General features: G+C 38.6%; 2 protein-coding genes across 4 annotated transcripts in view; both read left to right on the plus strand.

Annotated features, from left to right (window-relative positions):
• Positions 1 to 20,161: 20,161 nt before the first annotated feature.
• Positions 20,162 to 41,237, plus strand: SPDL1 (spindle apparatus coiled-coil protein 1). Of its 3 annotated transcripts, XM_015642197.2 has the most exons (14): positions 20,162 to 20,222; positions 20,586 to 20,681; positions 21,787 to 21,834; positions 23,576 to 23,758; positions 25,833 to 26,009; positions 26,306 to 26,500; positions 26,796 to 26,945; positions 27,568 to 27,666; positions 28,475 to 28,585; positions 30,942 to 31,082; positions 32,601 to 32,710; positions 33,242 to 33,429; positions 34,578 to 34,923; positions 40,406 to 41,237. In XM_015642197.2, the coding sequence occupies exons 4-14, from the start codon at positions 23,600 to 23,602 to the stop codon at positions 40,551 to 40,553; spliced, it is 1,824 nt and encodes a 607-aa protein (XP_015497683.1). In that variant the 5' UTR covers positions 20,162 to 20,222; positions 20,586 to 20,681; positions 21,787 to 21,834; positions 23,576 to 23,599; the 3' UTR covers positions 40,554 to 41,237. The 3 variants fall into 3 exon arrangements, with proteins under 3 accessions (XP_015497683.1, XP_015497680.1, XP_015497681.1); XM_015642194.3 differs by lacking the exon at positions 40,406 to 41,237 and having other exon boundaries at positions 34,578 to 38,309; XM_015642195.3 differs by lacking the exon at positions 40,406 to 41,237 and having other exon boundaries at positions 20,586 to 20,659; positions 34,578 to 38,309.
• Positions 41,238 to 45,018: 3,781 nt separating this feature from the next.
• Positions 45,019 to 71,493, plus strand: part of DOCK2 (dedicator of cytokinesis 2) — a 154,622-nt gene continuing 128,147 nt past the window's right edge. The window contains exons 1-17 of the mRNA XM_015641547.3: positions 45,019 to 45,384; positions 52,676 to 52,759; positions 55,513 to 55,553; positions 57,146 to 57,201; positions 57,338 to 57,434; positions 58,484 to 58,632; positions 60,290 to 60,425; positions 61,731 to 61,885; positions 62,504 to 62,585; positions 63,085 to 63,220; positions 63,758 to 63,833; positions 64,796 to 64,872; positions 65,193 to 65,318; positions 66,145 to 66,269; positions 68,746 to 68,844; positions 70,227 to 70,299; positions 70,375 to 70,478. Coding sequence (XP_015497033.1) covers positions 45,348 to 45,384; positions 52,676 to 52,759; positions 55,513 to 55,553; positions 57,146 to 57,201; positions 57,338 to 57,434; positions 58,484 to 58,632; positions 60,290 to 60,425; positions 61,731 to 61,885; positions 62,504 to 62,585; positions 63,085 to 63,220; positions 63,758 to 63,833; positions 64,796 to 64,872; positions 65,193 to 65,318; positions 66,145 to 66,269; positions 68,746 to 68,844; positions 70,227 to 70,299; positions 70,375 to 70,478 — 1,653 coding nt within the window. The 5' untranslated portion in view covers positions 45,019 to 45,347. The remainder of the gene's footprint in view (positions 45,385 to 52,675; positions 52,760 to 55,512; positions 55,554 to 57,145; positions 57,202 to 57,337; positions 57,435 to 58,483; positions 58,633 to 60,289; positions 60,426 to 61,730; positions 61,886 to 62,503; positions 62,586 to 63,084; positions 63,221 to 63,757; positions 63,834 to 64,795; positions 64,873 to 65,192; positions 65,319 to 66,144; positions 66,270 to 68,745; positions 68,845 to 70,226; positions 70,300 to 70,374; positions 70,479 to 71,493) is intronic.

Below are 71,493 nucleotides of genomic sequence, written 5' to 3' on the forward strand. Positions count from 1 at the left end.
CACTGATTTTCATGTTTTGTTTTGGGTTTAATTTTAAGTTACTGCACTTTGGTACAAGCAGTGTTTTTGGCACTATGTGTTATATAGCCAGTTTGGAGCAGAAATTGAACTCAAATTTTTAGTACAACTCTAAAGTAAAGAACTTGTTGTGATGTTAATATGATTCATGGTATCCTCTTATATGATCTTTTTTATTTTTATCCTCATTTTTCTCCACCTTTCTATGTCTAGTCTAGTTCTCCAAGTTTTATACTCTTCAAAACCCTTTTTTTGTCACTGCCCTGCCTATGGCATTCATTTTGGGCATGGTCAAGGCTCCAATCTCATGAAACATAGCCAGTACCTACCAACACTGATGAAAAGATCATTCCACAGACACACAAAGTCAAGTGGCTTTGGACCCCCCACTAACATTAAAGAAAACTGAAGGAAGGAAAATTCAGGAGTTGGCAAACCTAACTACATTTTCATTAGATGGATAAGATCTTAAAAATTCATAAGCATTGGAACACTTCTGTATTATGTGTTTGAGACCTCAGTCACACTTGCTATGATTAAAGAGTTCTGTGAAGAAAACAAAAACAACAAAAAAAGAGGCAGAACCCACTCAGCCCCCTAAAGGATCAGGAGACATCTGCCAGTCAGGGCATCTGGCATGGAAAAAACATTTTCATCTTGCCTGGATTTTGATTAAGCAAGATAAAGCTTCAAAAGCACAAGTAGTGCTATCTATTAGGCCTTGTCTTGGAACAAAGCTTTAGATACAACCCTGTTTTCTCCAGATTGGCTTTTGCCTGCTACACAATTGTTCCAGTCCCATAGGAGTCAATGACACTAAAAAATGATCAGAAAGCAAGGACACTCAGAAAAACAGAGTTTGGAAAGATGTCCAACATTTCTGGCAACAGTTACAGGTGCTCTAGCTTTTTGATTTTGGGAGCTGGCAAATAAAGCTTGTTCAATATGAGAGCAGCACAATACCTGAGTTACCAGTTACTATGACATTTTCCTCAAATTTCACACCTCAGTGAAAGGAGACAGTTGTGGAATTTAGCATAGAAGCACAGAATTAGGGTCAAGCATAGTGGTATTTGGTGGTGCACCACTACTAATTACTTCAACAATATGAATGCATATCAAGAATTCCTTTAAAACTATCCCCCACAAATATCCCAGAGGAAGAGGTATAAGCAACACAGGTGTTGTTTTTTGCCATTTTTCTGCTCTAAGCCCTTCTCCATGACCACAATGACTGTAGACAAAGCCAGCTACAGATACAGCTGAATATTTTGACTTGGTTCAAACTGCTTGATCAGGTCTTACACCTTAATTCTGCTATGCCAGCTTTCCAGTAACTTAGCATACTACTGAGCATTGCTTTCAGAGCCTGGAAGAGGTGATTTTTGCTGGAGGATAGTACCATGACTTCACTGCTGGAAGAAAAGTTTTCATTGTTCAAGTTACTGGCACAATCTCATAGAGGTGAAGGCAAAAGATAAACTCTCAGCAGAATTTTCAGTCAGGCACACATCCATATCTTTATCTGTCTTTGTCTTAGAAATTGCACTTTGTCTGTGATTCACTTTTCAGCTCTTGGGATTTGGATTGCTTGAAAAGAATTCACTCCATTAAGGATTCAAATATTTGAAAGCTCCTATGTGAAAAGGTTTCAACCCTTGAAGATCAATACTAGATCTGCATCAGACTCAAAATTATGGTGAACTGCCAGGAACAGACAGCCAGTCCTCTTGTAAAAATCTGGATTGCTGTAGCCTGAGAAAAGTCTTTAATGACTCTAGAATGCAGATTCACTTGAACTGGTGAATCCAAGAGGTAGAGGAACAAGTGTGCAGAATAACAACTTAAAGCATCATTGTGCCCTGTGTGGATCTCATGTGTAGCAGTACCAGGGCCAGCCTGGGTAATGCTCCTCTGACTTAAGTAAGTTTGCTCTAGTCCAGGAAATTAAGCTGGGCCTGAAGCAGACACCACTACAGAAAGCAGAGTCAGTGGAACAGTGCTGGGAGAGTTTTAAGTCAGCAGCTACAAAGGATCAACAATTTTCTTTGAACTCAGCAATTTTAAATTCACCAATAAAGAAGAAAATCAACACTTGCAAGTTTCATTCCAGTAATAAAAAGTGACTGAGACACACCAGCTAAGGTCTGCCACAGATATCCTTGCAAATCATTCACCCTGACTTGGAGGAGATGTCAATTAACCAAATTTAACTATTGAGATACACAACCTAAGAAGAATCAGGCTATAGAAAGGTTTGCTCTTCTATGAGTAACAGCCAAACTTCCAGAAGTAATGCAAGACTAAGGATTTACTAACATTCTAATATTATCATTACAAAAGTATTATCCCCAACAAAACTTGAAGCTAAATTTGACAGAACAGGGTCTAGATTTAAAGTGTCCCCAGCTAACAAACACTGGTGAAATCCCCATCTTGAACTGTGGGAAAGCTGATAGGAAATAAAGGATTCTGAGTGAATATCTTTAATGGCAATTGATACATTAATGGATTTAATAAAACAGCATATCATCAGAAGAGAAAGTATTAGGATGAAAACAAGCACATAAAAAATTCCTCTGTTTGGAATTCTGAGATTCCTCTTCATTCTGCACAGAGAGCTGCTTGAGTCCCAGCCTTTGCCTCATCCACGAGAGCACATGTGAATTACCTATGCTGCTGTGAGCCTGCCCTTTACTCTTTCATTCTTATCTTCTCTTCCCACTGGTATTCACATCCCTTCCTTCCACCACTTATCCCAGGGATCCACCTAAAAGAAGCTGCTTTTCTCTGTCATCAAATTCTTTTGACAAGTGTTTACCAATTACAGAGAGAAAAATCGGATTGTGTTCTGTACATGTTCAGCCTACTTCTCTTGCCTACAAGATATTCTTGGGGACTACAAAAAAGTCACAAACTGGATGGCAAAGTGCAGCAGCTTTGAGCACTGATAATTAAGTACAGCTGGAGTGGCACTCACAGTGCAATGTGTACTGGCACAATTTGGCATTTGTGAGAGCCCTTCTTTGGACCTGGCTAGAAGAAACATTTTGAACAATTTCAGTATGTACAGACAAATTCAACCCAAGTTCAAGACCTCCTCTTACTTTGCTTGCTTAATCCATTAGAACAGAATATTCCAAATTATCAGTATCCAAATCAAACAGCCAGTTTTTCAGCTTCAAGCACCATGACCCCAGAGAATCCAGCACATGTCCTGGAAAACCAGACAGTGACCCAAGGCACAAAACCCTCATAACAGGTTTCAAGCCTGATAATTCCCATAAACACATGCTACAGCAATGAAGTCACCACTACAGCTGTCCAAAACAGAAATATAAATGTATCCTTCAGAAGGGACCAGATGACAACATAAAGCTAAAGTAACTCTTAATTCCCCCCAGCAGTAAAGACTCACAAACATAGAACAATAAGATTCACTTATTTTATCCAAATTCTAAATCTTTGGTTTCCAGCTCAAGTCCAGGTGTTTTGTTTAGGTAGATTCATGTGGTATTTCATTGCTTGACTTTGATCATTCAGAACCCTCTTGTGCTGCCAATGATTCTGTACTCAGGAGCAGATGCTGTGCAGATCAGGCCCTGGAACCCACTGCTTTTGCATCCAGGATGTACCAAAGGGTCTCACTGGGGCCAAACAGCCAAGTCTTTGTGCAGACAAGGACATGACAGCAGTGCCTTTCCACAGTAAGAATCAGTCTCTAGGTAGTGAGGACCATTTAATCACCAACACAAACTCCAGAGCTCACAGCCCTCCAGAGAACCATTAAAGGAAAACAAATAGTTATATTTTCCTTTTGAGACTATTCCCAGACACAGAGGTTAGAAAGCTGTAACAAAGCCTAGAAAAGATTATTGGTTGATACCACAAATGGCAGGCTGCTTGGAGTGTTTCTATTGAGGCTAACTTTAATAGAACTCCTCCTCAGCTTTATCACAGGTATTGCTCCAGTAAACAACCCCAATTTGCAATGTTACCTTTTTCATTGCAAAATACATCTATATAAGGGATTGGAAAATAAATGTGGTTTCCCTATCCATTACAGAAATTGCAAACACAGCATGAAGTTCTAAATGCATCTGATTAAATGTGCAATATTTAATAACTACTTGATTCTGTATCAATGTGACAATCATTACAAGTGATTGATTACATGTGAGAAATAAATTTGTGCAAGTATTTGCATTTCACTTCTAACAGTTTTGGTGGCCAAATCAGTGAGCAAATATAATCAAAACAGGTCAAATCCTGAACACAAAAAGCTATAATTTGTAAGCAACAGCTCTAGCAGAACTGTTTAAAGGCTGCATTTATTTTCCAAGGTATTTTTCAACTGGCAAGAGGAGTTACCACATCATGGTAGAGCTAAACAACACATTTAAACTGTTCTGGTTTAGAAAGGACAGATAGAAAATGTTAAATGCTGTCAGGACCCCAAAGGTCCCACCCATGTACACTAACAGACACACAGTTAAGAAACTTTTACTGCAATTAACCTTGACATTTAGAAAGTTTAGGTTGTCAGTTCAGGATTTTGGGAATGTCTGCTCTTCATGTGCTGCTTTAGTGGCAGCTGTACATCTTGTCTACTCTTGTAAATCTTAATTGCAGGAATCCCCTGCTTTCCTGAGGAAGCTTTAATGAAGTTTATGATAAAGGCAGCATTCTGTAACAAAAGCTTTTCCAAACACAGCAGAAATTTGATCTCTAAGTTGACAGGTAAACTTACCTGTCTTTATCAGGAATCTTAGAGCCTATATATTGATAGCCAAAATGGACTTATTGCACACTAAAAAATTAAAATCAAGCCTTATAATAAATGGTATAGTAAAAGTAAATGGAAATTGATCAGTAGATAGCTTTAAATAGAGTAATAAACTTTGAATAAAGTAACTTATTCAAGATTAAGCGCTTGGTAGTTTGCTGCCATCATAATAAAATCAAGATCTCAGTCTGAGAATATATCCCAAGTCTTGTTGCAAAGTCATGCTCCAGTTGCTAAGATTAATTATGTATATCCAAACAACAAATGACAATGTACAGCATTCAGGGAGATTAATTAGTTACAAGCAGAACTTTTTACCTCCACAGAACTTACAACAGAAATAGTTTGAGCTATTTGCTGCCTGAACGTGGCAGACAGCTTATTTCCTAAATGAAAGAGTATTTTCAGCTGTTAGTGAAGTAGATACAAGAAAAAAAAAATTAAAGTTAAGTTACACTTCAGCTTCAAAAGGAGCCAAAGGGCCTTCAGCACAAATGCTGGCATGGCATCATTTCTCAATGTAAGTACCAGAGAACTTTTCACTGGAAACAAGTTATAATCCATATTCTCCAGCAAAGATCTGTGAATCAGTGAAATCCTTATCTACCGCTATTTGACAATAGCTGTGAGGCACATTACTAAAGGCAACATTTTCCAGATGAAGCAGACCTCTAATTAGAAATAAAGCACTTTTTTCTTCCTTTTTCAGAAAAGACTGCTGTGAGGCAAAACAATAGAAATGGCACCATCTGCTAATAATCCAATTAGAGAATTTCAAAGCACCAGCTAAGAAAGCTAGCTGGTAGGGATTTATTCTTCTAAACATATTTCTCAATTACACACATGGATGTCCACATGCTTTCTAATTACATTCTATTTGGAAACTGCAAGAGTTCATGGGATCAAGGAGAAATCATATCATGGATAATGCATAACATGACTTTTTTCCCAGTTATATTTGTCTTCCCTTGTGACAGAACTTCAGCACTTTCTCATATTCCCCCATGAGAGGTGTTAGTTAAGCATGTCTCAGACATGACTTTTCACAGAATATTCTGCAGAATGACCTAGGATATGCCCTCTCTTCCCACTTGGTTTATGATCAGAATAATCAACAGATGCCAAAGAAACAGTAACTGTGACTAAACATTCTGAAATGCTATTTCTAGACAGCAGTTGCTGCCTATCATTCAGGATTATTTGCCCAGAGATGGAAATTCAGCTAACATTATTTAGGTGGGACATGCCACATCTTACTGATTCTTGGCCTCTTGTTGGCAGTAGCAAAAAAACCAAAACTCAGTCACCCCTAATATTTGAATATATCTTCAGAAGATATTGACAGGTTCAGTAAAACAGCTGAAAATTCCACTTGAAATCCAATGTTCAGTTTCTGCCTTTCAGTAAAAACACTACATTTTATTGCTGAAACCAGACAAGAATTTCTTCCAAGCTGTAAAGTTTTGAATCCAAAGGTGATTTTATGGTAAAAAGAGATCTGTTTAAAGTATTATTTGCCTGGAAACACTTTAACAGCAGCTAAGGTGTAAATCATATATCCACCATAACTGCACTAGGCCCAAATATTTTCCTCTCACTTCCCTATCTCCAGATTAGCTTCCAGACAAAAGCACAAAATATTATTGAAAGTCTGAGCTAACAGGTTTAAAGTGGTTTTACTGGGCCTTCAGTGTTTAGCAAACTGCTAGACATTGTACTTATGGCCAATACTTCGCTGTACAGCAGCTCTTCGAGAAAAACTGAAGGTTCCACATGGATTATTGTGGCACAAGGAATATCCAAATGCCCAGTTCTGTCAGGACAACAGAAAAACCTGACAGCACTTGTGTTCCCACTCCAAGAACAAACTCATTCCTGTAGTTCTGTAGGAAGAGCCAAAATGAATCCTTTGGGGAATGATTAATCCCTCAAGGCTGCCCACTATACAGAGTCCATGAAAAATACTGATTTCTTCTTCACCCATCTCTAGTACTCCAGCAGTGGGGTGGAGCACAACTTGCTGGTAGATTAAAGAAAGTATAGAATTTTACCAGACCAGGTCTTGTTTCTTCTTAATCCCCTTGAGTGTGTGTAATGAGACCACTTATGTAGATGAACTCGTGTGAATCTTCCCAACTTATCTTTAAACCTGTCCCTTTACAGCAGCAGCACAAAGATCAGTGCAAACCAACAGCAGGCAAGATAAAATGTGCACTAACCCGAGTTTCATCAACCCCTTGCCTGATAATGTAACTTCACTAACATACAAAAAAAATATTCTGCAATTGCATCCATAGATTCCCGAGTTCCTAATAAATACATTCATTCAGTCAATCTCAAGCAACTGTTGACCTAATGAGTTCCTCTAAAACTGTTGCCAAAATACAAGGTCAGAATGAAATTTCAGGATCAAGAGCCATCTCCATGATGTGCCACTAAGGTCACATTTGATGGACAGCTATCATTGCTGTTTACAGCATGCAGCTGAAAGTAAAAGATCTTTCTGAGCAGTTCCATTTCAGTTTTATGCACCTCATTTACTGAGAAAATGAAACAGTGCCACAACGCAATATTTTAATGCAATTCATCTATGTAGTGATAAGTAAATAGGTATTCCATGAAATGTGATCTCATAATACTTAATTCAGGATTTGACTGCTGTTTTTCAAACTAAGCTATATAAGTAAGGAAAAGCACAGCACACAGATTTCTGACAAAAATATACCTCAACTGGAAGAATAACAACAAACAAAAACCACCTGCAGCACAAAGCCACTGGATATTTAATATTGCTTCTTCAGCCCTGTTTGCATACATAATATTGAAAAATAAGTTGTGGAATTTTTTTAATGAGATGTCGATGCTTGATCAAAAGATCCATTTCCACAAGTGTTTTACTTCCATGTTAGTTACTAGAACCACATCCCTTTCTCTACAATAAACAAAGAATCTCAGGCAGAAGACAGCTGAGCTGCTCCTTCAGTTGGTGACTATTTCCATGTTGACTGGCAAACTCCTGCACTTCACTTGTGAAAGTCATTGAAAACATCACTGCTACCACGTGAACCCTTCAAACAGACTGGGATACAAACCACAGCTTCCATTCAGAGTCTTTCATTTTACAGCACTTGAAAGAAGAAGTGTCATTTCCCACCTTTAGTAGCTACATTCAATCTACTGTTTGAAGTGAAAACTGGAGTGGGCAGATTGTCAGGATAAACTTATCCCTAATACATCAGAATTGCACAAATATAAACATCATGTAGGACTCCAGCACCATTTCTGAAGAGATCTTCAGGCTCTGAATAACCACACCTATCCATTAACTTTTGGTAACACAACAGGCTGGAGGAAATACAGACAGCAACAAGCTACTGGAAGTATTAATAAGTAGGTTTGCTAACACAGGCTCTGTACTCAGTGTTAGCACAGTATTTCCCAGCTTGGTGTTAAAGTTAATCCAGACCTATACATGCATTTTGCTCATTCCAAGCCACATCCCAAATGCCTACAAAATAAAGTATAGCTTAATTATTCCAAACAGCTGTATATTTTGAGAACTGTTTCAGAGACAGAAGTTTCTGTGCCCAAAAAAGTATATCAAATAATGAATGGCAACTTCAATATGAATTCTCCTCTCATTCATTCACTATAATCCAATTGTTAATAATCTGAATGCCTTTCCCTGGCAAGTCTGCTATATTAAATACCTTTTAGGTCCTTCTGCTCTTCTAATCACAAGAATAAAGCCATATTTTTAAAGATGCTAAAATCCATCAGCTTCTTTCTGTTTTGTACTTTTTAACTTGCTTTACCCACCTGCAAATCCAGAAGCAAGATGACTACACATAGAGACAGGAGGAGGCAGCTCTAAGAGATCATACAAGTTCTGTGCTGGATATTAGCTGCCCATAATGGGTGAAAAAAAGATTTTAAAAAAAAATCAGCAAACAAGAAATTGTCTGGCAGCCAACTTCCATCAGGATGTGACTGCACTAAAGGCTGAGATCTTCAGGAGTCCTGAGGAGAGGCAGGTGCTCAACATGTAACTGTCTCAAACACTTCATTTGTTTGAAGATGCCAGACAAGGAGATTAAAACTAATCTGCTCCAATTCATTTTAATTCATATTCTGTTGGAAGGAGCATTAATTGCATAAACTTTTGCCAGTTTTCTGCCTAAAACTTAAGCACATTTCATTTTACTCCCCTGAAGGAAAAGCAAGTATAAGTAGCTATCATTACAAAGGTGTATAAGGAGTCAGCACAAGTGCTCTTCAATAAAGGAAAATTTGTGGTAAACAACTGACTCAGGGAATCAGTCTTCCTGCTCCGCCCAGAACATTAAAAGTTTGCCTAAGGAAAAGCCTTAATTTGGGCTTGCTTCCTCAAACTGGGAAGCAACTGCCAAAACTGTTTCTGCTAGAAATTAAAGAAAAAAAATATTTTATATAAGTGACCCAAGATCAGGGCAGCTGCTAAATTTAAGATAGGGCCCAAGTACTACCTAAGAGTGAGACAATCTATGTTATTCTTCTGGTTGGTAGAGTACTGTACTAATGCAATACAGGAAGACAGAAGTGAGAATAATATCCCCAATACCAACTTCATGAAAGTACTGCAGTGGAAGTGTAGATCCGTCCTATTCTCTCACTATAGGAAACAAACGCTCAGAAGAGCTGAAATCTGATCACTGTATTTCCAGAGACATCAATCTTCCACAATTCAAGCCAGCTCTAAGAAGAGTAATTTTTCTAGTTCAGGTTTCTAATACACTGAACTAGAGCTAAAATCATTGCTAACTTTGTATATACAATAAAATGTTCACAGATTTTCTTTTATTAGTTTCACATTTTTAACACTTTGTGCTGAAAAATTTCTGCATTTAAGCTTCTTTATACTTTTCATTAATCATCCAGCTAATCAGCAGCAGTAGAAAACCTTGAAACCATAAGAATACATTGAATTAAGAGAAAGCATAAGACAGAAAAGTGTAATTTAATATTCATATAAATCAAATATAGTGATATGGTTAAATTCAGAAAGCTCACATTAGGCTGTCCATCTTCCAGAATTATGGGAATAGCAGGGAGATATAACCCAAAGTCTAGTGCAAAATCATCTGAAATAATAACTAAATCCCTAGACTGAATTTGTCAGTTAGACATTTAAGTACAAAGAACTTTTAAGGAGTACCTGCACTTCCAGGCCTCAAATTTCTTGCGGTTACTGAGTATCAATACGGTTCACATAGTATATTGGAGGAGCAGAGCAGAGATTCAGAGTTTCAAAAGGCCTTTAATTCTCAAATACAGGTTCTGAAAGTCTTGTAGTCAAAGCTAAAAAGGGAATAGCATTTAACTAGATAAGGGATTGCAATACTCAAGATCACAATGTCTTGAGAGTAATCACTTAAGCAAATTCATCTTGTAAACTGCACAGAATCCACGCCTCAAGAGTTAAAATGTTAATGTTAAAATTTGCTAAGTGTGTAAAAACCAGCCTCAGCAGAAGACATTAGGTAATGAATGTCTGCTGTAATTAAGACTTGCACACTTTTCCTCCCCAAGAAGTGATGGGATTTTCCTGATGAGCAGTTTCCAGGTTGAGCACTGGAAGCAGCCAAATGAATCATCTCTTCCCCTAAACCTGGCAATTGATGACTCTTCTTTCACATCAGGGTTTTATTAGTCTTTGCTTTCAAAGCCAGTGCACAGCACAACATCCACTGCCACAGAAACCCAAGGAATCAATGAAGACCTAAATTCTTAATTTCAGCAGTTGTCACTGCCTGACACAAATAAGTCTTTTCTAAATGTACCTCTTAAAAGCACCCTTACACATCAATAAAGTCATGATATCAGACATACTTGCTACTTTTTGCATAATAATAGCCTTTGGGAGTAGCCTTGATGGTAATTCTAGATGAAACCAGTTTCAGTCTAACTTTCATCACAGGGCTATGATACTTCATGAAACAGCACTTCAGAATCAAGCAAACCTCTGAAAAAAAATCAGTTGCAGGTAAAGTTCACAAGAGATGGACACAAAAAGCCCAGCTTAGTGTCTGTAACAAAGCTTTACATCTTCAATTTTGATAACCTTTTAATTAATCATGCAACTAACAAAATAATACTTCACATCACTGAGCAGACCTCAAGGAAACAAAAGGGCTTTACTTCCTGTGAAAGTCAGTTTTACCATCCAATACTCTTTGTAAGATAACAGTAAAAAGTAGCAATTGCTTGTGTTTCACAAGTTGTGTTTTTTTCCCCACCCCCCCCCCACCCCTTTTTTCATATATTTTTGCAACTCAAGGCAGATCAGAAAGATCAGATTAGTCTGTGAATATATTTTGAAACAAGTAAATGGGAGATATGTGGTATATAATTATTTACTGTGAAAAAACACTACCTGTCCTGTATTGTCATTTAGATTTGATTAAATCACTTGTGGGAAATGATGCAGCAGTGAAGAAAAGCTTAGAAAGACGTGATACAGAAAAAAATCATTATCTTCATAATCAGACATTTAATCAGCAAGGAATTGTTGCAGGTACAGAGAACATGACTCTGTAACGTGATTAAAGCTAATCATGGTTAGTGGTAAATTAAATCAAGTCACTGAGGAGCTACAGAAATCTCTCACTAATATTGTGGAAGGGGCAACCAGACAGGAGCAGGAAAGAGCCAACACAACAGCCAAGCCCTTCAGTTGCAACACAACTGAAGCTGACTGAGAAATTAAATATACAATTAAATTGATACCAGAAGAGAAACAGTACCAGTTCTGATCCACCCTGCCGTATTTTCATAGCAGAGGGGGAAAACATTTTCACAGCACAAGGGACAAACACAGCCTTCAACTTGAGGTCCAAACCACACTGAACATACTTTATATGGGGAAAGAACACCTGTCTCACCATCTTGGATAGATGATGCACTGTGCAGCAAAAAATGGCACATTCAATGCTCTCCTCATGATTTCATCTGGTTCAGCAGCATTTAAACTGCAATAAGACTTCAGCTGGCAATTATTTTGTATTAACTAGCAGGATTTTCATTTTTTACAGCTCTTTTTAAAAAGAAACATTTAGTGGTCTCTCTGTGAGAAACTTTATTAGAAGAATTTCCCTCCGAAGTTACTGAAAACTGAGCAACACAGAACTATACAGGCACAACAGCCTTACCTCACTCAACCCTGAATAATGAAATACAAAGTCTAAAGACAAAGCACAAACCTGCCATAAAAGCACCTAATTTAAATAGTCCCACAAATACAACAAATACTAAGACATTAGAAGGGAGTAAAACTAACTAAACATCATTAATGCAAACCTCACAAACAGCAGATATAAAAATCCACATTAATGACAAAATAAAAAAAGTTTTGATGAGACACTGAAGCCCAGTGGAACTTGTATTCTGATTTTAGATTACTCATAAGAAATGGGGATAGGCAAGACCCAGCTCAGCAGGCAGCCTTCCTGCAGGAATCTGTCCCTCTCTCCCCTATTCCCTCATTTCCTAACCAAGTTCCCTGCATTGGACACATCAGATCATAGAACAGGTCTCTGCTATTTTATCTGTCAAGAAACGTTGTCTGCTGTTGTTAACCTTAATCCATAAACCCTCTTCATAATCTCTCTTGATATGAATCTCTGTCTATGAGAAGTCAAGAGCAGTAATTGTCAACATTTATCACAGTATCAAAGAAAATCTGACCTTTTCACTTGGAGAAAGATAGTGTCACCCCATGGTTCATGATTTAAATCAGCAATGTGCTTTAAAATTGCCATTTCCAGAAGTATTTCTAAAGTCTTATTACTCATCTAAACATGATAATTTAAACCAAAGCCAGATTCCAGCTGCTCAAATCAGCACACACAATTTAAAACAGATCCTGAGACTACAAAGACGTTCTGCATACCACAGGAAAAAAAGAAGCTTATTGTAATTTTAATATTACTATTCTTTGATATAAACAGTGTGAAAAAATCTGTTAACAATTAAAATAAAGAGCATTTGACCTCAAGTGCCTGACAGAAGTTAACTATGTTCTCATTGCTATGATCATAATAAACAGTTATTTAATGAAGACATGCATAAGCATCCTAACTTGTAGTTCAGGGTTTAGATGCATATTTAGTATGGGAATCCTAATTTCTGCTGAAGACCTAAAATAAAATAGCCAAAAGATTTTTACTGCTTAGCTACCCTTGAAAAGGCACCTTTGACCACACAAGAAAGGCTGCAATGCCTGTCACAGGACTATTACCACATTTAGGGTTTACCAAAACTATTAAGAAGTTTAACAAACAGCTTCAAAACACATAAACACACAGGGACTTTTTAATTTGCTACTACCCAAGATGAAAATAGAACAAAACCAATAAGCAAATACTACAGAAGCTATAAAAATGTAAGGAAATTAAGTTGAAATTAATCTTTTGGTAATATTATTGCCTAGCTACCCAGAGTACACCATCATTTATAATAAGAGAATCCAGGTAACTCTCACTTGATTTTTTCAGTTGCACCCATTTATGTTTGAACAACCCTTTCACCTTACTCATCATTAGTGAGACTCTAACAAGAAGTGCTGCTTCCCTTCACACTGAACTAATTAGCAGAAAGTAGCACCCCAGCAATTTATCTTAAGCCATTCTATAATGGGGCAGAGTCAGTCCATAAAAACTGGCTCTGAGTGCTGAAGAAAGTGGTGATTTTGCTGCTCTCCTAATTCTGAGCCAATCCTTAGAGGCAATATTTTAACAAGAGTGTTTTAGTGCACAGAACCATTCACATTTCTCCTTTAAGTTAAGGAAACTTCTACAGGCCATTGCTGCTGAGGTCTTCTATGAGAATTTGCTCTAATTCATGCTGGCATTTTTTTTAGTTAACATTGCCCAAATTAAGACTTCAACAAGAACGTACATGCAATTTGATATTTTAGCAGGATTGGTATAGTGATAATGGTTTGCTCAAGAGATACTTTTAAACCTAAAAAAAAAAATCTCAGGTGAATCTCAGTAGATTATCCAGGCTAAACTGGGCTAAAGCAAGACTTTGCAAAGTTTAACACACTGCTTCACACCAAGTGCCACATTAAGTTCCATGGCTGAGAAACTTTTTGGAGCATACATTTTAGGCCATTCAATAACACAATTTTCTGTGGAAACAGATCAATTCTATTACTAAGTACTAAAATCATAGACACAAAGCAGCAAATATGGTTCCAGGCCATCTTCACTGAGGCATTTTGTGAGATCTTGCACTTGAGATGAAATAGTTTTATATTTTGAGATAAAGCATGAATATTTAACAATGAAATAAAAGCCAGTTGTGTTTAGAATTAAAACTAGGCTCTAAGCTGTTGATCTGCCAGTAAAGTAATTAATTGGTATAATTACATAGAAAATGAAACTGGGATTCTCAATGTCAGAATATTTTACCCAGCTAAGCAAATAGAAAGAACAAAGAACATATTTAAGTGATTAGACCCTTCTGTTTCATCTCTCTAAACTGCCCCATTTGACTCAATCATGTTCACTTCATTACTTTTATTTTTCATTTTGCATTCAAAAATAAGTACAAGGGGAAAACAATTACACTAAGGAAAAAATATTCAAACCACCACAAAAAGGCTAGGGGTTGTTTGGTTTTTTACAAACATTTTCCAGACACTTTGGAAACATCTATCTGCTTTGTGCAGAGACTTAACAGGTCAGGTCATTTCAGCCCAGCAGTCCCAGAATGAGACTGGCCAGTGCTGAGGGTGAAGATGCAGTTGAAGACTGGCAGGGGAAGCAGGCAGCTGAAGATAAAAGTGGTGCCTACAGGACTGAAAACTCCCTCAAAGCCATCAAACTCTACATCTGCTACTTCTTTATAGAACCAGAGACCAGATACTTTTAATTTAGTTAACTTCTAAAGCATCAATTTTTACCTGATTTAGGTGGTCTAATGACATGTTACCCAGCTCTACAGTTAGAGCAGAGCCACACAGCCCCAAACAAGATCAGCCAAGTTCCCTCAGGAATAACAAGGCATCCCACAGGGTTTAGCTAATAAAAGGTGGGAGTTCACCCTTGAAGGGGGATGGAGTAGGGCAGGGCTTGAGGTGAAAAGTAAAAATCAAAGGTTTCGATAAAACAAAAAAATCCTTGTTAAAAGCAGTCTTAGAAACAGATAGCCTAGAACAGAAACAAAGCTAAACTAGTACAATTCAATTCACTACTCTCTTATTACAACTTACAATAAATATACTCAACAAAGTAGCACTTCAAAACCCAATAGCAGCTGGGTTCTACAATTCTACAATTTAATCTTTTAATTTCTGTAGAGCAACAGACCCCAACCCACAAAAACATAACTAATGACTTTTCATGCTTTTGTATATATCTTTTTCTAGAAGACCTAAGTTAATCTCTAAACATAACCCCCATTACAAATAAAACCACCATTATAAACAAGACACAGATAACTTATAACACTCTTAGCCTGAACATTTCATGACACCATCTTCCACTAAAAGCTGGCCTCAAAAGTAAAATACACTTTTTAAGCCATTATTTTAGCAGTGATTTACAGCTCTTTTAACTTACTACCTTTTACTTTTGTTTTGAATTTTTCTTTATTATCGTAAGCATCAGAAAGATATAGCACTAACTAGCATTATCAAAGTTAATTAATAGATAAAAACCAATGGAATAGAGATTTATAAAAACTCTAACGCAATCATACCACACACTACATTTTAAAAGGCTGCTTAAGAAGAGCTACACTAAGAAAAATATCATATAAGTAGCTTAATATATTTTACAAATAAACTCTACACATTTTAACAAAAGAGATAGTAAAAGAAAAAACAAATACTTTGCTTTTTATAGCCCCTAACACAGCACACCTAAACCATCACAATTCTAGGGGAAGTCAGGCTCTTTTATAGCAGACCTGAAACAAACTCCAGGTAAAAGCTATTGATGGTGAAAAAGCTAATGACTTCCAGCTGGAAAAACTGATTAAACTTTTTATTCAATTTGATTTGAAATTCACAGTGACAGTACTAAAGTTTCCATCCAGAATATAGCTGATGACCTGGATGATATTTAATTGAATTAAAATTAAACACAATCCCTTTGTCCAACCGTTTAGCGACGGCAGAAAACAAAAGTGCAGCCGTGACAATTAATTTGAACCGTGCCTTTGCTCAAAAGGAAGCAATGTTAATTGATGAGATAATTTTTCCCGTTAATATTTGATGCTTTGGATTGCTCGGGTTCGGCTCCCGGGACGGGGCAGGGAAGCGGCAGCGGGAGCCGCAATGGTGCGGGACGGCCGCCAGGTGGGGCCGGAGACCGCGGCATTCCCGGGAATAAAGGGAATAAAAACCTGAGGCTAAAGTGAATTGCGGCTGTAAAACTGACTGCAATAGAGAGCTCTGCTATTAGTGGGTATGAAAAACACCCACATGGAAACTGCAATAATCTATAAGGCGTTTCAGAGAACGGTAATTTTTTGGGTTAATTCATGGTTGTGCAATTAGAAGGGTTGATGATGGTGCCTGTATGAATATTTTTACATCACAAAATGTGATGTATTAAGTATTTAAGTATTGGTTTCATGCTGTTGCCAAAGAGGAGAGAAGCATTTAAACACTATTTTAGCTGCATATCGGTGCAATAAAATGAGTGTGAACTTGTGTCAACTAAGTGATCTCTAAATATAAGGAAAAAAGAAGTGAGGATTCTGACCCACCATTGTGGGATTATTGGATATGCAGGGTATGAAGTTCAAGTGGCTTTTTGAGATACTGCTAAAAGAAAAGTTAAAATAACTTTGAGTCACAAACACTCTGGGTTCTATTGCATGTGGATTTGGCAACCTTGTTGCCAAACTCAGGGGATTGACTGATCCCCTGAGTTACCGGATATAAACCAACAAAAAAATTAACTCCCTGGGGTTAGCATAAAACTTGCATTGTTATTTTGTTGTTTTTAGCAACATCTTGTAATTCGGACTTTAACCATGGGTATTTGAAGAATATTAAAGATGCATCAAATTTTACCCTTTCTTTTAAGAATATATTACACACTGAAGATAGTATATTTTCATAACTGGGTTCCTTGATTACATGAATTCAGGAAGGTCATTGTGAGGCTCCTGTCCCATTCAAACAAGCAGTAAAAATGTGACCGATCTAAACAAAAGCAATGGAAAGGTTTCATAAGGGAATTACAAAGCTGAGAGTTTTTGTAACCCTCACACCCACTTGATAGATTTTGCAGTGATCACATGTGGCCACAGAAGGCTATTTAAGGTCAGACTGGTAAGAAAAAAACTAAGTAAAGACGTGTTTTGCTAACAAAGTGAGACAGAGTGATTTGGATGAGGTCAGTGTCTAATAGTTTAGAGAGGATTAGAAACAGTCACTGGTGCTCAATCTGTTGCTGTAATTACTGAGCTACTGGAGTTCCTCACAGAACAACTCAGGTATTGGTATTACTGCTCTTGGTATTCACGGTAATAAATTAAAACATATTAATATTCAGGCTTCTGTTTAATGGAAGGTGAAAGTGTCCCGTCTCAAAAAAGCAGAACATTTTCATATTTACCTGCTGAAAAATCTGGGTAGAGTTGAACCTGGGCTTTTACAAAGCTGTGCTAGCAAATAACATGGCATTAAGTTGTGCAGCTTTAAGTGTTCTTAAATAATGAAGTGCAAAATCATGTAAAAACAAACAAATAAACCACACTCTAATGCTCCAGTAAGTTTTTATTGTGGTGAAGCCTGGGTCAGCTGCGCCAAAATGAGGGGCAGTAATCAGCACTTGTCACCAGACTGCTGGAACTCCCTCGCTCAGTGGAGCAGTTGGCATCTCAGTTAGTACAGGCACAGTTAGTAAAACATTCGTCAGCTCATATGTTACCCTGAGCAATTAGCAGGGAAAGACCAAGAGGGCTTTTTTAACTCGTTGGTTTTTATGCAGATAAAAGCAACAAGCCTCCTCCTCAGAGAGGGAAAAAACCCATCAACACATTTACTTGCTGCAATTAATCCCTTACTTATGTGGAGTTCTTGCCTGCTGGTAGATAAGACTCACAAAATATGGATTTCCATTTTACACAGGGTCAGCAGTGCAGAGATTTAATTAAGTGTGCTGATACAAGATGTCAATAAACAAAACTACACAAACTCCACACTTACGAAACATTTATGCTTCAGTAGCTACTGGATTTGTAGAATCTCTAAAGGGCAGTCAGTGGTTGTTGCTGAGGATGAAGCAGGAGAAGAGTTCCTAACAGCAAATTTATGGTTACAATAGCAATCTAGGGACTAAATATAATGTAAGCCAAAAAGAAACATGAAAAGTGACAGTCTTCTCATAGATAAGTGTGACAAAAGTATTTGTATCCATAAAGCCATATTGACCACAATCAATGGACATACTGACCTTGTCATTCTGTGTTCTTCTTAGAGTCCCTTATAGTGAAATCCAGCTAAGGAATCCTGGTGAATATCAGAATTCGATATTGTAACACCAGGGAATGGTCCTGCAGCATTCTGGCAAGATGGTCACTCCACTTGACAAATTGCTAACAGCTTGTTAGCAAGCCATGCCTGTATTTTCTATTCACAAGTTGTAGATATGGTCTGTAAGACTGTTCTAGTGATTGCCATTTCAGCAAGGGGAAGAAGTCTGAAGATAATGGATTTTTAAAATAATGGATTAGTTACTTTGTATCTAAGCTCCTAACTGTACTTTAAAGCATAAATGGAAATTCTAAGCTGAGGAAAATATTATGGAGTGTGCTAATTTATTTCATATATTAAATATCAGCCATCATAGATAACTGTGGAACCAAAGAGGGGGAAGCAGAAGCTATTCTCTTTTATAATTTAGCAGGCCAGGAGGGTGCAGTAACCATGTTAATACCCAGCATTTACAATGTATTTTACTTTTTTCCAAGATGTACTCACTATGGGGGGAGTTATATGGATTTGTTAATTAAGTCACTGTTATCCGTATTTTAAAACAAGGAGGTTTAGCTGTGGGTATTTGGAGTGGTTAATCACACAGTGAACACAGCAGAATCAGGATTAGAACAGGATTGTCTCGTTTCCTGTCCCTGTTTTAATCAACTTGGTATTCTTGCCTGTCTAGACCACTCTGTATTTAATTTTTAATCCATTTCTATTGACAAAACCTGACTCCCATTTTGATAGGAAAGTAGAAGTAGCATAATTTTGACAGTTGTAGTGTTTTATTGTCTCCCTCCATCAAATTTTAGACTCTGATTATTTTCCAGGACCCTTTTTTCTTAGGACATCTATTTCTGTCCCTGTTGCTCCAAATAGGATCGTTATCCTTGCATCTACTTACAGCATGTTGCTTGAATTTAACCTTGTATCACTTGGTGTTTCACTAAAGTGAGAATCTGCTATCACATGTTTATGTGCATTGGCTTTTGTTATGGATGTCAAATCAAGTAGTACAAAAATATATTAATCTTGCATAACAGATTAAAAATTTAATCACTGATTAAAAGGTAAAAAATACTTAGGTTTTCTTTCGGGGAAAAAAATAAATAAAATAAATACAATATAATAAAATTTAAAAGTACAGGGACACTTGTGCTTGGGTTTCCAAACAGCCGTGGTGAAACACTCCTGCTGATGGATTTTGGACTTCTTTGTGGATATCACTCAAATCTTTGATACCTTAGGAAATCTGTGAATAGTGGACACTTTAGCAGTGTAAAATCCCTCCTTGGGGATCCTCCCTAGTACGGAAGTGAGGATGAGTAGGAACTAGAGCAAGTTAAGGAGAAAAATAGGTTATTGACAGCTGTGCTACAAGCACTTGCCGCGTAGCTTGGACTGTAAAGCTGCACAGAACTTAAGGAAAGGCTTGCCTGAGTAAGCAGGAGGTGACATCCCCTCAGGAGGGGGAGCTGCCGGATCACCATGAGAAACGATGTAACAGCATAGAGCGGTTTGAGCAATCATGAATAGAAAAGTTACGGAATTCGTGCTGGTGCCTCTGCTGAAATGCATAAATAGCGTAAAGTTTTGCTGATCGGTGAGCCAGCCTTTCGCGTGTTACCATCCCGCTTCCTACTTTGGGCAAACTGGAATAAAACACAGAAATCGCTCTCCTCGGTGTGCGAATTGGCCCCCGCGGTCGGGACAACGCTGCGGCATTTAATGCCAATAAACGGGGAGGTCACGACCCCGCGGCAGCGCTGGGAGAGGGTCACCGGGAGCGCCCCGGGAGCTGCGGGCACCGCCCGCCCTCAGCGCACCGCCCGCCCTCAGGGCCCCGCACGGGCCCGCCCTGCGAGCGAGGCGGGCGGGCCGGATCTCGCGAGATTTGGGCGGCGCCGTGGAGCCGAGTTTGAACGGCGGCAGCGGCCGGTGCGGGGAGAGCGGGGACAGGGGGTTGAGGGAGGTGAGGGAGGGCAGTGAGCGGGGTTTGCTCGCGGTGAAGCCGCTGCCAGCGCCGGCCGCCGCTCCCTGCAGCGGGTGGGGCCGTTTGCTGCTCCACGAGCCCCGGTGGAGCGGGGCGAGCCCGTCCCCGCCGCCCTCGGGGCCCGTTCGAGCCGTAGCGGGTGTGGGGGGTCAGGCCTGGTCACCGGCCCGGTCTGCAGTGGGTCGGGGCCGGAGGGAGCGGACAGCGGGGACGTGGCGCTGGTGACACCCAGCCGTGCCAGAGCCTGCCCGGGCTCTGTGCTGGCTGAACGGTGAGGCTGTAGCGTGATATTTGTATGTTCTCTGCAGTACTGACCCACCCAGGAACCTGTTTGTGGAAGGTGATCAGCTCCGGAAACCTTTCAGCCTGAGTGTGCAACGTGGTAGGTGCAGATATGGACTTGTGTAAGTAACTGGCTGGAATTGTCGGGGAAATACCTGGGCTGAGGGGGAAAAACCACCGTGATAATTGTGTTCCCGATCAGAAAACTGCACAGGTGCTTCTGACAGGATCTGAACACAGCTGTTGCATGTGTTCCTGGGGAATAGGAGTTTAACCAGAACTGTGCTAGACTGGGAGAAGAAAATTTGCCTGCCAGGAGACTGCCTTTTATCTCCTACCCTGTTACTTTTATTAAGGGGTACTTGAGTGGTTGAATAATCGAGGGGTGCAGCTCTCAGCATAGGATCTCTCATTAAATGTTTGAAGATATTTGGATAAAAGCGAGTAACTCTTGTAATTTAGCAGAATAAATGAAGACTGATGTCTGTTATTCCCCCTCCTACCTACACACCTTGCTACCCATTCAATTGATCTTAAAACATTATTTTCAGAGCAATTTACTTACCCTTGTGTATAATATTAAATGACTAGCAATTATTTCAGTGTACAACTTCATGAACAAAACTACCTAGACTTGTTTGATTCATCCAGAATTGACAAGGAAACATTGAGGTTGGCTGTGCTCCAAAAAGCATATTTGCTATGTTCCCTAATAGCAGGAATGTGTGACTAGGAAAGCTATTTCTCATTTCCTCCTTACTTCAACTATAAAATTTTAAAAAGCCCATAAGATGCTGTTTGGTTGGTTTTTTTTTGTTGCCTAGTAAATAATTTATTAGGAGCTCAAAGTTCTTGGATGTGAAACTGGAAGAGAATTGCAAGAGATTGAAGAAGTAGGAGAGAGTCCGAAAAAAAACCCTTAAAAATTGCAGGTGTACCAGAAGAAGATGATCCTGTAACCTGTTTACCTGCCCCAGAGGCCAATTGCAGAGCAGCCATCCTTTGGCAGCATTGCCGGATCTGTTTCTGAACTGTCTGACAGCTGCCTGACTGAGATTTGAAGAAGATTTGCATTTATGTGGGGGTTTAGCTTGTGATCTGCATGTTCATGAGGCAGCCAGCAGGGTTAAGCCTCTTCTGGAAAGGGACTGCTCTGAAAGACTGTGCTGTGATGGCAGCTCAGACTCATCCAGCAGTAACAACTGTTGCTTTTTTTTTCTTTTAAAGGTGGAGTGCAAAAATAAGGTCAAGAAATACTTCAATGGTCTTCTGGAGGTGAGTTAAACATGCTATTCATTTAATTTAGTAAACTAGGAGCTGCCAAATGGCTGTGTTGCTTCTATCTTGTTGTCTGATCAGAAAATAAGCTATTTCTAAAATTCTGTTTGTGTAAGTGAACAATGATTCATTCATACTCTGTACTAATGGAAATGCATGGTAGAAGTTGTTGACTATGTTTTTGTATTGCTACACCTTGCCTTAAACACTTGACTATTAAATTGTGCATGGTGTCTCTATCCTTGCATTACTGTAATACTGATGATTCTTGATTATTGGTATGTAAAATTCCTGTGTTTTACTAGTTTATTTTAGTATAGGTGTAAAAAGTATTCCAGGCATTGCAGTGGTTAGAGGTGAAAACTGAAGTTTCAAAGCCTGGCTGGATAAAGTCTCTTTGTATGTGTTAAACCTAGATAGCAACAAGTGAGGAGAAAATGCAAAAACCAGAATGTGATCATTTCTGTCTTGTGCCTAGGAAAAAAATTGGCACAGTATTGACACAATTACTTCTGCCTGTTAATTACATTCTTTTCTATTATGAGAAGCTGGGTAACTCTTCTAGGAGTTACTCATGTTGAATAAAAGTTAGCAAAAAAAAGAAGTGAAGGTATTATAACATTCATAAGAATGATGTATGTGCCAGTAAGAAATGACAACGAATAAATTGTCTCTGTGAGAACAAAAAGCAAGAGTTAGTTCTTCAATACAGAATTACTTTACTTCTGAAATTGTAGAAAAGTTTTGGGCCCTGACTTTGAAAAATAAACTACAAATTTTTCTTGTGTGTTTGTCTCTCACTGTTATTTCCTACTTTCTGGGAACACTCTTGGCATATGTTGTTCAAAAGCCTGAGTTACTTAGCGTTTTCTGTCTTAATAGGATTTTTTTGCAGCAGGCTAGTTTAGCAGATTTGGGAGCAAGCAGTCATACCAGCTTATGCTGTTAATTTGACTTGGTTTTTATTTTTTTTTTAAATATTTGGTTTCTTGGATTTACTTCAACTAACATTTTTGCAAAATTCACCTTTTGTCTTCTGTTACACTCTACAGTTAGAAAAGGATGAATTTCCTGATATGTGACAAGGAGATGAGTATTTACAAATAAGTTGCCAGCAGCAACTAAATTTTGAAAGATTTCATTAAGCACTTAAATAAATAGACAGCCCTGTGTTAAATTCCATATATTTTAACAGGGCTTCTATTTTTGGCTCTTCCTATCCTTTTATCTGTTTCTCTATCCCACATAATGTTATTACGAGTCCACTGTCCTGCTAAGGCTGCTGCCTACGCCATTCTTAAGTGTTATTTGTGTACATAAGAAATGCTGGACTTGATGGGGCTTGGTTTATAACCAAGAGAAAATAGTGTCAGCCAAGTGCATAGCAGTGTTTTTCTAAGGTTATTTAATTGTTTTGTACTTGGCAAGAGAGCTCTGTCCTAAATTAACTCTGGTTGTGATGTACAAAGAAACCAGGCACAGGAGTGTGCACAGGAAGGCTTTTGCTGCATGTTAGACATAATCAAGAATAAGGCAATAACTAAGTTTATGAAGAAATAACTGTTTTTTTACTGTTCACATGTCTGTGTTGTGAGCTTTATTTTGTGTCTTGTATTAATGCAAAAATATATTGTTCTATCTTGTTAAGAAAGGAAATCCAGTTACTTCTTTCAGATAACTACTCTTATCTGTAAAATATTTTTACTGCAATATATTTTTTAACTATTTTTGTTTGCAGTGTTGAATAAAAGAAGGGAGAAAAATGGAGGCAGAGACCATTTTAAGTCTTAAACAGCAACTCAAGGAAGCAGAGAACGAGCGAAGAAAGGCAGCACAATATGGTTTGCATTTACTGGAGTCCCAAAGTGAGATTCAAAATCAGCTGGATCAAACACGCTCTGAATTGACTGAGAAAACTGAGGTGATGACTGCCTTTTCTTCTCAAAGTTCAAAACCAGAACTTTGTTTTATTTCAACTATTTTCTGAAAGGCACAGGTGTTTTACAAGCCTTCTAAGCATCTAGATTAATTTTAATAAACCTCTAAGTAGTTGTAGAGAGGGCTTTTTTCTCAGCTTGAAGACATTGAGCATAATTGTATCTAACTGGGACAGGGTTTCATAGATAATTATGCATCAAGTGTTCAGTATCATGTAGGACTAATTGCCTTTAATGTGAAATGAATGCTAAATGCTAAAGTAAATTTGCTTCAAGCATGTGTTTTGCCTCTGCTTAGCAATTCATTCCTGTATGTTCTCCCAGTCAGCTTTATATCACTTAAAAGCTGTGAGAAGAATGCTAGCAGCAAGACTGTAAAATTGATTTCTTCTCTAGTGAAGTTTAAATTTTCCAAATACCCAGGGGTTCTGAACTTATTAGCACATTACTTTGTAGCTCAGAAAAAGGAGTAGTATAGTGCTGAATTATAGAGGTATTATTTAGTTGACCAATTTTCTTTTTAGTAATTGTTTGAGAAAATTTAAGTTGGCAAAATCTCTTCTACTTTTTATAACGGCTTTAATGTTCATGTTTGTGTTCAAACATGAGCACAAATGAAAGCCAGCCTATGTTTCACATAAATTATTTATCTTCATTTAGTCTGTTTCTGGTTGTGCATCCATCCCTTGTCCTGGCATAGAGCTGAAAGGTTTGTTTTGTAGCAGCTTGGAGGGTTGCAGCACCCTGCTGTTCTGAATGGACAGAATTTTTTATTCTGGTCAGTTCACCATTAGTAAGCTTTGTGTGACAGGCAGCTGGAGGCACAAGTTCCAAGGAAGGCAGGGCAGGATCATCCTTTCCTGCTGACCAGCAGAAAGAGCAGGTACTCAAGCTGCTCCCGTAGGTTGTGATCCTGTGTGAGAAGCTGGAGCCAACTTCTGAGCCTGGCTGGTAACTTAGGTTCCAGGGGTGGAGGGTAGAAACTGTGGGCCTTCATACAGTAGAATAACATTTTGTGTGGGAGCTATGCTTACCCAACAGGTTCTTCAGAGCTTTTGAATCTCTCTCTGGCTCTTCTTGCAGCCTGAGAGCCAAGGCAGTTACTGTGAACATGAGTGTGGGTTCCACCAGCAGGCACAAAAGCCTCTCAGAAAGCTCTGTGTGCTCTTCTGTACCAGGTGCAGGCAGGTTCTTGCTGGGATTTTGTTGTTTTTGGCTCTGGCTGAACACTGCACTCCCAAACTCATCCTGTGCCCAGTCTTTATCTTTGTGTGAAACCTGCACTGGGTATTTGAGAGCTAAGCCTGTCCTTGATAAGCTGTGTCTAGGCCACAGAGATCACTCTGATACCTGAGGGTGTTTAGTTTTTTATTTAATTCTGCTTTGTGTCTCAAGTGTTAGGTTATTTTGAAAAGGAAAAAAAAAAATAATCCGCATATTTAGATTAATTTGGCTTCTTTATTTTGCCTTCTTTATTTTTGTTTTTTGCCTTCAAGATTCTCTATTTCTTTTCCTTAATTGCTGGCTGAATGGAAGAGTAAAATGAAGCTGCCCTTTGTATTTAGCCAACATGCAATCATAGCTGGAAACTGTTTAAAAAATTGTTCTTTAGTCTGGAAGAATTGATGGGATTTATTATGAAACAGACAATTTAGCTGTCTTAAAAGAACTGGTGAACTCAGCTGCTCTGCTTGATGTACTGTAGTAATTTTTAACATAATTGGGTTCTGTAGTGGTAGAAAGGGCATATAAACTGGCTAAATTTGTGACACTTGCAGAAAAGATACCCATACCTTTCATGTTGGGTGCAAAGAAATAGAGTTTCCATGAAGAAGAGAATATTTCACAATCAAATTATAATCACAACATTTATAAATCAAAACATTTTAGAGCAGTTATTTTTATTTTTTTTAAACATGAGTATTACAACTCTCTAATTGGCACTCTGAACAAAAGACTAAATGAGCTACAAGCATCTTGGTTCTGAGCATTTTTCATAAATGCTTAGGGAACAGTGTACAATTACATCTAGATTCATTAGTGTGTCATTTCTTTCAGAAATTTGAGCAAGAGAAGTACACTCTTCAGAGAGAAATTGAGCTCAAGAATCGAATGTTGGAAAGCTTGAATTTTGAGTGTGATTCCCTTAAACAACAGCAAAATGTGCAACTGGATAATCAGAAAGAACAGCTTGACAGAGCCTATGGACAAGAAATCAGTGACCTTAAAAACAAGGTTTGGTTACTAATATATAGCTAAAAGAATCTTAATACCATTTTAGGTACTATTTGCTTAATTTTTGCTCTCTTAACTACCAAAGGAAATAATAAATAGTTACAATGTATAGTAGCTTGTTTGGTTTTAAAAAAAATATCTGTAGTCACTTATGAATTACATTAAATTTCAGTGCTTATTTTTAAAGCAACTTTTGTCTTTCCAAGACATTTTCTGTAATTGGAACAGTCAGAAATATTGTGCTTTTCAAGAATTTACCATGAAATTATACTACTTAGTTGTCAACTGTTTTTAAGTTGGAGAACCTGAAAGCAGAACTGGATGAAACTCGACTCTCAGAGAAACAGCTGAGACAAAAAGTGGAGCATCAGAAGGAAATAATTGCTGCCAAATCAGAAGAACTGCACATGATGTCTGAGCGTGTCCATGAGACCATGTCTGCTGAAGTGCTCAACCTGCAGATAGAGCTCACTGAACTCCAGAGTCAGAAGGTGTGTGAGTAGCACTGAATTTGCAGTGTAGCCAAGATGAAATTCTGCCCTTTTGCTCATTTCATTTTTAGGTGTGTTGTCTACAGTGCCACATTAGGATTAACTTTTATTCAGACAATATGCACAGGAAAAAGTAGCAGCCTTAATAGCTAGGCTTTAATACCCTCTGTTCTTCAAGATAACATTTTATCTTAAAACTCATTACTTCTAACAAATGGCTTTGGTTTACCTAGGTCTGCTTGTCTTCAATTGTTTCAAATATTTTTTATTTCATACTTGTTTTTTGTTTGTTTAGGCCAATGATGAAGAAAAGCTGAATGAACTGCAGTGCAGTAAAGAACAATTAGAGCTTGTGAACAATAACTTACGTAACCAGCTGGAGCGGCTGCAGGGGGAAAAAGAAGAGAGGGAAAAAGAAGTTGTTTTTTACTGTAATGCATTAGAGGTATTTTCTTAATTCTACTTCACAGCGGTAGATAAGCCCTAAATTGCACAATCTGTGCTGCCAGGTTTTTGGTGGAGTAGGAGTTGTGAGAGAGAGGAAAGAGAAGGATATTGGTTGGTCATGTTTGGTGTTGCCTGGTGGTAAAAGCTCTCTGTTGGCCTTGTTTTGTGGCAGCTGTGAAGGGAGAGCCTTTACAAGGCACTGTTCTGCCTCTTGGGGATCTTCTCACAGGTCACTGCCAGAATTCTCCTTTTTATTTCAAATTCCTGCTGAAAATCATGGAGAATCTTGTACTGGGAAGTAAAGTATTTGTTACTGATGAACACAGCTGAGAAAGTGGTCTGAATATCATGAATCCAGTTGACAAACACCGAAGCTTACCCTTAAAGGCTTTTTAGTTGTGCTCTTGTCCTGAAGAACAAGTGGAATATTAAGTGTTTTAGTGAAAGGAAATTAATTTGTCTCTTATTGACTAGGACTGTATGTACAGTTAAGGACTTCAGTACAATGTAATCTCTGCTAAAGTATAGGAAATTAAAAAGAGTTAAAGCTATCTGATTAAATTCATGTATGCAGTACATCAGATACTTAAATGACCAATATCCTCTTTGCTTTAATCTAGAAAGCTCGTGAGGCTAATCAGGAGCTTCAGGTTCAGCTGGATCATGCAGTGCAAAAATCTTTGGACCCTTCAAGTAAAGGCAATTCTCTCTTTGCCGAGGTACAACTATTCAACAGATGCCTAAGAAGTATTTCCAGTTTTCTTTCTTATATTGTGTTGAAAATATGAGAGTATCTGCACCTGATCTGGCCAGCATGTATCTCTATTCCTCAAATGTGGCTTCAGTGTTGATCTGACATGTGGAAAACCATTTCAGGCTCTCTGAAGATAAGGAGTTAATAAACTTAATGGAATCAATTCAAGTTCTGACTATCAAGTCAAAAGTTGTGACTGAGGGTTCATGATGGTTCTGTCTGCAGCCCTCGATTTTGTGTTCATCTGATAAATCCATCTTTAATGTAGAAGACTGTATGTGAAATATTAACAGAGGCTGATAAAAGCTGCCTTACAAACTTGCTGAAAATGTCTGGATGTTTGAGCTTTTTGGAGTGTTTCGAAATTAGCTTTTGAGTAAGAGTTAAATGCGTAGGGAGCATTGTGTTTCATGGCAGCATCCAGGAGATGGGTGAAGTTGGAAAACAGTTCAGATTTTTTTGAACTGTTTGTTTTGTTACCAGTGGACAAAACTACAGCAACACTGAAGCATATGAAATGTTACTTTATTTTGATATCAAAAGAACAAATGAAAAATCTGTTGCATTTCACTGATTGGGCTTCAGTGGCACTGTCTGCTCACTTCTATCACAGGGCAATGACAGTAGCCTGTGTTTTCAAGTACTGGTGCTGGAAAAGCAGTATTTACAGACTGAACACAAATTGCTAAGCAACATGTCCTTATCAAACTCATCATCCAAGTGACAGCAAGTGTTGTGATTTCACAGTAATAATTGTTCACAATGTTCTGTAGGTGGAGGACCGTAGGGCAGAAATGGAACGACAGCTGATCAGTGTGAAAGTAAAATATCAGTCCCTACAAAAACAGCATGCATTCAGTAGAGAACAATTGCAAAGAATGAAGGTAGGATGATTCCTGTAATACTCCAGGGTGTCCTTGGGTCTGATAAGGCACAGCTTTAATGCACAAGGCCAGGGGATTTGTTATCTTTAAAATATGGGGCAGTAGTCTAGGGGGAGGGAAATGGGAGAAAAAACAAGTGAGATGATGTTGTGCTGTTTGACTCTTGTAGTCCAGCAGCATACACCTTACAGTGAAGGCACCATGTTTGCTCTCTTTGGCCATAGTTGTTTAATGGATAAAAGTAAAACACAACTCCTGTCTGTCCAACTAGCATTCAGTTTGTCTTGGTAATTGTTTCTTCTGTTCTTGTCTTATTCTTTTACTACATGGTTCAAGTCTCTGTGCATTAAGTGTGGTTGTCAGGAATGAGCATAAAGAAAAGGACAGGCTTTAACTGCCATCACACTATAGGGGTTTGGATTTTTCTACCTGTGTTGCTTTCTTGTCTTTGTCCATATTTTTTCTTCTTGCTTTTCCCTATTTTTGGTGTAAACATAAATCATAACTTTCAGAACTCTTTAAGTTAAACTCCACTGCTGTAGGATTGGATCTTGTTGAGATTATTGTGGGGGACTAGTTAGCAGAAGCAGATTTACAAGATAATGTCAAGGGGATGCTGCAGAGCTGTCAACTGTTGTCATGTTGGTATCATGATTTTTCCAATCCTAAAATAGATCCTTTCATTTTGATCTACTGTTTGGTCATGCAGTTTGAGGAGAGTACTTAAACATCAAGGGTGAGAAATATGAGTTGCACTAAAGGTTTGTATTACCTTGATTTTGTGGATTTAGGTTGAAAATAGATCAAACAATGGTCTTAAAGTATAAGAAAAGCCCTACTAATACAGCAAAGATTTGAGTGAGGAAAGTCATTGGGTAGGATCAGTTCCTTTGGAAATTTTCTCCATGTGGTATGGGGGTAAGTCAGTCATATTGACTGAATGGTGTCAGAAACAGACCTAACACTAAAAGTACCAAAAATGGAGGCAAATTGGTATCCCTGTACTAATGCTGTTATTTTAATTTTTTTTTGTAAATTTTTTCTGGTAGTGTTGGAGATGGGTAGGAGATTGTTAGGACAGCTCTTCTGCTTAAACTGCTGTCTTAGGTCCCTGTTAGCATCCTCTCTGTGTTGTGCTGCACAGAGGTGCTGCCAGTTAAATCTCAGTGTGAGTTTAGCTGATTAATTTGAGGATCTGACTCCTGTACAGAATGTACACATACTCCTGGGAAAGCTTTACCACCTCTAGTCCATTTTTCCTAGTCCAGAGCATCCTTTCCAGTTTAAGTTCCTGTTCTCTGTTATGTAGATCAGCTGCAATTTGCAATTCTGACAGTTAGCAGGAGGGCTTTAAGGGAATGGGGAAAAAGGATGGGTGTCTTGTGCTTGGGAATGGTAAGGATAGTTTTAGTGAGCCAGTGAGGTGAAGTTTACAATTCTGTCTCCCTTATATCCTGTAGAAGCTCTGAGGAGATGATTGAATCTTTTTATTAGCTCTAATTTGTGCACAGAATCATCAATACCCTTGACATGACATAAGAGATTCTATAGGGTAAATTCTCTTCTTGCTTTCTCTCTGTAATCTAATTTTTCACTTGATCCTTTCCCTGTGATTTCTCCCTGTTACTGACTAGACTGATACAAATGCTTGTTTTCACTAACACTTTGTGAAGTATTTCATTTATTGTATTTCCTGTTGTTTAAATGTCTAATTTATCACCTGTAACTGAATGTATTAAGAGCCTTGTACTTCAGTATTATGTTAACACCAACAGAACTATTACTGTAAATGTAAGATTTTTAACTTCTCCTTTGTAATGGCAGAGGGTGTTCTTTTGCTTGAAAGGATGTATTCCATTGGATAAGCAGAAAAAGGTGAAATTCTCGGGGTGATGTTGTAGAAGGCAAACATGGTGGTGTTATACCTAAAAAACAGAACTGAAAAAAAACAAGGGGTTAAACTTGTGGGTTTTCCTAAGTGAGTTCTCAAGATGCATTTTAGCTCTGATAAATCAGCCTGTACTCAGACTGGGTTCTGGCTCGCTTGGTGCTGATAGTGTGGAAGTGGAATGTTGTGTGTGTCCTTGGCAGTGTGTTTATGTGCTCCTTAGCCAACACAGAGATGAGTGGGACACCTCAGGACTGCTCAGTGAAATCTCAGCTGTCCTCATGCCTTGGAGTGTCTGTGGTGATAATTGCTAGGATTATGTTGTGAAGACCGAGTTCAAGCATCCAGTGCCCTTCTGTATTCAGGTTTAGAATCACAAGGCTTAAGTTCCCAGTTTTGTGTAAAAGGCTTGGATTTTCAGTCACTAATCCCAGTACTTGTTGTAAATAGTTTTTTCCTTTTTTCTAGCTGCAGATGGCTACGCTGCTACAGCTGAAAGGCTCCCAGGCAGAATTTGATCAGCTGGAACGCTTACAGTCCATGTTAGAGCAAAAGAATGGTGAAATAGAAGATCTCCTTATGAAAGTGAGGCAGCTAGAAAAATTTAAGGTATGTGATTTTTAATTAGGTAGAAAATTTTAATTGGAAGCTAAAACATGAGAACAAGAAGAATTATGAAAACTATTTGAAGTCCATGCTCAGGTTTTAAAAGGGATCCAAAAGCTGACTCATATCTTTATTTGATCTGAATTGTATTCTACAGCTGGAGAATATTAGACTCCTCAAGTGCAGAGAAGCAGAAAATTATACCACATCCAACACCTGGGTTGAAGAAACAATTTTTTTGTCCTGTGTGAAGCACCTTCGTATCTTTTATATTCTAGCTTTTAAATTCAGTTACTTGGTCAAAGTTCACTGAGCTGTGACATCCAATTTTTCACTGGGAAAGTGTAGTCATTTGGTGCTTTTACTGTGTGTGTTTAGGCTTTAGCTTTTAGTGTCTCAGCTCTATTGAATTTCCTGGTATTTATTTTCTTGATGTGTCATAACTTTGCAGCTGAAGCATGCTCTTTTCTAGCAAAACTGAATTGCTTAATCATCCTTGTTAAGCAGCTCTTTCAGTCCTCTTATGCACCTTGAAAACATCTTGTCAGAATTTTGAAAAGTGAGAAACACTCAAGGACTTCTGTATACACCAGTGTAATGCTACTGATGTGTTTGTTTCCAGAGTGAAAAACTGGAGCCTTTCTTAATTCTTGCATGTTTCTGTATTTGTTTGGCCCTTTCTTACCAGAGCTTTGGAATGCAAACTGAGGTGTATTAGCTTGTGCATTAGGATTATGCTTTCCAGGATAGACTCCTCTATTCTGTATTTAACCCAAGTGGTGTGAAGCCAGGCTTAACCCATTTTAGCAGTAATTGAGGAAGTCTGATGGTTTTACTAGTTTTGTCATGTTTAAGCTTGATCTGTACTTACTTCTATCTCTAGGTCATAAATAAGTAGTGTTGGAAAATCAAATGATTGTTTCCAGTAACCATCAAAATATCTGTGGGCAGTGACTGACAGAGGCCTGGGAGGTCTCTGGGACAGGATTAAATTTGAATACTTCTGGTTGACAAAAAAAACACCAAACAAAACCCCCAGTGTCACATGTTGCTTCATTTTTATAACATCTTTACTACAAATCAATTTCCTTGTCTGAAATATGTAATTGATTTGGAGATTTTGACTATTGATTAGCATGGCTGGTATTCCTCTGGGGTCCAGCTGCTGAAGGCTAGAGGTAAATGCTGAGAAAAATTCCCTGTGGGTTAACTAAATACCCTGTGTTTTCAAGTAAAAAGCAAGACAGCTGTTCTGCAGTTCTGCTTGCACACCTTGTGGAGTTGAGATAACTCACTTTTTTCCCCTTTTTTCAGTGAATGGGAGAGATCTGTCAGTTTTATTGCTATTTGGCATTTGTAACAAATGAGAAAGTTCTCAGCAGCTGAGGTTTATCTTCTGTATTTAAATCCCTCTATGATGAGGCTTCTCCATCAAAATGCATGGAAAATGTTTCCTAAGAACTAAGCTAATGTGCTTCTGCAAGGACACTGCTTGACAACCTGACACTTGTTCTTTATCAGAGTTTATATGAGAATATGGAGGAGTCCAGACCTGCTAATGGCGCAAAAGGAAGTGATTCTGAAAATGGTTACTATGCAGATTTACTGCAAATTAAACTTGATAACTCAAAGTAAGTACTTCCAGCCTGAGGCCCTGCTTGTGGTAGGGTTATCTTCTAGGTACTTGATTTTTATCCTCCCTTTTTTGTTACTGTTTGTATGCACTGACTGCATGTGCAGATGGGTTTTGTTCTTGTTGCATTTTCTGACTTCATTATAGGACTGAGTTGGGTTTTTTAATTTTTTTTTTTGTAGTTTCATTTATGTTTTAAAAGATAACAGCAGAAATATTGTTTGATTATTGCTTTCTTCCAGGCATATTGTTAATACTCCTAGATACAGGGCTATTGAGACCTTGAATCAATTAAAAGTTGATCTGTAAGGAAACTGTATGAAAAGTCTTAGTCTTTAGGGTATTTATTTCTCTTATAAAAAGTGAGATAATAACACTCAAAATGTTTGATAGGACAAAAAAGCTTGATTTTTTTTATTAATATATTAATAATTTAAGGTGAAGTTGAGTGCTTAGTTGTTGCTTTACTGAAAGAAAAACCCAAACCAATGCAAGTCTGACTGATTTTATAATTCTCCTCCTACCCCAGCAAGGAAACTGAAACCCTGAAAAATGAACTATCCCTGCAGAGAATGAAAGCTCTGTATGAGAGCCAAAGGGTCCTGGAATTTGAAAGGAAGCTCTTCACAAATGAGAGGCATTTGCAAGCTTGTCAGAGTGAGAATATGAACCTGCGGGTTATGCTGGATGAGCTGAAAATGAAATATGAACCTGAAGGTAAATATTTCTTTTCTATCTGGGAAAATACAGATTTCTGATTCTCTCAGCCTTTAGAAATGGAATGACATTAAAACAGGAAGACATTGGTTTAGTTCCAGAATTTAATGCTTAAAGGCTAGCTGACCTTCTGAAATAACCTGACCCAAAATCTGCTGAGCTGAGGTAGAAAAGCCCTGCCTTGCTCAAGACCTCACTTGAATATGTGAACACTGGCTGGAGGAGACTAAACAATGCAGTTTTTCAGTTAAAAATTGCAGTGTTCAGGGGCTTTATAGAAAACAGGCAGATAACCATACTCAAGTGGGTGGGACCAAATCTCAGGTGTTTCCCATAATAGCAGCAGTGTTTTTGTGGTGCTGAGAAGCCTTGGCTCTCTGGGAGTAGGTAGCTGATAGGAGCTTTGGAATAAGGTGAAAAGCATTTACAGGAAAACAGGTTAGTAGCTCAAGTTAATATAGATTATATTTTGACTAGAGAGACTTACCTGACAAACAGCTGATACCTGAGTATGTGCAAAGCAAAGGAGCTGTGAGGGAAGAGGATTCTATTTAAACTGAGAGCAAGTTTGGATGGGATATTAGGAAGAAACTTCCCTGTAAGGGTGGGGAGGACCTGGCACAAGTGCCCAGAGATGCTGTGGCTGCTCCATCCCTGGAAGTGTCCAAGGCCAGGTAGGACAGGGCTTGGAGCAGCCTGGGACAGTGGAAGGTGTCCCTGCCCATGGCAGGGGGTGTAACCAGGCTGACCTTTAAAGTCCCTTCCTGCCCAAACCATTTTGGGATTCCGTGAGTGGGGAACCAGATAGGAAAGTTGTTTTTGTCCATACCCAAAGGATTTAACTTTATAATGTTATTTGTGGAAGCTTACCTCAGCAGTCGGCAGTTCAGAGCATTTAATTTAAAGCCTTGGTGAAAAGACAGAGTGGATGAGGAGAAAGTTGTTGTCTCTTTTTCAAGCTAGCTTCTGTTAGGATGATCAGATTATATGAAGAAACATTCTTTAAAGGATATAAATCATCTGTTAAGAATGATTCCAAGCTCTTTAGTCATGTGAAATGTTCTTAGTTTTATTATGAACATGTTGGGGGACAAGTCATCTCCAGCTTCTCTTTTGTACAAAGAGTATATTCCTTTTTTTTCCTTTAGAATTGCTTAAAGGTCCTAAAATTAAAAAGAAGAGGGAGAGAATTCCAGTGAATGCAACTTGTGAATACTTAGACAGCAAAAATACTCCAGTAAAAGAAGCTGCTCTCACTCAATTGCCAAGTAAGGAAGGGAAGAAGATGACTGCCAAGAACCTGGAGCAAAGTGATGCTTCTCCAAAAAAACAGCCCTTCCAAGCATCCCCACTACATACAGCTCTCCAGGCAATACGAAACATTGTTGAACCTGAAAGAGAAAGAAAAAGAGTTAAAATTCAAGACGAGAATCACCTCACCTTGACTTCAAATAGCAGAAGTGGAAACAACTCCTTGGCTCCAGCTGTCCCCAGGTCAGTGTCAGCTTCTGTCTCTGCTCAAGGCAATCAGCACAGACCTGCATCTCTTTTCTTTCGCTGCATGAACTGTGCTCTCCACTTCTTTATCTATTTCCTCAGTGTTGCATGCAGTGTCATTCCTCAGCTCCGGCTGCCCACGCTGAACCTCTCACTGCCTTTTAGGAGGACTAAAATGCTGACTAATAAAAAAGACTCTTGAAACAGTCTCTGAAATAACTTTCCCATTGCTTGAAGACATTTAGAGTGTGCAGGTAGCATGGCAGCTCACTTGGTTTGCACCAGCATCAGAAACTTTGTGTTCTTGGTCACCTCGAAACTGCCATGCAGCTGTGTTACAGCTCAAGGTAATAAAGGCAACTGGAATCATGTTCCAGTTTCATAACTATGTTCAGCCCCCCACAACTTCCAGATTTAGCTAAAAGCCTAAAAAATTATTTGAGTAGTTCTTCACCTGAATTGTGTTAACTTTCATTATGCAAGATAATAGAGAATTAATTAGCTATCTGTATTGTCAGACAAATGAAATGCATGGTCTGGATGCATGATAGCTGGAAACACAACTGCCAAATTAAGATGGAATTTTTCCCCTGAACTGAGAATTGAAGTTACTTTTTGCTAGATGATAAAGCAACAGAGAACAGTCATTATCTTCAGCTTTTTTATCCTGGTGAAAACAATGCTGATTTTGATTTTCTGCTTTTTTAACTAATGCTTCTTGTATTCTGTTCATAATCTTTGTAAACACATATTCAAATGTTTGGGGGTAGAAAAAAGTCTAGGCTAGTCCAGATGTTTTGGGCTTGCAACTTTCTAATATCTGCTAGAAGAAATAGCCAAAGTTAGTGGCATTCAGGAGTAATTGGATTGATGCTTTGGCTCTTAGACCAATTACTCGTGGTTGCATTGATGCAATTAACAGACTTAAAGTAGCCAAGCATTGCAGTCTTCTTAAACTATGGAGAGAATATGGCAGAAACAGCAGTTTTAGCAGCTGTGTTAAAATATGGGATTGTTAGTGAGGAGGGAAGGTCAGGAAGGTCAGATGTGGGTGAAAGTGGAGAGGAAAGATTGGGATAATTTAGTGATGCTATTGGGTTTTGACAATGTCCTCTACACATAAAGGAACAGGCAGAATGTAACATGATATGAAAAGTTTAACTTACTTCCTCTGCATTGGGAAAAGAAGATACAATGTATGCTTACAGGAAACTGTTGGAAATAGTTTATGGGAACTGAAGGGGGAAACCTACTGAAGAGGGCGTGAGTAGTGGAAATTATTTGTGGCATTGATGCTGGAAAGCAGAGAGAGTAGAAAAAGTGGAAGAGGAAGATGAAACCATAGTTCAGAGGGAGGTTTCTAATCTTGTACCCATTGCTGTTGGTTCAGTTAAGGAACAAAACATGAAAAATAAAAAACACAAACACAAGCTGCCACAAAACTCCATATACGCTATTAAGCTTTTTTTGGTGATAGCATGAGCCAGATTTGCCAAAAGGCAAATCCAGGCAGAAAGTTCTGTTTGTTTTTTGATTGTATTAATGAACTGCTAGAACCCCAAGTCATTATATTAAGCTAACATTAAGGATTTACTTAGTCCTGTTCTGCTGTGATGTGCTATAAAATAGGAAGTCATGTTAAAGTCTGAGTATTTGAGAAGCTGGAATTCTAAACACTGAAAGAAGCTCTAGACTGTTCTGTGATGGATGTGGCTGAACTTTGGGCACAGAAAATATTGGCAAATGGATCAGGAGTGGGAGTCTGAAAAGGGAGAGTTTGTGGGAGGGAAAAATAAGGGTGGATAATTGTCAGTGTTTCACCTTGTGTTAACTAAAATGTGATGCTGCAGCTGAAAAGGCTGTTGTGGTCTCTGGGGGTTGTTTCTGTGCCTAGAATAGTTTTTGTGCAGTAAATAGTGAAGCTCTGCTATTGGCCCATAAATTGTGGGAGAACAGAGCCACCATAGCTGTGAAAGGGCTGCAAACTTCATTTCTAGAAAGTGGTGTTTGGAATTTGTCATCTCAGCCCAGGAGGCGATGAGGAAGTGGTGAGAAGTGATCTCTGTGTGTTTGTGGAGGTGACAAACTCCCTTGTGTGAAGAGACTTCCTTGCTGAGGTGATTTGGGCTGCAGCCAGCACTGGAGTAGCTCATTAAGTGGTGGCACAAGCTTAACTTGTGTAAACTGAAATTAGGTTATGATATGAGAGTATTGAGACCACAGATTTAAATATTCAAGTGGTGATTGTCACTTGTCAATGCATACTGGAATTCTGGCAATGCAAGGATTATGTGCAGTGATACCTTTTGTTTGGCCAACTAACTGGTCAATAAAAATATACATTTCTCTATTGAAATGCTTTTTTTTTCCCTTCTTAAACTGAAACAGCAGACTCTAGTCCTCGCTGCACAATTTATTTTGCATTGAGATTTTAGGTTGTTTGCCTTTTTGATCTAAAGAAGAGCTTGGATGTCTAAGAGCTTATTTGCTCCTTTAAATTATTTACTTGGATTACATCCACCAAATCTACTTCACTTGGGCTTTGTCCAATTGCCTGTGGCCATTTGGCTCAGCAGGAGATCTGGATAACTAATAATACTCTTTGGGGTTTTAGGTACTGCCCTCAGCCTTGGGAACTAAAGCTCCACCTGATGAAACAAGTTCATCTTCCTTAAACAGGTGGAAGGAGCCCCAGTTCTATCTCAGTTTTGGAGTCTGTAGAGTCAAAGCTTGAATCATGTCATAATTATAGCAGCATTTGCTTGAAGTGTTTCACCACTGTCTGTTCTTTCTGATCCCTTGCCTGTGTTGACACCTGAGGACCAGGACAGCGCTCTCAGGGGTGCTCTGGGGGCTGTGGGGTGAGCCTCAGTTTGCTGCCAGCTGCATCAGCTGCTCCTCCCTCCCTTCTGTGGGGCAAACGAGAGCACTGGATAGAAAAAGTGTGGGTAACATGACAGAGGTCAGCTGGTCATGGGCAAACCACACTTGGGGAAGATTAACCCCTTGCCACAGTGGGGACAATGAGAAAGAAAGAAAGAAATCTGCCCCAGCTCTTCTTCCCAGGCTCAGCTTCACTCCCTCAGTCCTGGCTTCTATATCCTCCTCACCAAGAGGCACAGGGTGATTTGCCAGAGTTGTTACATTATATGCTGAGAGAATGATGTAATATCATAAAAGGGCAATATTTTGTATCAGTCCAGTTGTGCTGCTTTGGGACATAATTTAAATTACTGTGGTTTTTATTTGTTCTTGTAGTTTGAGTTCTTTCTGCTTGTTTATTGTTTTGGTTTGAAAAGATAGGTGTTTGCTAAGAAGGGCAGAAACTTCCCTTGAAATGGAAAAATGTAAAGCCCCCCTTCCTGAATTATTATAATCTTGAAATTAAGGGGCTTTCAGGCAAAGATATGGGAAAAAGAATAACAGTTCTTTACTAGGATAATTAAAATAAAAAATGCAGTTGTACAAAAAAGAAAACCAACAAAAACCAGCCCACTGACAGAGTCAGAATACAACCTAACACCCTGTTGGTCAGGGTGTTGGTAGCAGTCCCATGAAAAGGTGGCTGCAGTTGTCCTGGAGTGACAGATGTGGTTCTGTTGAAGTCATGATCTTGTAGGAGGACATTGTTTCCTCTGAAGGTCAGGTGGTGTAGATGGGTGTGGTCTGTCTCTTCTGGGAATTCAGTGGAGAAAGGCTGCTGTGCTGTTCTGATCTCCAGGGATGTACATGTTTACATGCTTGGCTGCTCCCCCTGGCTGGAGCATCTCCCAGTGGGATGATGGAATTTTGTCAGTCCTGCAGTGAGACTCAATGGTCCATTAACAGAAGATATCCCCCAGTTACAGGGATGGGTCATGAAAGAGATAAAGAAAACTTCCCTGCCTGGTTTTCACAGATAGTAATAGGATACATACTTTTGGTTACATCTTGCATTGCAACTTAAGGCATTTATAGGGACTCAGTTGGCAGTTTTGGCCACTAGAGCAGTGTTTTTGGTGGCCTTGGACAGGGGTTGTTTAAGGCAGAAGAGTGGGAGGGACAAATGAAGGGAATCTGCCATAGGAGCAGGTTCATGGACAGAAACTCTCCATCCCCAGCTGCAGCTGCTGGGGGAGTACAAACCACATAATGGCTACTGGGAGCACTATTTTTGTCTTCCTTGAATAATTCCTTCTGGCTGTAACCACATAGTGATTTGTCCAACTCACAGTGAAGGTGACCATGGACAGAAGGTGCTCAGCCATCAGTTACAGGTGTGAGCTGAATGCACAGCACACAGAGGAGCAAACCCTGATCTAGAGGAGACACAGCAGAGCCTGTTTTTCTTCAGCCTGTTGAGACAGTGCTTGTAGGGAATAACATGCACATGGCCTGCAATGCACCATAGTTTGACAGCAGTTTGAATCTGTAGCTGAATTTCCCCAATTTTTTTTTGTTACAGCTCCTTTCATAGACCTCATGTTCAGCTGCACCTTTCTGTGTTGCAAATAAGTCTCTCACAACTGAGTAGCAGCTATTTGTGTTGGGCAAAACATCACTGAAAGCAGCTGTCCATGGTATGGGTTGCTCACTGGGGGCTTCTGAGACCATTAAAAATCCACAGGGTCACCAGGGAATTTCTTTAATGCATGTGCTTATAAATGAGTGTAGAGTTTGTGTTGTTATGTAAAGTGATGTTTAATTTGGAGCTCCATTTTCCATAATTTCTTTCTTTGTGAAAATAATCATGTGTAACAGTCAGTGGGCTGTGGGTGATTTGGTTGGGTAAAATATCACAATTCATCAATTGTTCTAATGGCATGTTTGCATGTTCATTAAGTTAAAAACAAGATTTAGTCATCTGAGCACAATCTGATGTTTTGATTTCAGAATTATCTTTTTAACAGCAATGAGACAGTTTTATCCCCATTTACGTTCACAGCAGAATTAAAACCTGTCAGTGGACAAATTATATAATTTAAAGCCTGAAAATAAATCTTCCCCCAACTTAAGATATTGAAGCACTAAGCTGAAGGCAATAGTAGTGTAAAATGAGGTTGAAAGGAGTATATTATTTTAAGTGTAGCTTTTTTGGTGGTGTAGAAGCAAGAAGCTTGATTTCATCCTGTTTATATGATATTGTTCAGACTTTCCACCTGAAGTTGTGCTTTTGGGGACTGGATCTCCTTTCTGTGCATGACACAGTCACTGGTGTTTCTGAAGGCTGATCTCAGCCACTCCACATATTCAATAACCTTTCTTAGCAAACATTTCAGCAGCTGAGGTGTCGGGGGAAGGCTTTAAGTGATGAAATGTGATTAGGACTGATATAAAAATGCTTTGGTTTAGTCTCATTTTCTTCTTAAACTGTGCTTGCTCTGTTTCTGTATGGATGATCTTGTTTGCCAGCTGGCTTGTTGATTTTGCCTAAAATTCTTATTTTAGTCCTGGTTTATATTAACTAAATATGTATTTAGAATGGTTGCTTTGCCTATAGGTTAACAGCTGAATCCAGATTTGAAACTACAGAAGAAGATAAGAGAGAAACTAAAATCTCAACAGAGAAGAAAACACAGAAGAAAAAACATTCCACATTGTATGTATCTTCTAAGGCAAGTTCTGAAACTCAATGTGCTCAGCAATAAATGACTTCTGCAGGGAGCCTGGACAGTCTGGGGTCCTGCTTCAGCAGGAGCTGCTGAGTGAACTGTGGCTCACATCAGTGCACAGGTTGCTGACTTGAGTATTGATGTGCCTGCTGTTAGAGCAGGGTGTGATTGCCTGGCAGAGCTGGTGGCTTCCCTGAGGACACCTGGTGTGTTCCCTGCACTTGACCTGAGGTGTGGCCTGCTCCCCACTCTCAGCAAGGTCTCTAAACATTAATTCTTCTTTCCTTGAAGCATGGCGCTGTAGTGGAGGAGAACTTCTGGCTAACAGAGGTTTTATTATATGGTAAGACAGGTTGATGGAGAACTCAAGTAAGTGATGTGCTCCTAAATGTCTTCCAGTTTCCAGATTCAGAATTCTTAATAGTTTTCCTCCTAATGTATAACTTCCCAACCTACAGGCTGACCTATTTGCAAAAGTGCAGTTGAATCACTCTGTGTGTTTTGTTGGTCAGTGTTTGAAACTCTATGGATTCTTGTATTTGTACTGTTAATTAAAGTTTTTTCTTTAAATTAATGTTAAAGGTTTCTTTCTTTATAAAATGTAGCCTGTAATGTATTTGAGAAGAAAGATATATCAATTTTTTAAATGAAGGTGATGTCTTTTGTAGAACATTTTGTTAAAAAAAAAAGTACCTCTCAATAAATGATAAGAAAGTGCAATGCAAGTGCTGTGTGTCATGTTTTTAGGAGACAATTCTGTAACTTCCTGAAGTTCATGCAGAATAATTCTGAGGAGAGCTTTTAAGCTAGTTCCATTAATTCTTGGGGTATTTGTATGGAAGTTGGATTACTTCATTTGAGTCATGATGCTGCAGTTCAAGCTCCCTCTGGTGAATGGCTTAGCCAGTTTCTAAGTAAGTGACTCAGTAGTTAAGGTGAAAGTTCTTTAAGACTTTTTTAAATCTGTCATGGAAAATGATACATTGGGGAACAATCTTGCAGCTCCCTGGTTTGTTTACAGTTGTTTGCAGTTTACAGACTGCCAGGTCTGAAGTGGTGCCCAGGATTTTGTTAACTCTGTGCCTTTAGCTCATCAGTCACTACCTCAACAAAAACCAAATTCTGATTACAGCAGAAGTGGCTAAAAAAGTGGGAATGTCACCTTCAATGACCATGTCTTCTCCTTTTCCAGGCAACTCCATGTTGTTATCAGAGCATTTCTGATATTAAACTGAATTCTAAATTCAGTTTAGGCACAGCCCAGGGGCTGCTACTCCTGTTGAACAAAATAACCAGAAATCTGTGTGGCACAGAACCAAATTGTCACATCACTGATGTAAGAAATTTACATTGTAGCTGAGTTTTTCGGTCTGTAGCTAATGAGGCTTCATAAACTGAGAATATTTTCTTTGACTTTTCCTAAGGTATTATTACTGACAGCAATTTTATAGCCATTAAATAGTTCTTGTTCTTCCTGACTTTGACATGTGAACTTAAATGATGTTATGCTGAAGAAATCCTGGGTTTTATGCTACAAAATGTTAGAAAAAAATCCTTTTTTATGCAAATGATGAAAGTTACATTTGTTTGCTGACACTACTGTGAGACACAAATGTATAAAACAACTGAAGTACTGATGATTGTTCTACTTAGAGGAAAACCTTTGGTAAGTTGACACTGGATAATGTACTTCAAATGGCAGTACTGAGGTATAGATTGTCTACTAAGACAGTTAATTATGTTAATTGTGTGTTGATTTATATTGTAGTTAGCTTTATGTTGAGCTGCTGGGTATGTGGCATTTCTAAATTTTTTTCTAGGTTGAAATAACTTGTTAATTTATGTGACAAAAGTGGGATGTGATTTCAATAAACAATGAAACTGATTATTTAATTACCACCAGTATCTACTTTAGAGTCTCTGCTGCTGGAATCCACTTGGAGTGTGCAGCCTTTACCATCTTATGCAATGTATTTGTGTTTACACATCCTGTTGCAGGAGGGCAGGTGGGGGAATGTGTCTGGGGTTCAGGTTTTGGGTTTGCTCTAACACACATGAGTGCTGTGCATGAGAGCTCTTGATGTATTTTCTTATTTGGTTCTGGTTCTCTCAGCAGTTGCTTTTCTGAAACTGTGCTCACAAATCTTGGCACAGAACAGAATTTAGAAGCAGTTAAATGCAATTTATGTCTTTTGCTCAAATTCTTCTTTATAATGGAAATTAGCTTAGCTAAAAAGTGGATAATTAGCTACGCAGGATCTTACAAGGTCTTGTTTTCTGGAGCTGATAGCAGTATTGAAGGGAGCAAGAATTATCTCCCTTCTGCCTGTCCCCAGCCCCCAAAAGGTAAGTTTTTCTTGTAAGCTTCTAACACAGATTGTTTCATCTTTCAGGGAAGGAAGGAATTTTCTATTTTCCTTAAAAAACCTGTTCTGAAAAAGGCTTAAGGTAAAAATGGTGAGATATGTGAGGGTGATGAATCTGCCCACTATTTTCTGTGGAATATCAGTGTGGAATTAACTGCACAAATAAACCAACTTGGAATAAAAACCTCCATGGACAAAGGGTGAAACTATTGCCCAAGTGAATTCCTCAGAGCTGTGTTGGGGTTTGTTCTCTGCTGTAAGAACAGGATTTTAGGGTTACTGTGTGTGCTTTGCTCTGAGTGAACTTTCCTCTTGCAGCTAAGGAAGGATTTGGTTCCTCAACCATTCATGAGGAGTTTCAGGCAGGAATTTTTCAGACATAGCCAGACAAGGTGGGAGCTAAGATGCAGGGGCTGGCAGTGGGTTCCAGTAGCTGAGGAGTTGCAAAAGCATCATGATGAAAGTCTGCCAGGATGAAGTTCCAGGAGCTGTGCAATGCTGAGAGCTGGAGAGGGAAGGAGATGGCAGTGGGAGACAGCAACTCCTGTGGGACTTTTGGCCCTTGAGTTGGCTTTTGGGGTAAGTCCAAAGGGTCCAAGAAGGGACCTGAGCTGTGGCCCAGTCCCTTTGTTTGTGCTGTGCTCTGCAGAATCACATCAGGGCATCAGAAAAGTGCTGCAAACTCCAGCAGGATCCCAGTTTGCAGGTGAAATTTCTGTATTTTAGATCATTTACTTTCAAAAGACAGTAGTATTAACTAGGTGTGTTAGACCTCCATGGAGAAACAGGTTTGTAAATGAGTGCTAGAAAGGAACAGTTTTCCTCTGGGCTGTTATTTTAGAGGGAAACAAAGTAAGGACAAGCAAGGTAGAGCAAGAAAATAAAAACAAGGCAACCTTTAGGCAAAGTAGAGAATGGGAAGAGGGGATTTGCTGCAACAGGAATTGGGAGTGAGGAAGATACCACTGGTTAGGAAGTTACTACTCAAAACCCAGAGTAAAGTAAAAGATTAAATTGTTCAGGCTCAAAATCTCTTTTTGACAGAATAACAATATAAAGTGGATTTTCCAGGGACAGAAGAGATTAAGAACTTTTAGCTTAAGCTTGTTGTCTGTAAATGGAGATAATGGGAGCTGCTGGGAATTTAGCCCACTTTAGTAAACATAACATGACTTTCAATGTTATTTTGGGGAAGAGTAAGGAGCTAAATCCTTTTCTAAGCTAGTATGGTTAAGATTAGACCAGTTCAAGCAAATCTGTGGTCAAGGTTAAAGTGATTTTCCTGTAGAAATATATATCAGAATTCCACGAGAGACTTGGCAGTCTGTGTTCCACATGATTGCTAGTTAAAATCAAGAAACAAGATGTCATGTGTTATCAAAATCAGAGGAGATGGTTATAAAAAGCCAGGAGATGGATGCAGCATGGCAGTGTTAAACACTTTGGATAAACAATGATTGCTAAACTGCACTGGAATATCCAGAGGATGGGATTATCAACTGAATTTGTTGTACTAAGCAGAAGATCAAACAAACAGTAAATCTTGCAAGGATTTTGTTTGGGTTTTTTTAACTCTAAACTATAAGCGCAGACTTGGTGCTTTAAGGTGACATGATGCCTTCAATTCATTTTCCTTAATTCATATTTCAAACAACTTGGCTTGGTCTTTTGCACATCCAAGATATCCTCACCCAAACTGGCTCCCACAAGAGCCTGTGTGGAAGCACAGGCTGGAAATGTACTAAAAATTGCTTTTGGCAGTTTTGTATTAACAGTAAACCTTCCAGAAAGTAGCACTTTATTTAGAGAAGGGAGTTTCCTACTTCTTCCTCCAAACATAAAATGATAGAAATTTAAAAGAATGGGTGTGGTTTGAAATGTGGCTTTGTCTTCGCTCCGTTTCTCTCTGGAGAGGAGACATGACAAGCACAAATCCAGGTTAGAAAAGCAGAGTTTTTGAGATGTAGTGTCCTCTGAAGTGGAGCCTTTCCAGGCTGTTGTTGATCTGGTGTGCAGCACTAACTAAGCCGCGCTCAGAGATGCTGAGCCGGCCTTCGCACGGAGCTGAGCCCCAGGGTGGTGCCACACGGTCCTGGCGTGCTCCTGTGCTCACGGCTGACATGGGGCAAGAGAAACACGCACTTTGGGATTCCCCTCCCCCAGGACACCGTATCTCGAGCTGAGAAAAGAGGAAGGAAGCTCCGAGAGGCAGCAAATCTCACAGAGCCCTCGCAGCTGCCTCCGCTCGTCCCAGGGCTGGGGTAGGACTGCGCTTCCGGGGCCTGTTTGTCACTGCCAGCTCTGCACCCCGAAAATCCGGCACCCCGAAAATCCGGCACCCCGAAAATCCGGCACCCCGAAAATCCGGCACCCCGAAAATCCTGCATCCCGAAAATCCGGCAGCCCGAAAATCCTGCATCCCTCGGGCCTGGGCATCCCTGGGAGCCTCACGGCTTCTCCTGGGATGGCAAGATGGCACAAGACAGAGAAGAGTGGCGTGGGTGAGTAGCTGAGGGAGCTGCCATTTGAGCCTTGTCTTCTGAGCAGGATGTGGGCAGGTGTTTTCTCTGGTGTGATGAGTTAACACCGTCCGCTTCACCAGCCTGGATTAATTGGAAGGATCAAATTTGTACAAAGTTTTAATCTTTCAAACAGAATGGCATGGAGTACAGTAGAGTCAGCTTTCCTGCTGTCACAGTAATGCAGCTTTTCCCACCTTGGTGTGTTAGAAGCAGACTGAATAAATAATGTTTTGTATAATGTGCAATGGCCAGAAGTTATGGGGAACAGATACAGGGAAAGGGGAATCCTACAGTTTCTTCTGTGAGATTGTCACTTGTGGTCAGTGTCACAGAAAAAAAATTGTATTTGAGTTGGTGAGTTGCACTTTTTGGAAGGAAAGTCATCTTAAAATGAATGATGCTAACTTGTATGAAGGACTGAATTGCTGTTTTAAAAAAGCCTTAAACAACTAGAAATCAAAGCTAAAGCACTTGAAAGATGTGTGCTACTACTTAGTTACTAACCTTCTAAATGCTTCTAAAAGAAATGTTTTAAGTAGGCTGTAGTTTTTTGTGATATGCATTAAAAACCCAACTGGCTTCATGAAATAAAATGTAACACCAAGAAATTAATAAGAAGAAAACGTGTTGTTCAACGTCCATGTCCAGCAGTAGCAGAATTGCAAAATGGAAGGAGCCTGTTCTGGTGGCAGTTTACATTACAAAATAAAAGGTGTTAATATTTTCTGTTTCCATTTTACAAAGAGTAGAAAGCACCTAATTTTTGCACTTGTGGTAGCCTCTATAGTAATTGGAAGGTACAACAAACCTCACACAATAAAAACCATCTTGTGAAATGTAGTCTTTCAACAACGAATGACAGCCCAGCAACAGTTTTCATGTCCAAAACAATGCAATTTACTCTAGAGTAGGTCACTGGGAAGACCTGACACTGCAGACCTGCTGCTGTTTCCTTTTCCCTCTGTTTTCTCCCCTGCTGCTCTCACTGTGAGCACAGAGTTTAGTGTAAAAGACAATGCTGTGTCCTGCAGTGTGGTGATAGTGCTACCATTCAGTGGCCCCAAGTCCATTTCCTAGGTTAAAGTTTTTCTATTAAACTCCTTATAAGGCTCTTTATTATATTTCTATGTAAAAATCACAATTGTAGTGGTGTCTGTGGTTTAGTGTGTCACAAAGCAAAACAACAAACTGACTTCCTAACAATATTGGAATAGTGATATAAGTGTGGACATAGATGTCCCTTATGGTAGGTTTTCTTCAGTAAGAGCATTCTGTCTCTGTTTTTGCACAATTGCTTGGATTTCATGGAGTACAAATTCAACAACCTTTAGCTTATACCCAGAAGTTCCTTCTCTTAGCCAAACTGTTGGCTCACAGTTTATTTTACTCTATCTTGGAAACCAAATATATTCTTTCATTACATACATTTGTGAGAAAAATGGAGGACTCTTGCAGAATAATTAAAACAATCAAACAAACCCAAACAAACATGTACCACCATCACTGGCAGTCCTGTCCCATAAATTAAACAAATTTCTTAGAAATTGGCAGGAAAATAGTGTGATTGGTAAATTTAAAGTAAATTAAGCTCCTGGCATAGTGAGGCCTGAACAAGGATTATTGATAACTATGATCACAAACGAAGAGGTTTCTGAATTTACAGTCTGTTGTAAGCATGCGTCCTGTGTCTGAGGGAAATGAGAAAAATGGGAAAACTGAGTCTTCTGAGTCACAAATTCTGTGAAAGTTGATGATGTTTTGGAATAATACATACTGGAAGCTTTTTGAGCATAGAGGGCTCAAAATGTCTTCTGTGTTCTAGCAAGTCTTTGGGTTTAAGTCTCTGATTACAAATCTCACGTTGAATTTTCAAGTCTTATTAGAAGTGTGCCTGCTGCCTTCAGTTTCTGCTGATGAGCAGTTTCAGTTTGAGAATATTGGGCCCATCACACTTGGGATGAGCAGAGTACACTGCAGGGTGGATCTGGAAGACCACACCATCCCTTGGTCATGGTAAATTGTAGCCTGTTGTGCCCACTTTTGTTTTTACTTAAGTAAATGGAGCAGTCCAGGTAGCAGATAGATTGATAGTTTGGTACTAGGAAAGTACAATCCTGATTTTACACATGAAAAGGCTGTTCTTAGTCTTGCAGCATTCCCAATATAAATTTGTGTTGCTCCTATGGACAGGACAGGATGGTGGCTTTGGGCTGCAGTTTCCTGATGGAAAGTCTGCTATCTGCTCAGACTGGAGCAGAGTTACAAACTGGTGAAATATTATGTTATCATTCTAAACTCAAGCATCAGATTTACTCCTGTTCTGCTGAATCTGAAAATGAATGTTTGTCCTTTTAAAGTAAAATTATGGGGAGGGGTGGGTGACTTCTTTGAAGGTGTAGAGAAGCACATACTCATACCAAGTGCACAAGGCTGAGACTGGCTTGTCTGATTTCATCTGCTGAAATCCTCTGAAATTATTTTGCATCTCTGAAATCTGAATAGATTGAGGTGTAAGAGAGGAGAGCTTTATTTAGGGCAGGTTTCCTCCATGAAATGCACCCTCTGAACCCAACTGTTCCAGCTCCTTGGGAAACAGCAGAAGCTGAGGAAACAATATTTTTATCCATGGTCCTTCATGAAAAGGAAAAATCACAGCTAAATACCCTGTTCTTCACAAAGAGTTTTAAGAAAAATGGCTGTGCTACAATTTTATATGAGAAGGCACAGAGTCAGAGACAATATTTTTATATGACTAGTTTGGTGTGTTAGAGCTTCCTGGTTCTTGTAATCCATCCTGGCTTTATCGTGTTTAAGAAGGAAAATAAGTAGCTCAGGTCAGCCTAAACCTCCATCTGGCCCCAAGGTTAAGCAAGTCAGGAAATCTGTATTCAGTTGTTTTCTGAGGTAGCAGCTCATTACCTGAGAACTGCAGATTTACCCTCTGGGCATGATTTGCAATAAATTTAATCAGCTTCTAACCCCCAGAGATGTTTAGGACAAGTTTCTGACCTGTCCTAGAGCTGTGGCCATGCTGTGGTCATTAAGCCACACTTGCTTTGTGAAATTTTAGGGGAGATCCTTAACTTGGAGTATTGGAACACATTTTTTCAGGTTTCTTACCAGGAGTCAAGAAATCCTGTTAGGACTGTATAATATTTTCACCTGGGATTTATCTGTCTCCTTGCTGAATAATTTCACTCTGTTCTCTTGGGAAGAAAATGAACACCAAGAACTGATCTTTTGTGGGTGCTTGACTACTCATGAAAGTGGAGCTGCATTTTTAAAAAATAAAACAGGGTGGTTTGCTGAGCCTATTAATTAGCAATTGTTTGAATATGCAGAACACATCATGAGTTTTATTGCATCAAAATGATACCAAATTGTCCTTCCATAGTGGTAAAGTGAAATTAGGAGCTGGTTCAGCAATACCTTAGGAATTTTGATTTTTTAAATTTTTTTTCAAATTCTGAACAAGTGTGGAAAAGTAGCCAAGGGAAACAACTTGAAACATGGATTGTTACAGAAAGGTGAGTCTCCAAAGGAAACAATGTAATGCTTGTATTTTTATAAAGAACAGGAGGGGGACTGCATGTGAAGGAAGACAGGCAGCAAAGACACGTAAGATTATTGGGCTAATAAATTACTTCAGTGTTAAAGGTTGTGGGATTTTCCTTGCTTACCATTCCCACCTTGCAGTGGTTTACAGGCTAATCATGTGAACAGCAAGAATATGGGGCATTAGCACTGAGGAAATTTAGCTTCTTGAGGAAGGGGTTCTGTTACCTGCAACATTGCAACTCTTCTAGAATGTTTTGTGAGTGAGAACTCCCTAACAAGGTCTGTGGTATGAGGGATATTTTTTTTTTTTCTGCTGTCCATTTTCTAATGTGAGGAGAACATATAATTTCAATTAGGGAAGGTTAACTGTTTTCTGTCTCCACAACCATCTATACAAGAATGTACTCATGTATTTATCTAGTGAGGATGTATCAGACCAAACAGCTGCAATAGATGAGTAGCAGTTCAATGGAAACAGGGATTTTCTCCAGCCCTCCTTTTTTTCCTTTTGAGATGGACACAGGTGGAAGTCTTTGCTCAAGCTCTGGGTGTGTGGGTGACAGCAAAACCACACAGAAGCTGCTGAGGGTCACTGTTGTGTTTGGCTGGGCAGGGAAGGATTCTTTGGGCTCTCCTCATGGACACGATGGGAATTGTTCCCACTTCCTCAGGTACAATTCAGAGCCCACCTGGGCTTGAGCAGGGTTCAGTTTGGAAGGCTGGCTCTGTCAGCAGTCTAACCTGGCACTTTCCATTTGCTCTCTGAGGAATATCGATGTTGTGGTGTGCTGGCCTTCAGCTCCTCTTTGGAGGGAGCTGAGAATCTCAGGGGTTTGCACTGGGCTCTTTGTTTGTTTGCTGAGTTATGTGTGTGCTATCAAATTACCACAGAGGTTGTGGGGAGCTCTAAATAAATGGTTTTCCTTCTTTGCTCATTCAGGGGAAAACCTTCCATCTGTGTTGTCAGTAAAGTCCCTATTTAGGAGCACTGGTGTAAAACTGGAATTTCTGGGCATTCTCTGTGCCATCCTGGGAGAATCCTGCAGCATCTGTGTGCAGATCCACTGCTGCTGGGGACACCTCAGCCTGGGAATATTTGCCATCCAAATCTCTCCCTCTAATCTTAATGCCATGACTTCAGCAGCTCCTGAGGTCAGTAATTGCTGTTAGGATTTAGAGTGGATGCTGGGGCCTTCAAGCAGGTCACTTCTGTGCCTGAAGGATGCTGACTCATTTTGTATTTATGGCTGGGATGTAGGATGCCAGGGAGAGGAGCAGTAGGAAAATTCTTCAGAGTGATTTGAAAGGGTTCTTATTTCTACCCACTGGAGAGTTTTTTGTTTTTTTTTAAAGTCAATAACCCATTGTGAGAATCCCACCAAAAATACTTGAATTCCACACGGGGTTTTCATATACTATTTTTGAGGAGAACAATGAGTTAAATGTGTTTGTGCACACAACAACCCTGAGGATCTCAAAAGAGGGTGGAGGAAAGGGAATGTTGCTTCTGGCTGGTGAACTCTGAGGTGACACTCACAAGTACAGGAGGTCCCAGTTTGTAAGGGAAATGACATCACTTACAGCTGACAGAAAACATTACTGGATATAATATTATAATTTTTATTCACAGTTAACAATTAAAGAAAAGCAGATGTGATGGTCAAGCTGTCTGGTGCTGTAGATATGATCTCTGGATGTTGGTGTTGGGTTATTTGGTACATTTTTTGTGAGGTGGTTTATCATAAAATGCACAGACAGGTCTATAAAAAAAATTTGTACAGTGATTTTTTTGAACTCATCCTACCAAGTAATCCAAGTTCTACAGTAAAATATCTCTTGTTAAGTTTCCACTTACTCATCTAGAAATATCTAAGCAGATACAGCCACTTCCTTTGCCAGTTTGCTACTGCACCTTTCAATACATTCAGGGCTGTTAATGAAGTTTTAAGAGAGCAAAACTGAAATACAGTGTAAATATATGACTCAGTAATTTGCATCTATATTTTGAGACACCTACAACTAAGTAGAGCAGTGCATATTTTGAGATCTAAAGTATTTACTGGTCAACAGTGATCTTGATCTCCATGGACTTTTCTGGAATTTAATATAAGAGATGGGAATGCACCCACATCTCCCACCTCCCAAACACTCCAGAGAAATGTATCCTGCAATACCATAACAACTCTGCAGGGTTGTTTGCCATCCTCCTCTTCTGGAAAAGAGACCAGTCAGAATAGAATTACACATGTCCTATAGCACGTAAACTCAATTTTGTGTTGGGCTAAGGCAGTTCTGAGGAAGTGTTTTCTATGTTCTTTTGAGTAAAAGGCTGAATTGGAGCAGCAGAGCCTCACGTGAAAGTTATACATCTTATAGTCCCCACGTGTTGAATGATTCAAGCCTTGCTCTCTCCATTCAGGAGAAGAAGCTGCTGAAAACCTCTTTATGCCAACAAAAAAGAATTTATTCTTGGTCCAGTAAGCCTCTTCAATTGAAAATTCCTTCTAATTTCTGTTCCAGAAATATAAGAAGTAAAAAGATGGCAAAAGAAACAAGAAACGTAAATTTATGGAATACTTGTAAAGTGAAGGGGATTAATCTATTTTAGCTCTATACTCCTACTTCAGGCATTTTCCTGGAGGGCCATTTATTTTAAGACTTCAAGTAAAATAAGTCAAATGTTTAAATGAAATGTGTTTTTATACATGTTGGACTAGCTAAGACATCCAAAATCCTTCAGGTTTGGTTGCTGTGTGTGGCTGGATGGGAACACTGCCAGGAGCAAAGGCAGAGCTCTGCTGACCAACACCTTTCCTGGACACCTGGGTCAGCTGTTCCCACCTGCACAGTTTAATTGGGCTTTCAGCTGTTTGTATTTTAGTCAGCTCTCCTGTGTGATTGTAGCTTCAATAATAATTTCTGCTGTAATGTTCTTGTAGAAATTTGTAACCAAGCCTGTGAAGAAAAAAACTTGACAGAGGCATGGTTAGCATAGGAGCCCACATCCTGTAGCCCTGGAACATAACTGGTGAAGAACTCATTTTCTTGTATTCTCTCTCAAATGCTGGGTGTTTCTTAACCACATGCAGATAAGTTTCTGATTAGAACACTTTCAAAATCCTCTGCTCCTGTGTTCTTTTCAGAGTCATACAGACAATACAGAAAATGATGAAACTTGGTTCTGTTTCCATGTGAAACACAGTTTCATGTTAAATTAAAGCATTTAATTTAAACTCAGGAAAAAAATTCAGTAAACTCAGTTTTCACAGGCACCTCTGTGACCTTTCATACCAGTATAGCCATAAATTTCTGTAAACTGTGTGCTTAAATCCTTTGGACCAGTAGACAAACAGTACCCCAGCACTGTCACTGTGTATTTATCTAAGACCTGCATCTGAACAGGGCTCCTAAATCCTGTGCAGAGCAGTGCTGATTAATAGCTCGTGTCCCTGTGCCTGCTGAGTTTTCTGTGAGGTTCATTTGTTTGGTTTTTGCTTTCAGCACTGGCCCTTTTCACCACCTTTCCATTCTCAGGAGAAAAGAGATTATTTAATGCTGACAAATGAAGCTTCTTGATAGAATTATAGTTCTGTTTGTCTAGCCTAGTGTATTGATCCCAGTATCCAAACCTCAATAACCACGTGTGCTTTCTAGTTTCACTGTGATGTGAGGCTATATTGAAAAATATTGTTTTTATCCTTTTATTTTCCAGCTATATACAATTTCAAAGGCACAGGGACACCACAACTATCTCTACAGATTGGTGATGTGGTCCATATCCTGGAGTCCTGTGAGGGTAAGTCACATTTTCCATCTCATTGTGAATAACACTCCTTTCACCTCACAGCAGTTCCCTGTATTACATCAGCAGCTTTCTAATGCCCTTATTTTTTGTGGTGGTGGTGGTGGTGGTGTATTTTGAGGAAGAACCTAATCTTTTCTGAACAGCCAAAATTAGACTTATTACAGTACATGTGGTTTTTTGGGATGCCTTTACCAAATGAGGAAGTCATCAAGGTGAATGTTGAGTTTTTGAAGTTTGTGCCGGCTTGTGATATACCTCAGGGAAGTTACATTAAATTTGATTTAAGAGTTAAAGGAATCCACTTTCAGCCTCTAAACGAAATCTTTGTTACTAGGAGATATTGAGCACCCTCATCATCCTGTTGTACAATGAGGAAACCCATTTAAAGAAATCTGAGTGTCAGCATGATAGAAACAGCTCTGGAAGCCAACAACTTCCTGAGCACATGAAGCAGAAAAAGTCCAAGTCATGACTGATGGACAGTCAATACCTTCCCAATCCCACAGATTCTCTCTGTCTGACAGAGCTGCTGAGGCTCCCATTAGTACAAAGCAAGGAGAGTGGAGTTGTTATTGCTAACTCAGCAGTGAGGTATCTGCAAATGTCACTGTAAGAGAGATTTATTTTCAATTTGCAGCGATGCTCTTGACCAGGTCAAGAGTTTTAAAAAAAAAAATTGAAATTGCTTAAAACTTTGAAAAATATATTGTAAAATTATCTTCTTCAACCTACTTCTGTTGATAGATGTGTTTTATTAACTGCAGTTATGTTAAAGAGAGAGGCCAATTGCTGCATTGCACAGTGGCAGGGCCAGCTTGGTGCTGGCACACCTGGTGTGTTGTGGGCACAGGGCTGTAAAGACTTTAAAGCTGTTTGAACCCAGCCCATTCCACCACACGGAGCTCTAGGTTGTTTTGTCTGGAAAGAACAAAGGATTTGGGGGAGGAGCACCTGAAAAACCATGTTTACAATGTACTGGAGCACAAAAACATAATTATTTCTCTTCTGTTTGTAAGATTAATTCAATATCTTTAAGCATCAGTGAAAACATTGATGTCACCCAGCAGTCAACAGAGTCACAGTGATTCGTGTCCTCCCCTAAAAAAATGTAATTATTTAGGCCTCCATTCTGAACATTTTGGCTAAGAACAAATCACACACAAACCAGGAACCTTCTCATCCCTGTATTGTGTGTTAGTTGCAGAAATTGCATTTCAGGCTTTGGGTTCCTGGGGTCCCGTTGTTGTCAGCCCAGCCTAGTGAGTGGAGTGCTGATCTTATGGGGTTATTTTTTATGTAGAAGTCTTTTCTGAATCCCCTGCCCTTGATTTGCTCTGTCATGCCTTGCTTTATGAAATATGTTTGTCAATGAAGAAGTGGAATCCTTCTCATTGTGTGAGTGAAGTTCATCTTTTATGAGATATCTTCAAAATTTGCTGCCAGCTGCAGCTGGTGAGTAACCAACAGTGACAGGATTCTTCCTGTGCTCCTTTTATGTCCTGTTTTGGTTGGTTTTGCATGCACAAAATTTATGCACAGAACATGTATGTGCTGTCACAGCAAATAGGATGAAACCTGTTTTACAGACTTGGTTGTAAATTGAGACTATGTGCATATAATTCAGTTTTAGCAGTAAGATGGAATTTTATTGTTGATAAAACATTTAAGAAAAAAATCCCACTGCAGAAAAACCTAAAAAAAAATTTCTGTCCTGAGTCTTTCTTTGAGGTCAGCTATCATCCTCTGACTTTTAGCATCACCTTTCTAACTCTGCTGTTTGGCATTTGGAATTTATTTTTGTTATTTTATGCTTTGCTTCCATGGCTGCATTACCTGTGAGAGAAAGGGTGATATCAAAGATATCATATCTGCTCATGAAATTACAATTAGGAAATGTATGCTTTTGGTCATAAATTCTGTCTATGGGATGAAAAATATCATATTCAACAGAGTTAAACATTGTTGCTGTGCAGGTCATTTTTCATGATGGGCTGTATGCACAGTGGATCCCTGATCTTATTTAGTAAGGTTGAACTCTGCTTTTTATGTTTTTTGTAGTTTCTTGAGACTTAACCATGGAATAGATGGAACAAAGCCTGAATTAATTTGTAACTTGTCACTGCTGCAGTTCTGCACCCCTGTCTTTCAGAAGGGCTTTCGAGTTACAATTGGAGCAGGAGCCCAATAATAGCCCTGAGTTTTCTTGACATTCCAATTTAAATTTATAGCAAGAAGCTGCTTGTTATGGCTGAGTCCAAAAGCCATATTTTCTCATGGAACAAAAACGACTTAACCTTATCACATGAAGGAAATTGGATCTGTAACTACCATGTGCTTTACTGGATTAATACTGGGCCCAGCACACAGTAAGAGCCTCATTTGCTGCCCAAGACCACGGGGGATTGTGGCTAACATGGATATTTAAGGGTGTGCACACATTACTTTGCAAAACAAATATCTTATTCTACCTTTAAATGTGAGCAGGGGGTATTCGATTCTGTACAATTATCTGTACTTACTGTGTAAGGCTTAAAAGCAGACAAAACAATCATATTTGATAATAAACAAGTCATGCTGGATATAATCCCTGCTACTCCCTTAAAGCTATGTGTGTTTGAAGTAACTATTAATTTTGACAAATACCATGATAGGTATTTTTAATGTGAAATAAACCCCATGACTTCATTGTGTGCTTTGCAATGCATGTATTTTTTTGTCATACCAATGATCTTTCTTCCTTTCAGATTGGTACAAGGGTTACCTAGTGAGGTACAAAGGAGCAGAGGTAAGATCCCATTGTTCCTATGAGTCTGTTTTTAAGGGCTCAGCCCATGAAATGGGGTTTTGGGTATCTCTGCCTACATAGCCCTGATCTCTCTCTTCTGATCTCTCAAGTCAGCTCTTTCCACTCTTTCATTTCAAGATGAATGAAATGATCAGCATTCATCCAAGACAAAGTTGGTAAATAGAAGTGAGGACTGGGGAAAGCAGATCAATGAAGAAGAAATGACTGTGCCTTCAGGTTAACAACTGTTGAAGCCACCACTTGGATTGAATTTTGAATCAATTTGCTGCCAGATGTGCTTGTTTCTGTACTTTTCCCAAGGATTCTTTAGGTTACAAACAATATAAACAACTTGTATGAGGCTTAAGTTCTTAAATATCTCTAATGTACAAAAATAATATTAATTTTTTAAAATATGTTATTCTTAGATTTGAAAATGGAAAGCCACAGAGGAAAACTTTTTACCCTGGGTATGATGACTCCTGAGTTAAGCAGCAAGAAAATTCTTAGTTTCAACTGCACTTTTCTAGAAGAAAAGCATTTTTGTTTGTAACTTCTTGGTATAAGATTTTCTAGGGAGCAGCAATGTAAATGCATTAAAACACTGCACCTGTGTTTTAATTACTTTGACATTTCTTTTGACTGAAAATGTTATTAGCATTTATTCTACATAACATTTCTATTTTTATCAATTAAAATTTAGCCTAAAACTAGAAAGGGAAAATATTTACCAGAACTAACCACTTTAACAAATTCTTAATTAATTCCTATTATTGCTAAAGGGCTTCAAGATCATTGTGCATAACATGCTTTAAGAAGTATTATTAATTTCATGTACTAAGATATCACTAAATTTACCATTACTGGGACCTTTTTTCTTTTACTTTGCTTCTTCATGGACTTCTTTGAACTTTAATCTTAATGAAAAAAAGTGGAAGTGATAAGACATGATTGTGTTTTGATTAAGATGAAATGCTTAGAAGAAAATGGTTATAAAAGCCACAATCTTATTCAGAGAAAGGCTTTGTAAAGTAGCACATTTGTTATTGAATTTTTGTGGTACTTGAAGTACCATATGTGAATTACCAAATAAAGAAGAATCCAGGAAGGACCTAATTAATTACCAGGGTGAGATTTGCCAGTTCAGGGGAGGATTGTCAGGACAGAATGATTGTCAAACATTCCTTTAGGATGACTTGAGACATTTCAGCTTTTGTAGAGCAAGGACAATCACATTAGAACTTTTTTTCATTTGTTTTCTAGAGAGGTCAGTTAAAATAGATATGAGATGATGCACTGACCCAATGTTTCTTTACTGAATTTAAATAGTATTTTATTAAATTGTATTTAACTGAACTGTTTTCTGGGGTGGAAAATGGTGTTTCTTAGGAAGAAAGATGCGTATGCACTCTACATTTGAAGAGACATGACAAACTTCTATTATTTATCTGTCAAATAAAAATGCATCCATCTGGATGAAAAACTAACCAGGAGTTAGTTTGGGTATGACAGTTTATGCTCACGGTCATGGTTGTCACCTAAATGTTTTTGGAGAATAAGTGTGGATTTATAATTTTCTTCTCATTCATCAGGGAATATTTCCTAAATCCTTCATCCACATCAAGGAAGCTGCTGCTGAAAAGAAAAGGTATTGAATTTATCTGTTTTATTACATTATTGAGCTTGTCTGCTAAAGAATGAGTTTTAAGGCATTTATGTACCTCACCCACAGTAAGTATAATATGCACCCATGAAATGCAGACACTCTTTGTGATCTTTCCTAGACATACAGAAAATGTTATACCTGCTGAGATTCCCTTAGTCCAAGAAGTTACCACTACTCTGTGGGAATGGGGAAACATCTGGAAGCAGCTCTATGTGGTAGGATATTTTACATGTTGTTTCTTACCTGTTAGTCCTATTTATGCACATTGGGGTCTTGTCCAAATTAGTGCCTCTTCCTACATTCAGGGCAGGGTCTGGGTGGATTTAAGAAATTGTTTTCTCACTACTAAATTTTTCTTCAGTGGCTTTAAATTCTTAGTGACTTTAAATCTGGTCTAGCCATCAGCCTTGGTGATCTTGGTGATCTCTTCCAACGTTTATGAATCTGTGGTTCTGTAAAGGCAAAGCTGACATTGCTGAGGAGTGGTGTAACTTCTCGCCTATTGTTTCAACCTTGAGTATCCTGTGCATGATAAGTTCTTCATAATTGTGATTTGTAGCATTGAAAAATTTCCAGATAGGAGTATAAAAGATAACTTGGATGTTTTTGAAAAAGATTCATGGTGCTCTTGGATTGCAAGAACAGAAGTTGTTCAAGAGTTACTGGGAGCAAGTAGCTATTAACAATTAGCAATTTCAAGAATTGTGCTGACTATTCCAGGATCCCAGCCACTGGATTTTTCTTTATCTCTGCTGGGACAAAGGGATCTTGAATGTGCTGTAGTTTTCTGAAACATATCACTTTTTAGTCTTTTTGATTAAGCCAGCAATGAAAACCCATCTTTATTTTCAGTGAATGACTTAGAACTGCTTTAGTCACTTCAGTGTATTCTCTCATTTTTCTCTTAAATGTGTTAATGCCACAATCAAGTGTTATTGTTCCCATCAGTATCTCTTACTGAAGTTAATAGTTATTGTAAGTTTTCTCTTGATGAGAATTTGTTAAAGAATTTTAAAACAACACAATTAAATGAAAAAAAAATAACACAATTCCCTATCCTGATACAAAATTTGATGTTATTTCTTTATGATCATGTGGGATATTCTATCCTTAAAAATTTGTGGGATGAGACATCATTATTTTGCCTACTTCTTGCTCCTGCTATCATTTAGCATTAAATATGACATGTAGCCTGTAGCTGTCAAGCCCAGTGTTTCACTTCAACTTGAAGTCTGAAACTTACTGAGGTTTTTTTATCTCTTAGACAAATAAAAAAGCCCGGTTCCAGCAGGTGCAGTCCATGATGTGTGACTTGATGGAGTGGCGGTCACAGCTTCTGTCCGGGACCCTGCCAAAAGATGAGCTCAAAGAACTCAAACAGAAAGTCACATCCAAAATTGACTATGGTAACAAGTAAGTGGCCTACACTGCTTCTGGAAAGCATGATTTAGATTAAAGCACAGCACCAAGGAGATGTTGATAAAGTTTTCATGTTTACAGGTTGGAATTCAAAAGTGTGATTCATATTGAATCTTCCTCTTCAGACTTCTCCTGTAACCCCTGTGATAATAGTGGATACCATGATGAGGCTTTCCATAGCAAAATATTTTTTCAAAATATTAATTTATTTCTTAATTATAAATATGTGAGCTTGTCAGTTAGGAAGATTTGAGGTCAAATAACCAGCCTTAGGTACATGTATCAACAGCATATTTGGGGTCCAAAACTTATACATGTGTCACAAACATGGCCTATGTCCAGTAAGTGACCCTCAAATGTGGCACTGGCAAACTGCACTGAGTCTGCAAACAAACACATCCACACCCAATTCACTAGGGAATTTCCAGGCAGTGCTCTGCTTCTGGTAATAGAAGTGAAACTACCAGGGACAGAATAGTTATTTGATAAAATGTCTTGTCTGGTCCTTGCTAATAAAAAGTCACTGCAACACAACATATTTTTTGGCAAAATTTTGGGGTTGTGGTTAATGGTGTCTCCCTATTTGATAAGGAGACAGGGGAGAGAGAGCTTGGTAAAAAAATCTTCACAGTATTGTTTTTACAGGCATTAGAATCTGCTTATAAACTGTGTTTAGCTATTTTAAGTGAGTGTGGTGGTTGTGACCTGAAAGGCCTCTGTGCAGCTGAAAGTCTACAATTACCTGTGGCTGCACATAAGAAATGACTCAAAGTGTTATGAAATTCTTAACTTGTTCACTGTGATTTGGATGCAAATTTGTAATAAATTATAATCATACAGAGCACACTATGGAATACACATATCCTACTGCACTTTGTGGAGCTGAATGCTCACTTAAAACCAGAATTTACTTTGAAGTTCTCCAATCAAAGAAGCCCAGCTGTGATTAAGACATTAAAATTAATTTGCTTTCAGACTTCTGTTTTGTCACTTTTATATTCTTTCTGTGCTATGAGACAGTAAAGTGCTTCCTTTGGAGGAGTAGGGGTGAAGGGGATGTTTAAAATTATTTGGATTTTAGCTGGAAAGTGTGTGTAAGCTCCTGAAAGTGAGGGGTTGAACTGTGTGGTGTGAAAGAAAGTTGCCAATCTGTGGAGAAGGAATAAAAGGGAAATGGCTGTGGAGGCTGAGGGGATTGTTGTGGGAGAGGGAAAATGAGTAGCAGAAAAAAGGCATGATTTGTCTGAGAGCAGGGAAGGAGAGAGCAGAGTTAAATATTGGGACAGAAAGGTTGAGGGAGCAGCATAAAAGCAGAATGTAACAGGAAGACCATAAATATCTGAATAACAAATGTTGAGTGTTAAAAGCTAAAAGCAATGAAGACTGCTAGAAGTCATTGAACAGGGTGGTTTTGTTTTATGTGAGAGGCATTTCAATGCTTTGGTGACACTTCTATAAATTCCTAAATATTGGACAGCAACTTAAAAAAAATCATGGGGTATAGTTAAATTTTTTCTTCTGTGAAATACTATTGCATGTATTTAAATTTTATAACTTTAAATCTTTAAATGCCCCTTTGTTTGTTACATTTCTAATCTTTCTTTATATAGAAGGAAATAACCCTACCATTATGCCTTTTGTATTTTCACAGAGTACTTGAGCTAGACCTGATAGTTAGAGATGAAGATGGAAATATCCTGGACCCAGATAAAACCAGTGTTATCAGCCTGTTTCATGCACATGAAGAAGCAACTAATAAAATCACTGAGCGAATTAAAGAGGAAATGGTAGGAATGACTGGCTGAACTCGAGGCTTCCTCTGTTAAAAGCCAAATAAAAACTTGCCTAAGGGTTGAAGGATGGAACCATAAAATTTGGTGGAAACTTTCCTCTGACTTAAGAGTAGACCCACAGTCTTGTGTTAGAAATATGGCTAAGCCTAAAACTGAATTGCATTTGTGCAGTGGATTTGGGCTGTGGGCTGGGCTGCAAGCTCATGTCTAAAGCTGTTCTTGATCCATTCTTGAATTCCTGTATGGAAATATGTCTCCACTCCATCCATGGGCTGCTCAACAGTCTGAATGGCACAGGGAATAGTTACACACTTGGAGTTCAGGCTGCAGAGCAGCACTGCCCACAACTTGTTTTCACAAGATCTGTGACTAACCTGGTTGTTTGCTAAGTGTTGCTGCTTGCTAGTCAGTCTGATGGAGCTGAAGAATTGAAGCTCACTGAGGAGGAGCTAGGATGAATTCAGCATAATCTTCTGGACACCAGAAGTTTGTGTGCCAAAGCAAAGCTGACAAGTGCATAAATTAAATCTTTTCAAATGCAAATCAGGTGACTACACTTCCTTGACCTTTTGCAATTTTAAACCTCTGCAAGGATTTGTGAGCCTCTTTGGTTCTTTTCTCCATTTATGAGATGGTAAACTGTAAAAAAGCAAGTAAAACACTAAACAGAAAATAGCTGGTTTGTCATGACACTTCAATAACACCCATGACAAATCACTGGAAAACACCTTGTAATTAACTGACAATATAAGGAAAATTAAACTGGGGAGTCTGTGATAGACTGTACTGACTTGATAGAGACAAACAATGGGTTTAGAAGTGTTAAGAAGCTGCTTCTTGGTGGTTAGCACGGGAAGTAGATAGAATTCAGGAGCCTGTTTTTGAGTCAGTGGACCTGCTCAGCTGTATCCTGATCTCAGCATGTTATTTGTCTCCTCTTCAAAGAGGCTGACTTCATTTTGCTATTGCTTTAGCACACTGCAACCCCACTGTGATGTGGATCATAGGCCTTCTGCTACAGCCTAGTGTGTTCAAAAATAAATTCTTTCAAGCTTGTAGGCTTGTCTCTGTGCTGACATTGTGGTACTTGCTCTTTTCTTTAAGAGTGGGGAGAATATTTCCCCCTTTACATCATTGCCTGAAGAACTGGCCTAAGACATGGGAGTCATAGAATTGCTCAAGGTGGAAAGAATTATGATAATTACTGAGTCCAACTTTACCAGAAAATAAAACTGCTTGTAGAATAGCACCATTTCAATTCATGGATTATAATTACCTGGTTTTCCTCCTCCTGAGCAGTCAAAGGACCAACCAGATTATGCATCATACTCCCGAATGTCTTCATCCCCCACACACAGCCTGTATGTCTTTGTGAGGAATTTTGTTTGCCGAATTGGAGAGGATGCAGAGCTCTTTATGTCCCTGTATGATCCACAGAAGTCAACAATTATAAGGTAAAGCTCCCTCCTCTGACTGGAGAAGAATAATGGAAAGCAAAATAAAGTAAAAAAGCAAATAGAAGCGGCCAAAATGAAGTAAAATAATTGCCAGTACGCTGTACTAATATAATAATGCAAAGAATAAATGGAATGAACCCAAAAAGCAAAGTAAAGCGTGGCCAGATGTCTTGTTGCTGTCTGCTACTAAAGGATTCAAATATTTTCATAGGTAATTCCTGTATTGAACATTTCAGAAGTTTGGGAAAGCCTGAGCCCGTTTCAAATTTTAGAGATTGTTCTAGATGGGCAATATTGTGGTGTTTGAAGTGCTGAAGGGGGAAGAGCAGACAAATAATTAAATTTATCAATTTCTGGGTAGCTTAAGATTCTTTGGAGTATTCCCATCAAATGATGATGGTAAAGTTGCCTCAAGAAAAAAAGATGCACATTTGTGTTATTTTCAAGTTACTCTTTCAAAACTTACTGTTGATACTTGTATAGTGTTTTTCTTGTCTTTTTAGTCAGGTCTTAGATTTGAACCATCACCACAGACTGCCTGTTATGCAACTTTTGTGCTGTGTAAAGGGAGAATTTTTTAATCACTTGACAGTTAAATATTTATCTTCCAAACAGTGAGAACTACTTGGTGAGATGGGGGAGTCGAGGCTTTCCAAAGGAAATTGATATGCTCAACAATCTCAAAGTGGTGTTCACAGTAAGTGTTTTCCAGGCTACTTCCATTTGTATTTGTAAATTAAATTCTCTTCTCTGTGGTCACTGTCAGATCTTCTTAAGAGTGACCAAGATGAAGAAGGAAGCAGAGGTAATCTTAGAAACAGAGCAAGGTGCCCAGTCACTAAATTCTTTAAGGCAGTGACAGTGCTTCTTCAGATCACTTTGCTGCCTCGTGAATTTCTTGATAACTTGATTTATTTGGTTTTATATTCTGTATCTCAAGATTGTGATTTTTTATTTATCTAACCTCATATTTTTTTCAAACTTTAAACTGTCTGTTTTTTCATTCTTTTGATGAGCTCAGGTTTTTTTGTTTGTTGAGTTTTGGGGGGTTTGTTTGGTTTGTGGGTCTTTTGTTTACCTTTCTTCCCCCCCCCATTGATTAATAAGATTCAGTTTATTACTGGAGTTCCTGTTTCAATTTCACAACTTGCTTTTTCCCCAAGTAATACTATGGTTCTTTTTTGTTTGTATCTTAGGATCTTGGAAATAAAGACCTTAGCAGAGACAAAATTTATTTAGTTTGCCAAATAGTGCGAGTGGGAAGGATGGACCTGAGAGACAGTAACTCAAGGAAATACACACAAGGGCTCCGGCGGCCCTTTGGCGTGGCAGGTACCTGCTGTCCCCTGTGCTAAGGCTGAATCAGAATATCAGTGATTTTTGCCAGCCCTGGACTAGTAAAATCTCTACCAAAACTTGTCAGAATACCCATGAGCTCTATCAAATCTGTACTCTTTGGAGTCAGTAAAGACTGCACCTGCATTGACATTTTAGTTCAAGTCAAATGCACTTTTGAATTTCATTTCCTAATTATTCATACAGTGCCAAGCTGTGCAAGAGAAAGCACAGAACCAATTTAATAACAGATTCCCTTGCAGATGAAATAAAGTCAGTGTTTATGTCCCAAAAGCACCACCAAAGCTTGATACTTGTATTCACAAGTTTGTACTAAAACTAGACTGAATTCTGCTTCTCTCCCCACAGCATGTGTTTGTAGTGTGGACTTTGCACAAAATGTTCTACCCCACAAACCCATCCCTGCTGGTGAAAAATCCACATTTACCTTGAGGCACAAGAGCGCTCACTGATAAGAGAAACTATTCTGAAATGCTCTTATATGTTCTGATGATTTTTCTTTTGTTCTTCTAGTCATGGATATTACAGATATCATAAAAGGAAAATCTGAAAGTGATGAAGAAAAGCAGCATTTCATTCCCTTTCATCCGTAAGAGCATCATAGATATCTTTTTTTAATATGTAAAAGAAAATATTTATTTGTCTACCTCTGTGGTTGTAACAATCTGTGAAATTGTTAAAGAGTAAGGAAGTTTTTCTTTAACAATTTTATGTTGTCATAGTGCTAATTTTTTGGGTATGACTAAATGGCATTTTAGACTTGCAGAGGTACCACAGCACATTAAATTAATGAATAATTCCACGAATGTGCTCCTTCAGACAGCTGGTACCATGTCTGATTTCACAAACCCAAGTCAAATAGTTACAAGTTAGATTTACAAGCAAGGATAACAACTATTTTATGAGATTAGTTCTGTTTAGAATATGAAAAAAAATCTGAGTAAAAACTGTGTTTCCTTTAAAAAGTAATAGAATTATCATATACTATCTTCAGAAGAAATGCCAGGGCAGCTGCCTAAAAATGTGATGCTCACAGATCAAATGAAGAGATACCAGTGGAAATACTGGAAATAACTCTCTGTGTCCTACATAGCACTGCTGCTATGTACTATGGAGGCTGAATTTAATTCTGAAAGAGCCAGCTATGACACACTGGTTTATTTTTTCACTTGCTTCCAATTTGACCCAACTTGCTTGCTATGTGAGAATTTGTTTCTAAATTCAAGAGAAACTGATACAAACTCCAAGTGAATTTCTCTGCCTGTTTGTCAGGGAACGTGGACTGAGCTGGAGTGGCACATTGGTGAGTGCATTCACCATTGTCACTGCCACAAAACACCACTCTTGGCGCTTGGCTGAATCTTTTCACTTCAGTGTACACACAATGGAATGTGAGTGGGCTGCAACTTGAGTGAGAGATAATAAAAATACCAGATATATCTCAATCAGGCAATACTGCAAAGACTGAGGCTGTTACTCACTAATGTTCTAAATGGTGTCTGATATATTTAGCACTTAGTTCCTGAGCAGACATGGCTGTTTCTCTTGCAGGGTAGTGGCAGAGAATGACTTTTTACACAGTCTCCTAAGCAAAATTACTGCATCCAAAGGAGATAGTGGTGGTCAAGGTAAAGTACATTTTTCTTGTTTTAAGTTACACGGTGTTTTTGTGAGACTTCATTTTATGTTGCAGCTGTAGTAACACCATGGAGGTGGGTCAGCTTTGAAGCTGAAGTGAGGAACCATGAGTTTGTTACAGAATCTTGGGGGCAATTTAAATTAGTAGTGACAGTTTTGCATTACAGAGCTTTTACTTTCATCTACAGGAAGTGGGGAAAGCAAATTCTTATCCCTGTTTTGGTGGGTAGAAGAGGCAATCATCTGAACACACTTTTTTTTTTTTTTCCTACTAAAAATGTAATTTTTTTTTCTTTTTTTTTTCTCATAGGTCTGTGGGTAACTGTGAAAATGCTGGTTGGAGATGTGATTCAGACCAGAAAGGATTACCCACACCTTGTAGACAGAACCACGGTTGTTTCTAGAAAGCTGGGATTCCCTGAAATAATCATGCCAGGTAGGAGGTGCTTTGTTCTGTGATAGGAAGGGTTTTTTTCTCATTCCTGTGTTAATAAGCATCAGCTGCTGCCTTACTTATTTCTGTAATGGCTAACTCAGAGGATCTTTAGCATTCACTCATGGTAAGTTTTGTTCCCATATTAGAGGCTTATATGAATTAGTGAAATCCTCGGAAAGTAGTTTCTAATTCTTAAACAGGAAAAATAAAATCCAGACAAATAAAAATATCTCCTTGTACATAACTTTCTTCTCCTACAAGAAGATGATGGTGGAGGTCACTTGAATTTTTAAATTAACCTCGTTTTTATTTTAACATATTGTTGTTCTTTGTTAATAATAAACAAATTAATTTGAAATACCTTGATTTCATTTGTTTGTATGACAAGATATTTCCAATCAAGATCACTTGGTGTCTGGCAGACTCCTTTTTAAAAAACAAATAACAAAAACGTCCCTCACCCCAACTCAAGGAAAATTTCGATCCTTTTAAAAGTCATATGAATTCGTTTGGAGGAGAGGATTAAAATGTGAAGCTCCCTCCAGAAAGAGAGCTGAGTATTTGGGGAAAATTCCGAATGGGATCATCTGCTACCTCACCAGCAGGTGTCGGGGCAGGACGAGAATTGCTTCGAGTCCCTCCGAGCTCCCATTTGCTTCTCCTCACATCACAGTTTTGCCTTAGCAAAGATAAAGACCTGAAAATTTAAGTTGAGATGAAAAATAATAATTTTTTATCTGCTTCAAAGCAAACAGTGTGCAGTTCAGCCGATCCTATGCTCTTAGAGCATTTTAATTGCTTTTTAACCTTTCAATTTCTCTTTTAGGAGATATAAGAAATGACATATATATTACATTGCTGTATGGAGATTTTGATAAATACAATAAAACAACTCAGAGAAATGTGGAAGTGATAATGTGTGTCTGTGATGAAGAAGGAAAAGTGTTGCCAGTAAGTTTTCTTTTTTTTCCTCCATGAGGGACATAGAAACATGAGCTGCATTTTTGATGTAAGGTTCAAATTACACATTTAATAAAACACCACTATTCAAAAAGTCAATTCCCTTACTTGTGTCATCTTATGACATCCTGTGACAAATAAGTTTCATGATTTTTAAAGTGATCTGCTTATTAAAGCCCTGTAGAATCTTGCATAAAAATGTATAAGGAATATTGGAATAACATTGAATGACCTATTTTAGCTGTGCCAAGGAACAAATGCTGATTCTGACAATTACTGCATTCTTACTCTAGGGTTTTGCTTGAGGAAATTCCCAGAGGAATGCAATTTGCACACTGAAATGTTAGAAATACCATTTCTGCTACATAACAAATGCTTGATTTGTGCCAGGAAGTCTGTGTCACTGTCACTTGGTCTAAGTACATGGCAAAGAAAGAAATTAGTGACAGCAATTACGTATGCAACATAAATATTTACAGTATCTTTTTGCTTGTCTATTCACATTTTGTAGATCCTTTGTCTTTCCCTTAGGGTTTATCATCAGTTTGGTATTCAGGGGGATTTTTGACCTGTCATTTTCTGAGCTTTATAGTGTTGGGATCGTGAGGGTGAAATCATAAAGACATTCTTGAGATAAAGATGGAGTAAAACACTGTGGTTCATGACTTGTTTATGAACTGCAACTAACTGCTTGACCTAAAATGTAAGATGAAAGCTTGAGTAAAGAATATTTTAATCCCACATAAGATTTGAGGTCCACACAACAAACTGTAGCCCTGATTACAAAATACTGCCTGTACCTATGACAGCACCTGACCATGCCTTGCATGCACAGAAGCTAACTCTATTCTGTATTCTGTCTAATCACATATAAATAAAAGCATTCCTTACAGAAATAAACCAAGTAGCATGCATTAAATCTTGCATTCCAATATTATGCATGCTCACTCCTGCAGATACGCAATTTCTGCAAATCTTAGGAGAAAGTGAATTTGTCTCGTTGTCTTTGAGAGGAAATATCACACCTGCTTTCTGTAGGTAATATGCCTTAGATATATTTAAGCAACAATTTTAAGGAGTTAATTGAATTGCTGTTGAATGCAAGTAATAACAAAAGTGACAGATTTTTCCTTTTAGCCTATAAAGATACCCCAAACCAATAGACTGTCAAACCCATGAATTTATATTAATGTTTCTCATAACAGGTATGAGTTCACTACACAGGAAAGTGGCTGGTTCTGTTTTGGTATAAAACCAGTTACAGCTGCAGAAGCAGCCCTTGATTTACAGTTACAAGGAATAGAACTTTTGTTCCAAGTGAATGTCACAGAGGTGACAAACAAGCAGGTGCATAAACCTTGAAAAGTCTCTGCTCAGGCAGATGAGACATTTCTTTCTGCAGTTTAATCCCTCTGACCAGACCATACAAATCATCCTCAGGTATCAGCATCACATTTTTCTGGTCACAGGGCATCCTGGTGTTTGAAGCAGACTTTTAAGATCGACTGGACTTTCAGCAGGATTATTGCACCTTTGCAGCAGTTAGTATAACCTGGATTGGATTAGTTGAATCTGTGCCTTCAACAGAGAATTAAATGTTTGCTTCCTTCAGGGACTTCAGTTTCATGTGTGGCAGGTATCAGTGTCCTGGTGCCTCCCTGTCCAGCTGTAGTTTTTACCCTGCAGGTACAGCTCAGCTACAGTCAGCCAGACCAGATGGATGCAGGCCGAGTCTTAGAATCACTAAGGAAAACCACAAGTTTTGAAGCTGATAAAATCTTTCACTTGGCTCTGTCCTAGTTCAGATAGTCTTTAAAGAATGAGAAATTTTAATTTATTATTGGTGCCTCTATCACATCTAGTTTGGAAGTCACCCCTGGTGTGCGGCCTAGAGCTCCTGAGAGTCTGCCGGAAGAAAGTATTTAAAAATAAATGAGAAATAAAATAATGAAGATGGATTTCTTTTTTTCCTTTTGTATTTCCTCTACTAATCGAGATGACATGTTGATTATTTAAATTCAACACATGGAAAAATCAAATCGATTTTATGTTCTTCAGACATCTCTTAGAGCCCACTGTGTGTAACCCCTGTAAAATGCACTTACACTGGCTGTACCCATAGATTATGGTAAATGTTAATTTTCTCTGTGTTCAGAGGCTTGGAAAATGCAGAGTCTTCACGTTAGTGCTTCCCCCCTGTTGGTGCTGTCGTGATTATTTAATTTTGAATGACGCCACGTCCAAATTCAAACCAGCAGCAAGGGCGGGAAGCGGAGCCCGTGAGGGGAAGCCGAGCCCGTGAGGGGAAGCCATGTCCCAGGGCCAGGGAGGAGCTCCCAGCTCCGGACTCTGAGGGGAGGCTCTCCGGTGACCTTTTGGGTTTGCTCAAGCTAATTTACCTAAAATTGCTCCAGAAATTACCCAGATTAATGAAGCACTAAGTACTCTTTATCCCTCCTTTTGTAAGAATGCTGTCTGCCTGGGAGCAGGGGACAAACCCGTCAGCGAGTACAGATCAGTTGTTTACTATCAGGTCAAGCAGCCACGATGGATGGAGACATTGAAGGTATGGCGTGGATACTTTCCACTTTATTTTTTCACTTCTTAATGCCTCACACAAAAAGGTTATACAGCATCAGCTTCCTCCAAAATACATCTTGTCCCTGACTACAGCCGAAGCATGAAGTCTTAGTCATACATCAGTTATTAGAGATACATGATCACTGAGGCTTGAAATTTGGCCTAGAAAATGATGTGTAGGTTTAGTTCAGCAAAACAAATGAGATCATCTTAGATAACCTTATGTCCTAAGAGGGCTCATCAAAAATGAAATACTGCATTTTTTTCTATTTTGGTGAAACAATGGAGATGAGGAGCTTCAATTAAAAAACAAACAAAGCCAAACCAAAAGCCAAATGAAAATACCAACCCCCCTCTTCTGATTTCAAAAAGAAAATGCTGTTACTTCTCTTTAGAGACACACTAATAATTACCTAATCAAGCTTTAATGTTTATGATTGGAAAATGCCCAGAAGTTGCCAGAAACAGTTCTTACAAAGCAGTAATAGGCTTGCATGATTTTTTTAGGACTAAATAGCCATGTATAACAAGCTTGCAATTATTACCTTAAGGGGAGATACCTGTGATGGTGAAGGACAGAGAGGGAATGGAAGTGTGATTTGAAACAGAAACTTATTCGTTGTTTTGAAAACATTGACCCATTCTGTTTATTACTTATTATACTTGTTCCTTTTTTAAATTATTTAATAATTCAATCTTTTGTACAGGATCTCTAAAAGTAGGTCCTGTTGAAAAACATAATTAAGGTATTGTTCAGTAAGATTTGTGAAGGGATGTTGTGAATGCACATAAAGGTGTGCAAGTCCTTTAATTTTTAGAACTATAAAATTGATAATATGAAAAATTGTGCTTTCCCTTACACAGTTTGCCTTCTTTGTTGCATGTTTGACCTAAAGTATGGTGTTTTAAGAATAAAGCACTTGCAAATTCCTGTGATTCTTCTCAAGGCTTTACACTAAATTTAATCACTAAAATACCATCAATTTATTTTGCTGGAATTTTCCTATCCTTTTCACCTGTTTAATAAATTGATTGCCAATTTCTGTATCTGAAATGTGGAAGTTGCTTAATGCAGAGGTGTTTAATTCTCTGTGGTTAAAAGGGTGAGCAATAGGACTAAACTGTAATTATTTTCTAGAACCAGTGTGCATTAACTCACTGGGTTCTGTGCTTCATTTCTTTGCTGGTTCCAGACTTTGAGCAAAGTCTACCAGATCATTGCATATCAGCCACCACTTTGCTACTTGAAATGGCCTGTGAAAGGCACTATGGAAACAGAAGAAGTAGGGCTTATTTATTCTAAAATAGGTGCTCATTATAAGTGAAACCACCCCCCATAACTCTCATTATTTTCTGATTTTACAAAAGGTATCAGTTCCCATTGAGGACATGCAGAGGATTCATCTGCGCTTCATGTTCAGGCACAGGTCGACTCAAGAGTGTAAGTAGGGAATTTTTACTTTAGTGAATTTTAATTCATCGATGGGTAGTCAACCCAAAATCTTTTGCTTTGTAGCTAAAGATAAGGGAGAAAAGAATTTTGCAATGGCCTACATAAGACTAATGAAGGAGGATGGAACAACTCTCCATGATGGCATCCACGATCTGTTAGTCCTAAAGGTATGGGCTCAGATTACTTTCTTTCTTTCTCTCACAAAATGTCTTTTTTCACACTGTTGCCTTTGACTGCATTGTGTATTTACTTAGTGCTAGATTGGTTTTATTATTCTATCAAAGATGATACTGCTGAACAAAATGAAAAGGTGCAACCTGATCCATTGTCAGTTAACATTGCTCTGCATTTTAATGACATAAAGATGTTATCTAAGCAGTGAGACATGATCTTTTTACTGATATTTGTGTTTTTGGCCTTCTGTAGTATAGAGCAAGTTGTGCTGCAGCTCTGTACTTGGGTGGGTATCATTCCTCTTGCTGGATATGGGAGGTGTTTGACTGACTTAAATCTTTATCTCATGAATAATCTGGGAATGCAGTCTTAGGAAAATGCTTATTTTAAACAACTCTGTAGTTCCTCAGGTACAAAAGTGAAAGTTTCAACAATTTGGGTTCTGGGTGTGAAGAATAGCTTTAGTTGCCACCAGCTGGAAACAGCATCTTTGACTTTGTGAAGGAAGCAGGGAACAGATGTTTCAAATTTTGTTTGCCTTCTTGGAGAGTGGTGTCTAGCAGGAACTAAGAATCTGAAATCACTTCCAGTACAAAGAAAACTTAGGTCATTTTTCAGCACTCTTTGATTACTAATTACTCTCAGTAAACAAGTTTGCTCTATCATTAATACCAAGTGAGTTGCATGCAACTAAATCAAGTTGCTTAGGCAAGCCAAAAGGGATTAATGGCAACATAGAGTTATTTATCTTCTCTTCATTGAAACTATCATTTAAAATATTGAGACTAGAAGGAAAATTGTGGACTGTGTGGTTAATGTTGGTTATGAAATTCCACCTAATTCATTTCTGCATCAGCTCAGTAATTTTTTTTGAAGTGATAGAATGGATGAGAAATGTTAAATGGAGTTGACCTAGTTTATGGTTGTGAGTAACAGACAGATTTTCTGACATATGCTTGCCTATTCTAGTATTAAAAACAGTAATTGTAAGCTGTGTTTAAAGCAGTC

This window comes from Parus major, chromosome 13 (genome assembly GCF_001522545.3).
Source record: "Parus major isolate Abel chromosome 13, Parus_major1.1, whole genome shotgun sequence".
In the NCBI taxonomy this organism is placed as follows: Eukaryota; Metazoa; Chordata; class Aves; order Passeriformes; family Paridae; genus Parus; species Parus major.

Bases quoted from the DNA above. Each gene is read 5' to 3' on its own strand.
- SPDL1 (XM_015642194.3), top strand. From the start codon at position 23,600: ATGGAGGCAGAGACCATTTTAAGTCTTAAACAGCAACTCAAGGAAGCA. The intron at 23,759-25,832 runs GTGATGACTGCC...CATTTCTTTCAG, and splicing joins AATTGACTGAGAAAACTGAG to AAATTTGAGCAAGAGAAGTA. The intron at 26,946-27,567 runs GTATTTTCTTAA...GCTTTAATCTAG, and splicing joins TTTACTGTAATGCATTAGAG to AAAGCTCGTGAGGCTAATCA.